General features: G+C 39.0%; 5 protein-coding genes across 8 annotated transcripts; 2 read left to right on the forward strand and 3 right to left on the reverse strand.

The window, feature by feature from the left end:
- Positions 1-2374: 2374 nt before the first annotated feature.
- Positions 2375-11669, reverse strand: LOC112281269 (transcriptional activator DEMETER). Of its 2 annotated transcripts, none has more exons than XM_090249468.1 (19): positions 10405-11669; positions 10082-10294; positions 9768-9907; positions 8069-9650; positions 7845-7935; positions 6410-7744; positions 6210-6294; positions 6009-6100; positions 5806-5874; positions 5668-5704; positions 5475-5557; positions 4582-5283; positions 4409-4445; positions 4218-4275; positions 3907-4013; positions 3701-3766; positions 3423-3518; positions 3156-3194; positions 2375-2963 (listed from the first exon to the last, which is right to left on the reverse strand). In XM_090249468.1, exons 1-19 carry the CDS (start codon positions 10868-10870, stop codon positions 2910-2912), a joined length of 5352 nt encoding a protein of 1783 aa, XP_090105594.1. In that variant the 5' UTR covers positions 10871-11669; the 3' UTR covers positions 2375-2909. The 2 variants fall into 2 exon arrangements, with proteins under 2 accessions (XP_090105594.1, XP_073389434.1); XM_073533333.2 differs by having other exon boundaries at positions 3404-3518.
- Positions 11670-17746: 6077 nt separating this feature from the next.
- LOC112281891 (uncharacterized) lies at positions 17747-22105 on the forward strand. Its single transcript, XM_024518881.3, has 9 exons — positions 17747-18172; positions 19292-19513; positions 19655-19752; positions 19909-19963; positions 20165-20374; positions 20587-20840; positions 20952-21042; positions 21286-21475; positions 21657-22105. Exons 1-9 carry the CDS (start codon positions 17981-17983, stop codon positions 21890-21892), a joined length of 1548 nt encoding a protein of 515 aa, XP_024374649.1. The 5' UTR covers positions 17747-17980; the 3' UTR covers positions 21893-22105.
- A 5598-nt stretch (positions 22106-27703) lies between these two features.
- LOC112281261 (protein transport protein SEC16B homolog) lies at positions 27704-38041 on the forward strand. 2 transcript variants are annotated; one of them, XM_090249469.1, is made up of 15 exons: positions 28456-30292; positions 30746-31009; positions 31411-31539; positions 31767-31889; positions 32100-32270; positions 32531-32656; positions 32792-32926; positions 33210-33337; positions 33664-33778; positions 34191-34511; positions 35477-35602; positions 35835-36094; positions 36290-36414; positions 36479-37326; positions 37757-38041. In XM_090249469.1, exons 1-14 carry the CDS (start codon positions 28607-28609, stop codon positions 36562-36564), a joined length of 3795 nt encoding a protein of 1264 aa, XP_090105595.1. In that variant the 5' UTR covers positions 28456-28606; the 3' UTR covers positions 36565-37326; positions 37757-38041. The 2 variants fall into 2 exon arrangements, with proteins under 2 accessions (XP_024373338.1, XP_090105595.1); XM_024517570.3 differs by having other exon boundaries at positions 27704-30292; positions 36290-37326.
- Positions 38042-48941: 10900 nt separating this feature from the next.
- On the reverse strand, positions 48942-59054 carry LOC112281266 (protein transport protein SEC16B homolog). 2 transcript variants are annotated; one of them, XM_090249470.1, is made up of 15 exons: positions 56689-58526; positions 55972-56235; positions 55442-55570; positions 55092-55214; positions 54711-54881; positions 54325-54450; positions 54056-54190; positions 53645-53772; positions 53204-53318; positions 52471-52791; positions 51380-51505; positions 50888-51147; positions 50568-50692; positions 49657-50503; positions 48942-49226 (listed from the first exon to the last, which is right to left on the reverse strand). In XM_090249470.1, the coding sequence occupies exons 1-14, from the start codon at positions 58372-58374 to the stop codon at positions 50418-50420; spliced, it is 3795 nt and encodes a 1264-aa protein (XP_090105596.1). In that variant the 5' UTR covers positions 58375-58526; the 3' UTR covers positions 48942-49226; positions 49657-50417. The 2 variants fall into 2 exon arrangements, with proteins under 2 accessions (XP_090105596.1, XP_024373344.1); XM_024517576.3 differs by having other exon boundaries at positions 49657-50692; positions 56689-59054.
- A 7347-nt stretch (positions 59055-66401) lies between these two features.
- Positions 66402-70481, reverse strand: LOC112281696 (F-box/kelch-repeat protein At5g26960). Its single transcript, XM_024518511.3, has 3 exons — positions 67953-70481; positions 67301-67676; positions 66402-67114 (listed from the first exon to the last, which is right to left on the reverse strand). Exons 1-3 carry the CDS (start codon positions 68720-68722, stop codon positions 66950-66952), a joined length of 1311 nt encoding a protein of 436 aa, XP_024374279.1. The 5' UTR covers positions 68723-70481; the 3' UTR covers positions 66402-66949.
- Positions 70482-71076: the final 595 nt, after the last annotated feature.

The following is a 71076-nucleotide window of genomic DNA, read 5'->3' on the forward strand; positions in this document are numbered from 1 at the left end:
TGTTACATAAAACATAGATAAATGATAGATAGGTAATAAAATCTATTAGTATTAGAATTATATTTTATAAAAATATTTTTTATTTATTTTGTAGAGCCATAAATATAGAAAAATAAGGTAGAATATATATATATATATATATATATATATATATAAGAAGTTAGGAGTTGATTAAAGCAAAAATTACCTCAAATTACCAAAAATTAATACCCAAAGAGGATCAATTGTCAACCTAGATTGAATTAGATCCTAAGACACAAAATTGTACACTTACGGTGACTCTATGATTTTATTGCAAATTAAAGAGTGGAATTTGAAAGAAGACTTTATATGGTTTCTTTAAGTATTAGTTTTGAGTAATTTGAGCTTATAATGACTTTGTAAGAGCTTTATAAAGTCAGGGTTGTTTTGGTGAATCTAATTTTGTGAAATTAAAAATAATAATTTATATTTGGGAGAATTTTGTGAGTTTGGTAGTAGATCTACAAAATAAAAATTTGTGGGTTTGTAATTATAGTATGAAGTTCTTTACACTTCTCCACTTTTAAGCAAAAAAGGGCTCTAAGGCATGGACTAGGGCAGGTTCATCTTAGAGGCTTGTGGACAATAATCTACACATTGTCCCTTCCAAAGTGGCTGAATAAGTTCTTAGTGAGTCCTTTTGGTGGTCACCTTCCCTCTCCCTCATTGGGGCTAGGGCCAGTTTTTCAAAGCTTATAGCATCCCAGCTTCACAGAGCGGGAATGGGGTGCATACGTGACGGGAGAGCAAATTCCAGATTTCTTACGTCACAAGAAGCTTTGCTTTGGCCTTACAGAGGAAGAAAGTGGAGCGTGGTCTGCTGCAACTGCTCAACAAACAAATCACTGGGGCTCACTACTTGCACATTTGATCTCCCCGGCAGCGAGTGGCGAATGGGTGGGTGCGTTCCAAACAGAGGACGATACCTCCCCCCTGGCTGTTTGGCAGACTCTGGAAGAATACTTGACTGCATGCAGAGCGCCGCCACACGACTTTGCCCTCCCCCCCACTACGGCTATCTACACCGTGCTCCCCTTGTCCCGCTGGCTTCAGAAAGAATCCACATGCTCCCGACCTTTGACTAGAGGCTTTCACCATTGGGTTTGTATGGCACATACATGGAGGGGACCGAAGAAGGAAGCCATTCTGCTCTTCTACGGGAGAGTTGACCACCTTACATGGGATCCGGGCAGAATACAGTGGCTCTCCCTGCATGGAGTTACCCCACTTATGCAATATACCGCAAAGCATGGTAGCGATATGCTAAGGGAGAAACATATCATCCCTAATCATGTCGTTAAAAAGTGGTCTGGCATCCTCTTGAATGCGTATAGATTAAGGTGGAAGTCGGTGTGGATAAAACAGCATGCTAGCAAGGAGGCAGGCCTCCTGTGGTTGCTATGGCCTCGGGCTCTTGCAGTGAACATGTGGAGGTGGAGGGTCAACTGATCTCTCTCCACATGCTGCCCCATCTGTCCGCGCCAATCAGATGAATCTATTCTGCACCGTTTTTGGGAGTGTAATCCTGCCCGGTATGTGTGTCAGTGGGGTGTTCACATAATCAACCTCTTGGCTTACAGGGGGGGGATGCGAGGACCATGGCAACCCCTCTCCTGGCGGCAGGGGCTCTTCTCGGAGTGCATCCCTCGCAAATTTGCGCAGTTCAGTCTCATCTGGTCCCAATTCCGGACAGTTATACTATGGACGTTGTGTTAGGAGCGAAACGACTAAGTGAACGACTTAGGAGCGGAATTACTTAATGAAGTTAGATGGCATTTGACTAAGCTGCTCCAAATAGTAAGGCTCGGCATACTGGACTATGGTCGGGTAGCTAAGGCATCAGTCTGTAAGTCCCGCAAGAATCGTAGCCCGACTAGTATAGCTCTTACGCAGCGTTTCGTAGTACGGTGGTGCTGCCATGGGGCGTTCGCCTCCATGGTAGAGGGCAAAGCCGTAATGGGTATTGTCCGGTCCTATGGTGGACTTTACTTTCCAACCCCCTTATCTGAGTTTTAAGCCGGGCCACAGGACGTGTCCATTGAGGACCATCACTCGGTCAATTAAGGTGCCTTGACTGCATGTATGATGAGTATTACTGTGAGGTCAGTATAGTCTGTTGAGTCAGTCCCCCCACCCAGGCCGCTGGGCGGTTTGTATTGTATTTTGTTCCGATGGCAATAAAGGATTCTCTTTATTTGTTTCAAAAATAAATGAGCGCGTTGATGCTTTTGAATGAATAAATGTCATTTAAGATGAGTGGCGCAGGAGATGCTCTAAGAACGCTTTGGATTACCTGAGACAGGAAGCAGGGTTGTGGAGGTTCATTACTCGATTCAGGAAAGAGTACGGGATGATATGTAAACAAGACTTGCAGAATATTATTCACGCCTTTCGGATAAAGAGAAATCTTCATCTTCACTTTTTAAAAGTGCATATTGTGTTCATAAATATCATTCTCAAACCCTGAAAAAGGAAACTTAGGTTATAGCAGTTTTTCTATACACCAAGATAGTCCATTGATTTATGCCAAACAAAGTGGAGGTCTGGTTCACCAACGACCCCTACAAACTCCAGAGCAACAGAAAAGAGTAGCTATTCGGAATGTAGCCTCATGAATTTCCGCAACGTTTTCAAGTTGAACGAGTTAAAATAGCATTGTGAACTCATGTCCACAGCTAGAGTGTACAGGGTAAATTGAATCAGTGGTGTGTGTGAGCCACAACTGACTCTGTCTCCCTTAGATCTGGTCCTGCAGCAAAGCTTAATTGCGTGGACATGGCTTTATTTTTTACCCTTCATCGCATTATTTCGTGATCTGCCTATGCCTTTGCCTTTACGGGGAACCGGTGCCTTAACAATTTTTGCTCCGGACTGATGGAGTCGATGGGCTAGTATCTTGGGTTGCCTTGTTGCCAGATCAAATGCGCGCAAACAAACATAACCTGCAGTAGCTAATTAAACTTGAGTTTGAAGTATGAGGAGCTGCTTGCTTTCAAGCTCAGAGTAAAGCATATAATAATGTGTGATGTTAATATTAGCTGCAGTACATACAGTACTATTGCAAGGAACGCAACAAAAGGGAGTAAACACGAGTTGTTGAAAAGCAAGTGGAGTAGTTCATTAGGTTTTCTTACCTTTCTGGAAGCAGCACCGTATTTCCTCCAGGGACATGTCTGTAACACAGCGTGTACAACAACATGAAGTTCACACCGTATTTGAATCACTAGGAGCCTAAGTTTACGGATACTTGCGAAACCCCTTCACCCAAAAAGTGGGTCTTCTTCCCGGATAAATGGAAGTGGAGGAAGAACTCAATGGTACGACTCTAGCGAATGCATGCCTGTAGAGATAAAAAACAAAAAAACAAACTGAATCGAATTACCTTTGAAAAGATTACTCACAGCTGTGCTGAAATATACAAAGCGACGCCGGAGTGACCAGAGAAGTGTCCGGGGAACAGAAATTGGTTGTAAACTGCTTGTATGATCCGCAAATACCTGCCAAAGCCAGGCAGATCTCTTATTTGATGGTATATTACTTGCACTAAAATATTACAATACGATTCAATACCACGAACTTTTTCAAGGGTTGTAGATATCAACTTCCACTAACAATGAGTACGATCTAATTCACATAAGAATTGAGAAAGCTTTGTTTCTGCAGCGCGATAGAGAAGCACCTCATTAACTTGGAAGTATGTCCCGTTCAATGGAAACCATCCTCTCATGGCTGTCTTACATGGAATCTGCAGCAGCAGCAGAAGCTGACAGTAAGTTCTGGCTTTGGCACCCAACTTTTATACCGGGTTGATTGAGGCTGAATGGCAATTCGGTTAACATTTCATTAGTTCAAAACCGGAAGAAATAATTCAAGCCGTAGTCTTACTAGGAGTGTTCCTCGGACGGTCCGTTCTAGGTGGTTGTCGTCACATGAAGCAAATGGATTTCTGGCATCGTCATCATCGAACTTGGGCATGGTTGCAGGTACTTCATCTACAATCGTCACAGAATGTAACTTCGTTTGATATTCTTCGATTGAGGAACGATGACCAGCTGATGCCTCAGGGCTTCCAAGTAGAACAGACATGCTTAATTTGGAAAGCATAGGTGCAATGCTTGAGACACTTAAAACACATAGATAGATCTCAAAGCGATTAGAAAGGTTGTCAATTTTGATGGAAAACTGAAGGAGCTTGCCTGGACTCCATATGGCCAGGAGGTAGAAACACGGATCATCAGGTTCCCTTTCGTCCATCTGTTCACTCTCCGTTCAGGTGGTTATCCTCAACAAGACTTGGTAGCATTCACTTAATTGTTTTTGACTATATCGCAAAATAGAAATAGCACAACTCTGTTCATAAATAAGACTACAGGAAATCACTGCTTACCGCGAAAAGAAGCGGGTGGTTATCAGGCAATTCGTACCTGCAACATTCACCGCATAAAAATCCCAATAAGTTATCAGGAAATTTTTAAGATGGGTCGCTTGCGAGATGACCCCTATGCCTCAACAGGTTTGAAAGCAGTAAAAAAATAGCAGGTGGGGCTCGCTGCTACTCACACATAGTGCACAGTTCGCAGACGCTGGACGTTCTTCAATTTTGGAGCCGGTGCCAAGTCGGCGCACGGAGGAAGCAATATCAGCTCCTGTGATGGAAGGTGATTGAAGTCTTCTGTCAGCACTGGTGACGCAACATCTTCCTGATTGTCCTTGTCAATCACTAGACTATTCGCAGGAGCCTCTTCTGTAATATCCATATTGGCCACCATGGTTTCGTGCAACTCTATGTTTTTCTCAATAGTTACTTGTATATTCTTAACAGCCTCTTCATTTTCATCAACCTCAATAACTGAATTAAATGCAGATATCCTCATCTTTGTTGCAGACAACTCATCAAAATCATCCGGTACTGGACCAGTGATTAAATCTAGTGTGGTTTCTGTTACATCTAGAATTGAACGTAGCTCCCCAATGATCACTGAAAACATTGAAGGTTGACCTGTTCCAGTCTGAACAGGACTATTGCTTTCATTGTTATCAATTCGGAAAGGATTCTCTTCAATGTCAGGGATATTATCAATGCATGGCTCCGGCGAACAAGGCTCTTCTATAATTGGTAAACAAGCAACACTTTGAACTTCGGTTAAACGACTATCTGATATTACTGACTCTGCCTGCGGAGCCGGATGATGCTCAGGCAATGCAAACACTGTTGATTGCTTATTTTGAGGCTTTTCAGGCCACTTGAGGAGTAACTTCGCACTGCCAAACATGAAACATGGACAGTAACCGAAACTTAGAGACTGGTCATGTGAGTGAGATCACTTAAGATAATCATTTGAAGAAGAGACTGAGTGTGTGTGTGTGTGTGTGTGAGAGAGAGAGAGAGAGAGAGAGAGAGAGAGAGAGAGAGAGAGAGAGAGAGAGATTTCCTTGGCGAGAATAGAACTCACCTAGCATATGAGCTAGCGTAGTGTTTGCATTCGCTGCGCAAAGGACATGCATTGCAGTTCGGCTTACTTTTTGTACAAAATACCTGCAAGAAAACATCACCCACTATTGCACAAGTTCAATTCTCAGGGTGCTCCTGATATGAATACCAATGGTGTCGTTTCCTGTCAAGATAGATTAAAGGGTGAATTTCACCTTCCCGAAGGTGATCATGTGGTAATGAAGCTCATATCTGCACCCACACCAATACGTAAGCTAATCAGTGATAGGTCTGCTACATCCCCAGAGTGGCACTTTATCTGCACTAGGTGATGTACTCTTAATAGTGCTCACAGTGTTTGCTGGTCGAAAGTACAGAGCCGCGGCCACATATATTGCTGAATGTGTGATTGAATGGGATACCTGGAACCAAAACAATCAATCCATGTCTGAGCTCAACCCACATATCAGCAATTGAGATGAGCTCACATACAAGTTTTGAAGTGACGGTTCGATTTATTTTCGCAGATCAAACAAGTGGGTCGGCGCTCGCTTACAATTCCAATAAATGCAACTGGGTTTCTTCAGGTAAAGGCTCCAGTGGAACCCAACCCAAGCGCACAGCAATCCGCCCAACGTTTGTGTCAACCTGTCCATCATCTCAGAATTTTAGTTCCACTTAACAAGATCACACTCCCTAGCGATTTGATGTGCTCTAGCAATCGTGATTCGACACAAAGGAATGCATCATTTCTTACAGGAAAAGAAGGGTGATGCAGGCACAGCAGGCGGATGCATTCAACGCTCTTGAGTCCAACGCCGCGAAAGCTTAGCAGAAACGCTCTGCCGACAAAAACAAGGCTTAACATCCGAAATCATTCTACTGCCTTGTGGACAGACTCAAAGATGCACAGTGAGGACAAAAATTCTAGGAGCAGCATAGAAGAATTAAACTTACTTGGCATCCTCGGGTGGGAGCTTCCGGATCCACTCTAGATCAATGACACCGTTCTGATCACGGTGCACCCGATCTAGAAATGCCTTCAACCTCCCTGCAAGAGCATTATGTTGGCCCCGGTTCTTGATCACATCTGCAACTTCGTGAACCGATGCCTGTTGCACCGCATTCCAATCTACACAATCTTCAGTTAAGGTGTCTCGGGAGTAAGTTTGTTCTGCTACAATTCGGGCTCGCAGAGGCTCCCATTTATCCTTCTGTGACTTCATCACAAAACCAGCTTCCCAGTTCGCTCTTGCCTCACCCCTTAGCAACCTAAATGACACAGTTTGCCTGTATCTGTAGTTGTCAGTCCTCTTCCGCAAAGCATTTCTCCCAGGTCGGAGCTTTGTGTTCTTGAAGGCCTTTGCGGCAACTTTGTTCCTCTCTGTCGCGGTTTGGTGCTTTCCAAGTACCAGACGCAGCGTCGCTGCGAGGATCTTCTCTTTCCCAAGTAACGATAAATTTGTCACATTTTCCTGCAAGACATTTGCGAATTTCTCCTGGATGACAGCATTTTTCCCATTCCATTGTGAAGCCGACGGAATCTGTTCTGCCTCACGATGATTCTCCACTGCCGAACACTTATCAAACTCTGCGTCATTAACATAATTTTTTTGATGTATATCCGTTTCCATGACAGGATTTGCAACCTCCTCCAAAGAGCTTTCCTTCACCTCCGAGCATACTCGATTCTTTTCAACTAAAGTTAACTGCGATGGCTTATGCTTCAACTGCTTGTAAGATTTGCTATCCTTTTCATGTGAACTAAACCCTGCTCTTGAATGTGGCGATGCACATCGGTGTGTGGTTGTTTCAGAAGCCTGCATGTCCAGGATTTCAAACAATTCAACTTCCGATTCGTTCCAGTCGCTTCGAGTGCTGCGCAGTACCACGACCTTTTCCGCATTGTTGACATGCAATGCGCTGACTTCTATCTGATCGCAGCCAGGAATGGAGGTAAGCACTTCCTGCAGAGCATGATCCTTGTGGTCAATGTGACACTCTTTCAATCTCAGGCTCAACATCTCAACAAGTTCCGGAAGCACTTCGTCAACACAAATGTTCTTGTTGACACCGTGAGAGAGCAGTGCTGCCCCCCTCACCGATGAGTCCCCCTGGTTTTGATTCCCCGATTGATGGTTTTTGAGTTCAGATCTTGAAGGCCTCTGGAGAAGAGGAGTGAATTTAGCTTGCTCGACCAGAGGTGGGGCCTCTGCCAGTGGAGTGTGGGTTTCTTCATCTGCAGTTCCTGGGCGTGCTGGGAATCGTGCTCGCAAGGCCATGAAAGCATTACTGCACAGATATTCCATCACATTATTAGATTGTGCAATGACTTCATTTATAAATCCAATTGCTAATTGTTGCCAATCGGATCGTACACAACTACACATACCTGGACAAAAAGTCGGAAACATTCTGTGTGAGGAACGCTCCACCCACAGAATCCATGACAGAGCCCTTCCACCTTGAGAAAGCTCGATTTCCTACAATCCAATGCCAAAGAGACGGTCGATTTGTTAGGTCATGAGTAATAGAGGTTTGTAATGATGATAATTCTCCAGTCTGAGTGCGATGAGGACTTTGAATACTACTGTAAGCTTGGGAATTTGCCTCTACCTTGAACTTGGCGCATGATGGAAATAAACTGATGAGCTCGATTTTGCCATTGCTGCCTACACTCTTCCCAGGAAGCTTTATTCCGTTCTGATTCCTCATGACTGGAGCCTTTCATTGTTAGAGTTTTGAACATCTTCACAGTGTTGAGGTCCAAGTCAACCTTCGGCTTGTAACGAAGTCTCCGTTTCCGCTGAGGCAGATCCTTGTAAACGACCATTTTCTTCGATCCCTCGTCGTAAGCCACTATCTGAAGCTCTTCCTCAAGCCTTTGTTCGTATGTATTCACGGGCAGCGAAACTGTCACTCCAGAACAGAGTTCACGCAGATCACTCAAATCCTTAGCCAACGACACATTCACGAAGGGGGCATAGTTAGCGGTAACAGAGTCTGTGTCTGTGATCTGCAATTCACAGCTAGTGGTATCATACGCAGCATGCTGCGGCGATTCTTCTCTTGAAATGCTCTCCTGCATGCCCTCGATCAAAACATTTCCTCCTTTCCTGCCGTCGGCATCGTAGCACTTGACAAAGTCGGAGCTTCCAACTTGCAATTCCTTCGTGCGTGTGTCAAAGTTGAGAGCACGCCTAGTGGTAGTGGCTGAATTGCTTGATTCATATTCTTCATTGCTGTACAACATATTCCAATCGGAAGCTTGTGGTAACAGTGGCGAAGATGGAGGCATAATGAAAGAGAGATTCTGACCAACAGAAACGAATGGAAATGCTCCGCGGGGTGTGGATGGGAGATCCTCTGTTGAACAGTGATTCATGTTGCATACTTCGAAAACCTCCTCTGCGTTGGTAGCACAGTCATGGTCGACAGGATTCAAAACATTTTGTATCTCGGTTCTACTTATTACATTGCCAGGAATTCTTAGAAATGCTTGCACAAGCATATCTGGCATAAAATTACTCCCCTGGTCTGACGGCGGGGGTGCTAACTGGAACGAGCCGCAATTGAAGTTTTCTTGACTAGCAGCAGCTAACGGCCACGAGGGCGTTTCATGAATCTCAATTGGATTCTCAGCAAATGGAGACTTCTGATGAAAATCCGAAAACTCCTTTGTCTGAGTTGATGACAATACCTCCTCAGAATCCAAATGCTTTTGTTCCTTGTCTTCACCAGGGTTGTGCTCCACCATCACCGCATCGGCTATTTCTTCTACTACAAGATGATCTGTGTATTGCAAAAAATTTGCCGAGAGTACAAAAGTCTGCGATGAATTCATTGCTTTTGTCTTCTTCAACTCCGTTGCTTCTACAAGCATTTCTTCACGCTCTTTTACACATGTGTTACTAGCGGCTTTGGTTAACTTCCCTTGTTTCATGAATTTCCGTTTTACATAAGCCCTTTTGTTTGTTCCTTCGGCCCATTTAAGTCTAGCCAAGTTTTTCATCCGCAACACAGTCGGGGAAATTGTGTCGAAATTGATCGGAACAGTAGGACTAATATTGAGACCCTCCTCCACTCTCAGCTTCTTCGCGAGGCTCACCTTCGGTGTCTCGGATAATATTTTGGGCTTGTACCTCCTCTTCCTTGGCTTCTCCTTCGCATCCAGTTGCACTTGCATAGCCGCAGACTCCTGAGGTTGTGCGATCCCAACGCGTCATTTTAAAAATGGTGATCATACGGACACATCTTCCTTTTGCGATTAATAACTTCGAGTCAATAAAAATAGTATGGGTTGAACAAAACGTACACAAGGCTGTGCAAGTTGATGAGAAGTAGGGGCGATCGTTCTCTGATCCGCAGTGAGCACGGATCGGTCGCAACACACTGGATTTGCACCAGTCGCCCTCCGTGGTGGGCACTTTGTCTCATCGTTTCTGAACATGGCTCCTGCAAGTGGAATCAATCTACAAATCAGTTCCACCCAATTGGCAGCAACCGGGGAATCATATCACTAGGGATACCTTCCGTGAAATGAAAGGGTTTGAAATGCTCAGTGATAGTACAAAGAAACAGCCACATGGAGAGCGGCGAATGATGATCTCAGTGGTAGAGTTGCCATACCGGAAGTGCGACTTGCAAACAGTTCTGTTAAGGGAACCGAGTCGGTAGACGGTGATCTTCCTCGGTCCTGAATGATTTCAAGAGTTTGTGGACCAGCTACTCCGCTTTGTGGACCCCCTTTGGATGCTTGCAGGTTTCGTTGAACACCCGGCATAATCTCTGATGAGCAAAGAGGCTGCTCGTCCACGTTATGAACACCCGAGGGTGATGCTCCTGCGAGACCATCACCAGTTCAGGCAAAGTCGAAGTATCTTGAGAACAAAACGTGTATCTTGAGAACAAAACATTCCAGGATTAATTTCTGCATTCCATGCTGAATTCACCTTGAACGAGGTCGACCCCGTTGGCTGAAGACATCAGCTCCGTCTCGAAAGAGCTTACAAGGTCTACTGAGCAACAGAGTTGGGTATTCCTCCTGTGCAAATCTTCAGTTGCGAGTATCCGCCTCACCTCTCCGTCTTCATCGTTGAGTCTCAAATTGTCCCGAGTCTGCACAATACGGACAGCTTCCTTCCTCTGAAGCGAGTCTCGAGCTTCATCGATGCACGGAGTGTCTCGAAACACATGGACGCCAGCATTGGGGGGCACCACATCATGAGTGAACAGGTTGTCCACTTCCGTCGCTCCTCGTGGAGCTCTGAATTCACCGCATTCCATGAAACCATCGCGACCAGCGACCGCCTGCACTACAGCATTGGTGTAGGACAGAATGTGCGAGGATCTGCATGATTCGCATCGTGGCAGTACATTGTGACCACCAATCGCTTGCAAAACCAGATTGGAATGCATTGACGCAGCCAAGGGGCGCGCAGCGTGACTGCTAAATCAGTTCAGCTTCCAGGTGATGGAAGCCCCGAGCGATGGCTGTTACAACGATACACTTATACCAGAATTCTCTCAAACGCATGTAAATCGAGGCTATCCCTCACTCGACAGCCCCTACGAAACGTCCCCCACTTCCATGGGCAAGGGCAGTGACCTTGTGTGCACGACGCACCCTCTTCTTCATCACGGCTTCCAATTGCACGCAGTTGCTTAAACTAGCAGGAACGAATGCAAGGCTTGACATCGCCCCCACTTAATTCACAAACACCGCTCTAAAACAATCTGCCAAAAATATACAAGCAGTCGGATCCAATCCAAAGCTAAACGTCCACCTCACACATCCTCCATCAAACCGGGCACAATGAACGAAATCCGCCACCCAAACCGGCTCACTTCTGAGTCTGAAAACGGATCTAATGCAACATCCACATCCATTGGTTCCACTCATCTGCAAAAAAAAACTAGAAGAAGCTGAGCAAAGCTCAAAATGCGTCGTCGTCGTCGTACCCAGCTGGTCTCAGCACGTCCGCCGAATTCCAACCACGGCAGAGCACTGATTCTTATGACCCACACACTTTCCCAGAATCCGTTTTGCTGTAGAAGAAGAATCCTCTCTCACATGCAGGGATCTCGTCTCGTCGCTCAAACTCTCACATTTGCACATTGATGTGACTGATTGATTGATTGTATGCACACACACACACACGATGACGATACGCCCACATCATCCAGATCTCATCTTCTTCTTTTTATTATCTTTTTGCCCCTCTTCCTACCTTAACTTCTTATCTTCTTCTTCTTCTTTTTGTTTTTATTTTTTTAATTGTGATTCTTTATATTGCTAACAGAAAACGTAGTCACTCAGCTTGTAGTCACTCAACAGACACACCACTCTTGAATCCTGAATTCATGAACCCATACAACACCCTAAAATTGAAATCTTCCCTTCTTTCTACACATATATATATATATATATATAAATTTATATATATATACTTATTTATTTATTTTATTTTTTGAAATTTAGGGCTTCTCCATACCCTAGATTTGGCTCTTCTTTTGAGTACCACACTCAGAGGTCAATGAGCCTAATATACGGTCTAATCAGAAACATTTATTTTAAAATACATGTACGAATTTGAAGAAAGAAATAAATGACACCATTTGTATGATATCATTCAAACCCATTTTTTTAAACACATCACATGTCAAAAAAAAAAAAAAAAAAAAAAAAAACTAAAGAGTGGTTTATCATTGTTTCCAAATAGCTGATTAGGTGATTAAATATACTTTCCTAATAAATAGTTCTAAAACCCATACTATAAGTTTAGATAATTATTGGCAGTGTCAGTTCACATATTGAATAACATAAATTTGGATCTTGTTTTTATAACTTCAATTTTTTTTCAATCTTAGATTTTTGTTATGATTGTCCATAGCCCAAAAGAATGCCATACAAAATGTCATGCTGATATATAAAAGAATTGATTTATACTGAATTTGAATATATATATATATATATATACACACACACACACACACACACAGAGAGAGAGAAGAAGAAGAAGAATTTTTGTGGTTGTATAAAACTTTGAGTAATAATAATAAAAATAAAATAAAAATTTATTGTTATTCGTAACCACCTTCTTGGTTTTAGACAATATGTTTTAAGTCATACTAACCAATGATATTTTATTTATTATATATGTATGTATGTATGTATGTATACACACACACTCTTATATTTGTTTCATGATTCATATATTTGGAATTGAATTGGTTGTTTGATTTCGAATTTTCTTGGAGTATATGTGCTTGTAGCCATGGTGTTTCAAATTTACAAAATTTTCGTTAAGTAGATGTACACAATAATTTTGATGAACAAATTTCTTTGTGATTTATAGCTTTGTAGACTGAGCTTTTTGCATATTATCTTGCTAAAGTTGTTACCACTGTTGCTGCAAAAGAATGTTTGAATGTCATTTTTTGTGTTCAATTTTGTTATTGCTAAAAAGACTAGGCTTCATTCCTTAAAAAAAAGTAACATTAATATCCAACAATATTAATAGTCAGTTGCTATTGAAACAAATTAAAAAATTATATAATTTAAATCCATAATAAAACAGTTGATTAATCCTTAATGTGATTGAATTAACCAATTACTCAATATATAAAAATAATAAATAATTTTATGTTTACAATTATTAAAGTAATAAAAAATGATTTATTATAAATAAATAAATAAATAAACAAAATCATAATTACAAGATGTTTAGTTGTAAAACTACAAAAGAAACCTATTTAGCTAGCTATATATATTGAGTCCTAAGATATTTATTAGACAATAAAAATTCGTTATCATTGAAAGATCATAATGTTATATTATTGCATATAATGTAAAAATTTAGTATGTGATTGGTTGAAAAAAAATTATAATATTTTCAGGATATTTTTCCACACTTTTAGCCAAATACTTCTAGAAAAGTTTTAAAAAATCCACACATTGCTTGGAAAATTAAAAATAAATAAATAAATAAATAAATAAATCACATTGCAATTGGCATTTAGTTATAGTCTATTTAATCAAGTAACTAACTTAAGTTAGTACTCATATCTTGTAAATTGAAATTCAAGTCACATACCAATTTGTTTGTATTAAATGGATATAATCACTAGTTTCTTTGTTTATGCTGTTTTCTTTTTTCCTGATTTGATTTGAAAACAATAATTGTAAATGTAGTAAGAAATTTATTGTCTATTTATCTAATATATAAAGATAATTCTATGTAGCAATATATTAAGTTAAGTGACAAAAGATGCTTTTAAATATATTAAGGCATGTAAACATAAGTACAATAATTACTAAATTTAAAAAAATTTATCTTTATAATCAATAAAAAAATATACATAACTATGAACTTGAACTTTAGATTAGTAATTTAAAAAAATATATAGAAAAAAGATTACAAAAAAAAAACAAAAAAACAAAAGTGAAGTAATTAGCTATAATCACAAAAACAATAGAATTATTGTATTCAATGTAATGAATTATTGTATTCAATGTATTGAATTATTGTAGTTTGCTAAAGCTATCATGTGGTCTAAAAAAAAATATGTTTCTAAACCAAGTCAATCATTGGTAGAGGACTAATTGAGAGTGTGTCTGCATTCAAAGGTCTTTGTTATTGGACTCTAAACTATTATTGTAGGAGCCCAAATCTGAGATTTGATTTTAAGAAAATTGGTTTTTAAAAACCATTTTTGAATAAATGATGACTTTATATATTGGCATATTGTTTTCCTAACTGGGCAATATACTCTTCTTTATTTAACTACTTTATTAAAGAAAGAAATAAATTACTGATAAATGTAATCATAAAATTAAAAAATCAGACAAAATTTTAAAAATTATTGAATATTATGTTAGCAAGACTATAATGTAACTTAATCCTGATTTTATATAAGTTATGTTTTCTAAGTTCCAGAGAACCCTATATTAATATTGTTTGTACACAACAAAAGATTTAAGAATATGTAGTATTTTCTATGAAAATTACTAAAAAATAACCTTAGATTTTAATAAGCTATAATGGCTACTAGATGTTAGTGAAAGACTATTATAATATTTATAATAATAAAGAAGGTTCTTAAATGATTTAAAAGGTTCAGAAGGCCAGCCTAAGTCAAAATTGATGTTTTTGTTTCTTACTTATCAAATGATGTACTTCTTTCTTGGCGACTTTTAAAAAATTAAATATTTTAAATCTTTTACAATCAATACAAAGTTCTTGTTAAATATTTGCTAAATATTTTATTTTTTGCAAAAAGTAACAATACACTGAATATTTAACACAAATCATTTCAATTATATTTTTAATTCAATATTAATAACTGCAAAAATATTTCAATATATATATATATATATATATATATATTAAAGGAGTCAAATATCTTCTTAATTGTATAGTTAAATTATACATTTATAGCAGACACAATTTAAAATACATAGAAAAATGTCACAATAACAACATAAATAAAACCATATGGTCTTATTACTATTAAGTTGCAAAAAAATGTTTTTAGTTGGGTAATTGGTAAAATCCTCTCTTTCAAGACAGTGGTTTGAAATTCACATTTGGTAAAATAGTACATATTTAAAAAAATTAATTCAAAACTTTCAATTATATATATATATACTTGTATTGAAAGTGTCATTTCCAAAAAAAAATACTTGTATTGAAAGTGTCATTTCCAAAAAAAAATACTTGTATTTATTTTATTTATTTATTACAAGCTTATTTATCAGTTTGTGGAGGAAATTAAATTAAAACTACTAAAAAAATAAATATATTGTTTTATTTATAATTTATTTTGTTAGGTTTCTTAATTGTGAAAATGTGTATGTGAAAATAACATTTAAAAGGTTTGCAATAAAACCAGTTATGAAGTTGTAGAGCATTTAGACCCAATGAAATTATGAAGCCAGATTCATACAAATTAAAATAAATTAGTCAATTTCATAGGTAATATTAATAAAGTCATGTCATTTACAGATTGAACAGAATGCATGAAAGAATGTAGTATTTGTCAAAAGTATAATATATACATGTTAATTAAGAGTAAGAAACATCATATGATTTTCATTATGTATATCACAAAATCACTTGTGAGATTAGAAGTAGAGTTGACGGTTTTATTTTTTACAACAACTTAAGAACACTAGTATGTGATTATGTCGACCAATCATATAATGAAATGAAGATGGAAAAAAATCTTGGTGCTTAAAAATTCAGGTTACACTTCTCATGATTACACTTTTATGCTTAAATAAATTATGTTGGATTATGGAAGTCTATTTGAGATTTTAATTGACAGAAGTTGAAGATTTTGCAACACAGTTGTAGAAGTGATAACCTTTAATGTACATTTAAAACATACAACTACTTCACCAAATCATTTTTAATGCATCAGCTTAAATTAAGAATAATAATAATAATATTTTTTTTTTGTGCTGTATATAAAATGAAATGTTATCAACATACAATCTCTTTACAACCTTGTTTGAATGTTAAACCACCGTACATTTTATCATTTTATTTTATTTTATTTTATATTTTTTCTAGAATGTTGTGTATAAATTGCACAATTTATATTGGCAGTAGCTTTCAGTATCCAAAAACATATTTGGAAAAGTTGATCAACTTAATTTGGATTTCTTATTGGCTTGTAAGACTCAACTTTACTTGCAAGTTTTGCATCACTTTGTCAAAATTCAATTCGAGTTTTCAATATACATATTGTAAATCAATTTAGTGACATTGTAATCTACCACAACATTTTCTGTAAAACAAAAAAAGGAAAAGAAAAAACCCAAGTCAAATAAAAAAAAATTATGTCTTGTGATTGTTAAATGGCAAACAAAACAAGGAAGTTTTCAAAAAATATTAAAGCTATTACAATTATTAATATGGAAAAGATAATTTAGTGGATTTCACTTTAGAAATAGACTGTCCACACAGATCATGTGTTGGACCATAAAATCACCCATTAACCATCACATCAACGACCCCAATTTATGTAAAAGGGCACAGAAGAAGTCCCACCATCTTGTTCAGTTGAGGATCATCACTTAACCAGTCACATACTTCACGTACTCATTTATCTCTATTGTACTAGAACTTAGGGCAATTTAAGGCTTAATTAATTACATTAATTCGGGTAAGCAATTCAAATACCCAACTTCAGTGTTTAGTCCTTTTCACATACTCACATCTATCTCTCGTGGACTTTGTGGACTTCGTTTCTGGTGATCGGCACTTACCAGAATTTAGGGTTCAGGTTTAAGGTTCGGAGATTGTGACGCAGCAGTTAATGCACACACTGAGTGCGAATCAGAACCCTATCCACGCGCTTAGAAGATTATTTTTGAAGCATGCACACATTACTAAGAAGATTGGAGCGAGGAGAACAAACAAAGAGCCTGACGGAGGAGGACGGCGAGTTGATAAAAAAATCGTCAAAAGAGACCGTCCTCGATCCCCCTCTGTTCCGTTATTCGCCTCCTTGGGGCTTGCACGATGTCAAGTCGAGGTTCAGGACACCTGCTCGGAAAGGAAACAATCCTTCGCGATATAGGACCATTCTCGGTGCCGTTCCATGCTGATATGATAACTCTCACCACAGGCAGTGCTATCAAACTGTTCACAACAATCCTCACGGTGGGGAGAGATGTTGCTCCCATTGCTACAACAAGATAATCTAATTCGTTGGCACACACAGTCAATCTGTACCAATTTTAAACCCACTTCGGAAACCCACTTTTTCCTCGTCAGTAACAAGAAGATGGACAACAACAAGACACAAGACACAGTCTACTGCCACACTTCTGAATCATTCTTTCTGTAAAGCACAAAAGAACCCATTCAGTGCGGTCCCACAATGAGTACGACCCAGTTGGCTCGCGATCGCAAAAAACGCTAGCAAGCTTGGCACGCTGGGAATAATTAATCGTGTTCCATGATTCCGTGCACGACATGGGATTTCGAAGCTTTGGAATCATCATCTCCAATCATGTAAAGCTGAAATATTCTATACCAACTTCGAAAACTAGTGAAAATATTTGTTTGCAAGGGCTTCATCGGCTCTGGAACGAACACAATGAGAGGTTTATACCCGCTTAGTATCCGTCCCCAAACGTAGCCCCTACCAGATCAAGAACCGCTTAATAACCGTACCCGGATTCCTATGATACCTCAAGCGCGGGCAGAACTCTTAGTTCCAAGCCGACATATTTGGTGACGATTCCCTAATCCTACCGAACATTCGAACGGTGTTCGCACGCACCATGGTATCATAGGATTCCGGGTACGGTTATCACAGGGTTCTCTCTCATCTGCTTGGCTCTCTCCTTGTGCTGTGTGTGTCTTGGCGTTCTCGCTCCGTTGCTCTCGCGTCTGTGTACAAATCTATCGGGGCAAGTTTAGTGTGGTTTGAGGAAGGCTGTGTTTATCGCAATTTAGAGGAAGACGTCGTAGACGATCGGAGGACCGTGCAAGGCACTCCAGGTCGGCAGCCATGATGGAAATGGAAGAAGGCGAGGAGGTGAAACCGGTGAAGAAGGAGGCTACTACGCCCGCTACGTCGGGTGCCGGAGGAGGAGGAGGCGGGGGTGGATGGGGCTGGGGAGCCTGGAAATCTTCCGCTTTCTCCGTCTTGAACGAGATCCAGCAGGCAGCGGCCGAGGCTGCTGAAGAGATTCAGAGAAATGTGAGTGAGAAGATTCTGTTTTTATTTTCCAATCCGTGGGGGAGGAGAAATGCTGTGGTGATGGTAGGGTGAGGTTTTCTTTGAGTTGTTAGAGTGAGAGTTTGTGTCGACGTTGTGACAGCTGGTGTGGTAATTGGTTGTTGTGTGATCGTAGCTTGAGTATGTGCAAGAGGCAGCAAGAATTTGCTGCGCAGTGTTGAGAGTTGATTTTAATTACACGGTGCTGGTTTTCTCCTGGCGCACTCTGCCCTTGTTCTTATAAGGGTGCGGCCTTATTTTATTTTATTTTGTTTTTGTTTCGTTGATGTTTTTACGTTGTTTCGTTGAAGGTTAGGTTCAAACCCTCGTCTCATGTGTCTCGGAACGGAAAGTGTACTGCCGAGTACTCTTTCATGATTTCTGTGCGGCACTTACCACAATATCGGGTAATGTTTTAGAAGTAGAATAGTTTTGGGGAGATAACAACGTTGAGTGGAAAACACTCCAATCTTATGATCCCTATAATTAGGGAGTTTGATATGAGAATTCGTCGCTTGATGTTCTCTGGCCATTTAGAGGTGTGATTGTACCTTTAGGGTCTTATCATACTCACTTGGTGCGATGTTTTGTGTCATCGCTCATGAACGTTCAAGGGAGAATCCTACATTACTTGGAACTGCTAAATAGCCACTCATGTGCTGCAAAGAGCTTCTATTGACCTTAGATCTTACAGAGTCAAAGCTTATTCGTTTACTCTATGCTGGTTTTGGACGATTCGATTTTCGTAGCCTTTGATTTTTGTCCCTAACCAGTTTGTGTGTTGATTTTAGCGCATTAAATATAATATATTCTTTTGGTTGCTTGGTAACGAGGTGCTGAACCATGCCAAAAAAATACTTGGCGTGTTTGAAAGCCCCGTTGAAATAAATATTGTTTCACATCTTATTGATGTTGATCTGCATTGGTTTAAGTTGCTACATACATTTTTCCAAATGTTCAAGTATATGCTCTGTGTAACTTTTCTGCGCTACCCCTCTGTTACGAAATTTATATATAGCTCTGGTTAGATGCCGTTTTTTTTGTTAAAAAAGTCCTGTAGGGAATTCTGATCATCATCAATACATGTACTTGTCATTGTAGGCAGCAGCAGCTAAGGAACTTGCAGCGAAAGGTATTGCAGACCTTCAGCATACTGTAACGGATGCAGTGCAGGTGGTGGATGATGAGGAGGTGGATGCTCTGAAGGATGAGAACAAGGAGTTAGAGAGTGCTGACCCTAAGGAAAGCAGTGAGGAAGATGCTCGACGCAAAGCTGCCTTAACGAAATTGGAGAATGCGAGTCAAGACTCTTTCCTTGGACAGGTTTGGCAGCATTAGGCCATGAACTTTAATGGAACTTCCTGTTTTCAGCTGCTTTTGCATTAGAATACTTCTCAATCTGTTGAATTTGGGAAACATGGGGTCCAATACTCATGATTTTGGGTTCGGTTGTGCCTAATGCAGGGTCTAAAAGTACTGGATGACTCGGTTGATAACCTGACTACGGGTGCATGGCAAGCGCTAGGAAATGCATGGAAAGAAAGTGTCAATCTGGTGCACAAGTAAGCATCTATACTTTGCTTCTGTTCGAAGACTTGAAACTCGAAATGATGGCTACTGCAAGCTAACTTCTGCCTCTGACTTTTGCATGCTACCGTAAGAAGTGTAAGTTCACTGACTAGTTGGCAGTATTAAAGTTGAGACGTGTTTGGAACCAGGTTGGAGAATACGACCTTACACCAAGGCGGAGTTCTTCCACCAAATCTCCTCCAGGTGGGAATTGGGCGCTTGTCCAGTCTACATTTGTCTAATCTAATGGCAGTATGTTTCACATTACAATCCACCAGTGTTAACAAACACAAATGCGTGGATGTACTAACTTGTAGCATGATTCTGTGCGTCATCAGCATGACTGTGTTCTTTGCATCCAAATTACTAATTGTCGACTAACTATTCATGACCTGTCGATTTTAGAGTGGCAAAGAACTTACAGTGAAGGGCATACGCGCCTTGGAGTATGTTGGTAGGGAGACTCTGGACATTTTGGCTTCTGAAACTGGGTTTGAACTTGAGACTGACGAGAAGGATTCCGAAGAAAAGGTCCCTGGAGTAGTGGAGAACTATACAGAGGACGTTACTTTTGACCGCTGCTTTTATATATATGGTGGACCAGAACATTTGCAGGTTGATGTCTTCCATCCATACTTATATTTTCTGATGAAAAAGTTTGTTCTAAAATTGAGTACTTGAAGTGGATTTTGGACTCATTCTGAAAGGATTCTTGAGGACATGGTCTCGATTTAAACTTCGTCCCTTTGAATCATATCCAGTTGTACACTGATATATCTTGTTCTGAGCTTCAAAGTTTTTCCTAACATGAGCTAGGACATTGTCAGGAGCTGGAGGAGTTATCCAATCATTATACTTTACTGTGTAACCGAGCCAAAGCAAAGCTATCAGGCGAGGAAAGAGCCGCTTTTGAGTCGCAGTTGAAGCAACTCCAACAAGCATTATCATTTAATGGGGACATAGAGACAGAATCACCAGACTCTGGCAAGGGCAAGAAAGTCGCTGGTGCTGCTCACAACGGAAGTGAAATTAAGGCTCTTCGTGAGTCAAGTGTCAGCCAAGCTGCAGAGATGGCCACTGGGTAATTGCACATAATCTGATGTCTTAAGCCATGTTTTTGTAAGAGTTAACGGTATGCAATCTACTCGTGCCTGCCTCCACATATGTCCTAAGCTTGGTTGCACTGTTGCAGTTTTGCAGCAACACTCAGCGGGTTGGCAAAGTTAGAGGTCGTGCAGAAAACAAATGACCGGCTAGAAGCAATCAAGGCAGATAGTATTCATGTAAGCCGGAAACTTAGCCTTCTGCACTCTCCGCTTATCAAATTGAGTCTGTCTTAACCCTGACATGGATTCTGCATGCGTTGAAATTTTCTTTTTTTTGGCTCCCTAACAAGTTCTCTACTTGTTATTTTCAGAGCATTAACTTGTAATGATCTTATTTGTAGAACGTATAATGAGGTGTAGCCTTCGTTCATCGATGTGAAACCATTTACTAACAATGGTAATGGGTCTGGATTAATACAGAGACTCTCAGAGCTGTGCACGCTATGCATTGGGCATTTGCTAATGCTTGGGAAACTAGTTCTTACTCGAGAGAAAGAGGAAGAGGGCATGGAATGGCCTGATGACTGTGTGGCTAGGGGCCAGTTGATTGCGGCAAGAGCGCAGGCTATGATAGCGGACATAGAGGCTGTGTCTGACAGCTTTGCCACAGGTATGTCATAACTCTCGATACTTCTTTTTAAAGTTTGTAATAGTCAATCACATAATTGAAGAATTTTTTTTAAGTGTTATTGTATTACTAGATGACGTGTGTCCTGATAGAATTTTGCAATTTCGTCTGTTCCACTTGGAGGTCAGTTGCCTCACAACTACTAACCAATTTGTGTTTGCAGCTGTTGGAGATGTAACAGCCGCATTTCAAGATGCTATGAAGAGTGAGATCCACATCACCAAGGAAGGTGAGGAAGAAGATGTAAGACTAGGGTTGCAGAAAGGAGGCTCTACTGAGGTTCGAGCCCAAGCTTTGAACAGTGACGTACAAGAAGTTGCAAGTATTGCGGTTGAGAAAGTCCATGATGGCCTCCAGTTTCTCACATATGTAGTTCTCTCCACTTGCCTCAAAAAGTAAATTGCAGGTGGAACCTCTACCTCAGCAACTCTTTGTCCGTGTATTATTCTTTATCAATTCAAGGGAATTGAATTAAAATCAAGTGCACAGAACTGGGTATTATTGTAGGATTGTGCCATTTACTTTTTAACCTTTCTCCTGTTTTTTTAAACAGCTGTATGTTACAAACTCCTGTCCTCTGTAATTATGTTAATTCAATTGGTCATTGTGCCTTATGCTGTAGTAAATCGCCCTTGATGCTGTGCCTTGGTTCATTTCTGGTTTTGAAGTTTGCGACAGAGGATTCTTAAATGAACCAGACCACCCGAGTTTCCGTAGTGTGGTAAATTGCAGTGATTATGTCTATTGCCAATGGCAAGAGGGAGAAATGAATATGGCGAAATGAATGGAAACAACACTCTAGAAGTTTGTATGTTATGTTGGTTACGAAGCAACAATGCAAGCATTGGTGGCAGCGAAGCATGTGATTTCTCAGCTGAACTGGAGTGAAAGTGGCTCAACTAACACCCCTCTGCCGTTTTGAGTCTGCTACCTGTATGTAAGAAACTTGTGCTAAGCTTTAGTATTTAATCTGACAGAGGTAGTGTATTCTTCACGTCTCAAGACGTCAGCCAACGTATATGTGGTTTTGTGTGTGGCTGGGCTCTGAACCAAAAGGTACAGATTTTCAGGTGGGTAGTGGTGGGTTCTAAACTTATTTAGTATCGACCGATAAGAAGCAGGAATGTTCGTTATGTTGCCCTTTGGGTTTCTAACGGAGCCCATTGTTAATGCCATCCGGCACCAACCTGCAATGATCTCAAAACCTTTTGTGCCGACCTGAACAGTGTTAAATTGTTCCCTAATCATTAAGACTTCATGATGGTAGCGGAAAAACTCACTTGTACCCCTAAATGACTGCATGCTATGGATGGAAGCTTAGTGCGGTTTCCCTTATTTTGGTTTATCCCAATTAACCATGCTATTCCAACGTTTTAATTTTGTAGGTTGGGGCACCGCTGTCTGATATATCCTAGCATGAGCATGAACCAATAAGCCATGAAATAAATAAACTTCTGTTGAGGTTATTTCAACTCATGCAAATCTATATTTTGAAGTATTCCAGTCTTAGAGTATTGCCACACATGATTTTTCTGAATAGTAAGATACCTTTAAATATATGCTTTGCTAACTTAAAAGGCTAAGGTACTTTTAAAAAGTAATGCTAGTCTTTCCTTTTTATTGTTTTAACAATTCAGGAATCAGCTGTTTGGAGACATTTAATTATGAAATGTTAGAGCCATGATTTTATTTTCCACTCACCTTAAAAAGTGATAAAGATTTTGAGTCACATTTTGGATAGTCAAGTAAAAGACATGTCTTCTAATAAATAAACAATAACTAATAAACATGAGTTACAAATACTCAAATCATTAAATACATGTACATAAAACATGATCTCATCATGTATATATGTGTGTGTATATATATATAGATGTATACTCATAAAAATTAGGCAAGGTTGAATGCCAAAGTTGTATTATGCAAAAATAAATAAATAAATAAATACAAGATTTTTTACTTTTTAGAATGAAATAAAAATTTGAAAACTTATGTAATCCTAGTTGTACCTAATATCCTTAATCTGCACAAGCCACTAGTAGTATCAACCAGTAATTTGATATTATGCTCATGTTTTTGCAATGCAATACATGGATGGTATGACAAGCATACTTCTTGGATGTGCTCATATGAGCTCTCTCTTTGCAAGCTTCAAAATTCACCACACAAAATAACACCATGTAATAAAAAATTGCTCCCCAACACTCAGAAGACTTAAGACATTGTACCACTTACTACTCATTTGTGAAAACCTTGACTTGTAAGTCTTCTTCACAATCCATGGAAGTTGCAATAATCACAGTGAAGAAATCATTTGTAGAAATTATAGCAGCAACATTGTAGTCCAACATGTAGAAATAAGCATATTATCATAATAATAATAATAATAATCATAATCCTATGGAAGAATGGTTGGGTCTGTGTTCACATGATGGAGAAAGTTGGTTGTTGCAATTGGACTCTAAAAGATATGGAAACAGTCCAAATGGTGTTCATTAAAATGAATATTCTAAGACATCAACCTTCACCTTTAAAACATGGAACATGGAAACCAAATTAAAGCTAAAATGGAAATTCGTGGCTCGTCACTAAGAGCCCAATTATGCCACGATTGCTGCTGACTCAGCGCGGCATGAAGGGCAAATCGAAGAGACAACACCCCCCCACTCATCGAGGGGTCAAATCCAAGTCCCCTAAACTTATTGAGCCCTGGGATGGAACCACCTTGTGATCCCTTCACCACCCCCTATTGAGGCCGCAAACCCCCGAAGGGGCCCGGAAACCTCCGCGAAATTCTTCTGATGCAAAGTCAATGACAAGTCAATGCCATCAGCTTCCTTCCTTGGGATTCCCTGGAGCTCCCTCACCAAAGTCAAACCCAGTTTGCCCTGTATTTGTGTTGTCCAGCTCGCTAGATTATATATTATCTGACGATTTGCATGGATGAATGATTGCGTTCATCCATATAATCTCATTCTTGAACTTATAGCAAATACATTCACTTCAAAGTTTTTTTTACTAAAAAAAATAAAAATGAAATAGGTTCAGATATATAAGACTGAATTTAAAGAAAAATACACAATTATAATAGTCTAGTGGAGTTCATTTATCATGGTGGATCAGTGTTGAGTTCATGCATGCATGTAGCAAACTTTTGCACAAGTATAACAAAAGTTCATGCTTTTAACAATTTTTGCAATTAACTACACCTAAAATAAGACAAGGACCTAGTACTTACAACTGCATCCTTAACAGTGATGCCTTGATGCATCTATGAATACAACATGCAAAATAGTTTTTGAACAAGTTTCTTAAAGCTTTAGTTAAAACATCTGTGCACTTTTGAAAACATCACTTTTGATATGCATATTAAATGGTAAAAATGTTCTCACTTAAAGCTACTACAATATAATGCTGGGTTTAGAAAACACACAAAGAGTCTGATTTGAATAAAAAATTCCCTAGGGTATGGGTAAGAAATGTATGTATTGAAGGGAAAATATAATATAATATAATATAATAAATTGTAGAATAAACACACCTGCAAACCTACCCACCATCCCCCATATTAAATTCTAGGGTTATCAACATTCTTATGCTCATTGCATTGTGATACTCTAACCAAATTCTTGGGTTTGGTACCACATTTGCAAACCCTAAGGTTCAGGACATGATTCAAAACTACTTATTATACATGCATGTTATTGATAATAATAATAATAATGATGATAAAAAGTGGTGATAATTGTTTAGAATGGTGGTGTAAGAGAGGGAAAGATTGTTGGTCATGGGTCAAATTAGACTAGTTAAAATATTGTTGGCTTGGCTTCAAAGGAGGAAATTGTGCAGTGTTGAGATTATTTAGGTCCAATTTCAATGCATAACCTTTAATGTATATGCACTTTAATTAAGTTGTGATTTATTATATGTAATATATGTTTTATTTATTGTGGTGGATGTTAGAGAGCCCTCAAATACTATGCTCTGAAATTGAACAACTGGTGTTTTATTTTGTTTGTAAATTGAAGCACTGATAAACTAAACCACATTGATTAAACACATTCTGGAGACATGCAGAAATCTTATTTTTGTATCACAATCAGAATTTCATTTCAGTTTGCTTTATTTCCCCTTATTGTATGATCTCTCTAGAACTTTACAGTGGATTATCATGTTTTATGAGTATTACATGTGCAATTTGACATGTATATATAATTGCTCTTTCTGGCTATTTTTATGTAATGAAATGAAATTTATCAATGTATCAAAATGGGTCACTGAACATTAAAGCCAAAGAATATTTTAGCTCTGTTCTTCAAATTGATTATTATAATGTTAAAACACTTTGTGGACTTTCAATATTATGCTATTCAAAGAAACAAACAAACAAACAAATAAATGGTTACATTAGTGCGGATTACTTTTGAATTGCATAAAGTACTAGCTAGTAATTAATCAATTATGATTTTTTATTTAAATGTTTTAGAACAACCAAGCAATATGTACAAACTTACAGGTACATGCACACATAGCAACGAAATATTATAAAAATTGAAAGTAAAATCTTACCATTATTATATGACGTTTCAGAAACAATTATTAATATTTCATTCGTGGGACTTTTATATATTTAAAAATAAACTGTGATTATCAAGTTTGTTAGGAAATAATGGATCTCCAGGTTTAAGAAAAAACATATTATATTTTAATAAGAAATAAAGACATGGAATGACTACTATCAATCAATCAACCTCTCTCTATATATGTAACACTTTAAAGTAAAGAATGCTTTTATGTAATTCATATGTTTTTTGTTTGCCCTCCAAGAGTAATTCAACAATTCATGATCTTGGATTAAACACATTATTGTGCTACTTACTGACAATGAAAGACTATCAAAACTTCAATTACTTCTTGTACATACATTTTTATTCTTGCATAAGCATTTTAGAATCTGACATATTATTTACACTCATGAATAATTTTGACTAATTCTGGAATTTCAATGAGCTATGTTGCAAAATAGAATCGAATTGCAGAGTAAAATGTAAAGCACTAACCATTTGAAAACTTTAATTTGATTTTTACCCAGTTTGTTTGATTTATATGTTATTCCTTTGAACTGAGAAAAACAAAAATTGTGTACTAAAATCAACAAGTTATGGCTATTGTCTGCATGGAACATGTTTGAGTTCATGGATATCTAGTATATGTCTTCCAAATGATGTGAACATTCTCCCATGTGACATGAGTGTGAATTTCAGTACCACAGGTTGTAAAAGAATAAACACATGATGAACCTAAAAACTCAACCATGAAAATCAAAACGTTTAAAAACCTTAAGTTTATTTATTTATTAATAAAGAAGAAGAAAAGAAGAAAGAAAAAAACATTTGTAACAGCAGACCAGGTTGACTTGTGACATTAATCCAAATCATATATATATATATATATATATATAATTTTTAAAGAAAAGATAAAAGAAATACACCACCAATAAATATTCCTGAGTTTCAACTCATATCAATCAAACAAAGAGTTCCACCATCACTGCAAACACACATCATTAAGTAAATCATCAAACATAAATATTTTAAACCACCAACACCACAACGGCACATTCACATTTATACAAGTTTATTGGTGCACAAACCAAACATATAAAGACATAAAAAAGCCTTCTCATTAGCCAAACATGGATGAACAAGAAAAATGGATGAATGTTGCTGTGCACAACCACATGAATTTTTGTTAGTAAAAAAAAAAAAAAAACAAAAAAACAAAACAAGGAGGAATGTTAAATACACCCATGCTTTTACTAAATTTACCCGTTCATCCTAACCATCAAAAAAAAAAAAAAAAAAAAAAAAAAACCTCTAGTGTCATTTCTCCACAAGTGGATGCAAAACCAATAAAAACCAACCACATTCGTCATAATTACCATACTCTTCATCATGGATAGGTTGATTTAATAAAAACTTGGGTCTATTTAACATTCCACCCAAAAAAACAACCCCACCAGCAAACACATTATTTTCAATAGATCCATCCCCTGAACAAAAGTTCACTCAAATAGATATAAATGGAACCATGTTTTATAAAACCGAACTAAATATATACTATACGATATACGAAGAGTCAAAAGCGTAGCATACGGCCATGGGCTGTCACAGTGGAGGAATCTGAAGGAAAGGGGTAGAATGGTGCACAGTGCTGTTGAGGCACTGACTGACTGGGATCGGGATCAAGAAGAAGAAGAAGAAGAAGCAACACTGGTCTCGATTCCGGTTTAGGTCAACCACACACATCCCAGCAGCTGACGAGCTCAACTGCATCATCATCCTCAACGAAATTCAGCCCCGCACGCGGAACCCGGTGTTTCCGTCGTCGGGATCTCGATGATTTCGGCTGGTAGAAGCTGTTCACGAAGTCGGTCAGGACAGTTAGGTGTCCATTAGGAAGTGGAGGGAGGAGAGCTGGTAGTGAGAATTTCTCGGATTGTCTCGCCCTTCGTTGCGTTGTTTGCCGTCAAACGCCATGGCCACTGTCGACTCGTTTAGGCTCTTGCTGTGGCCACAACAAAGTTTGTGAGATGTGCGACTCCCTTGTCGTAGCAGCGACAGCTTTTGAAGCTCTCGGAGTTTGAATTTTGTTATTATTTTTATTCGCTCGCGGAATAGGCTTGATGCAAAAGTAAGTGACTATTCTGTCACTTGCCTCGGTGCTCAACTTCGTTGCAAAAAAAGACTTAAATAAGAGACGCCGACCTCTAAATAAAATTGCTATAGATGAGAAAACACATGATTGGCACCATAGCCCATATATGACAAGCACGACAAGGACGTAGCGTGATAGATCTGGAATTTGGTGGAGACACAAGAGCAGCATATGTAGTCAATTCGCCGAGGTTGGTGTGCAAAGGAGTAACGCAATGATGGGAGGAGAGGAGTAGGGTTTGGGCGTAGACGGGGAGGAAGGGGGGGTGCCTGGTTGTGGATGTCGTTGTGGTTAGGTTGAGGTGGATGAGGGTGGCAGCTGGACTGGGTTCGGGAAGCGGAAGCCCGTGGGCGCCGTGGACGAAGACGGTTTGAAGAGGCGTTCGGGGGGAGACGGATGCTGGTGGAAGTAGGAGACGGATCCATGGCAGAAGACTCAGTGGAGGCCCTGCTTGGGCTGTGCGAGAAGCTTGATTTGGACGAACAGGTGAAGGAAAAGGAAGGAGAATCAGAGGGTGCGGTGGAGCCCGGAGCGGCGGACAGCAATGGGCACTTGACGGGAGAAGAGGCTGCAAGAATTGGAGTGGAAGGTGCGGCGGCAATTGAGCCGGTGCCAGAAGTGGATGGAGCAGCAGATGCGTCGGAGGGCTCTCGCCCGCCGGCGCAAATAAAGAGTTGGAGTGATTTCAATGCAGTGTGTGCGCATACGTTCGGGGAGCAGCAGTCGTTCGGGTCGTTCTCAGACTTTCTTGCAAACCAGCCGGATTTGCCACCTCAAAGTTCCGGTCCGGTGGAAATGGCGTCGGATGTCGATTTTTTCGAATGGGGAGGCATGGGATCCGAACTCTTGGCTGAGGGAGGAATGGGCTTCAAGACGTCTCAGCCCGAGCCGCCCGCCGTAGCAGTAGTTGAGGAGGCATTGCCCGAAATTGATGAGCGGCCACCGGAGACTGGTGCAACAACGACACATGAAGAGGTCGCACCACCGCAAGCGCCAGCGGAGCAGGATTTTGGAATTGGGCAGGAAGTGCAAACGTGGTCGGAGCTTCCAGCGGAGGAAGGGCAAGCTGCGGTGGCGGATGCTGGCATCGAGGATCCCTATCCAGGATGGTATTACGACTATCAAGCGTGCGAGTGGCGGCAGGTTGAGGGCTACGGCGCAGTTGCAGCTGTTACAGAGTATGCAGGTTATGACGGAGGCTATGTAGAACATCATCACTTGCAGGGTATTCCGGAGGCAAATGTTTTTCAGCCGGAGGAAAGCCAGACTCCCGTGCCGGAGGATGGAACCGTGGCAGGCGAGGTGGATTTGGGGCAGTCTCAATCTTGGGGCACGCAGTCTGCCGCAACCCAAACAGTGGCAGACGAGTATCCGGGGTGGAAATGGGACTACGTCGCGCAGGCGTGGGTTCAAGTACCGGATTATAACGAGGCTTGGACGAGTAGTTCGACTACTCAATCTCAGGATCACATTGGGCAGCAATCCTGGTATGGACAACCCGAGCAGCTGTCCCAAACTTACAGTGAGAAGCCGGTAGCTTCTAACGAGCAGCAGCAGGCCCAGGGGTTTTCAGGGTATGGAAACGATGGTGCAAACGTTATGGGCAATGGGCACGCATCGCAAAGTGCGAATCCAGTGAGCACTGGGCCGGTGTATGCGAAGGAGACGAGACAGTGGGAGGGTGATCTAGCACACAACAGTGCGGCAGGAGGTGGGGCGTCGAGCTTCTATTCTCCGCAGATGAATGGAGAGCAGGGTTGGGGAGCACCTGCCTTCAGCCAGCCGGAGCAGTTCGTTAGCCAGAGTTTGCCATCGGTTCCATACGCGTCTTCGTACAATTATGGTGCAGATGGCGGACACAGCGGCTACGCGCAGCAGCCTTGGAACAATCCCTCTCCTTTCGGGCAGTATCAGCAGCAATACACGAATCCTACGGCTTCTCCTCCCAAGAACGTCCAAGAGGCGATGAGGACTTGTGTAGGACGACCGCCTATCTCAGTTTCAGCATTTGGATTTGGAGGGAGGTTTATTTTCATGAAGCACAGGGACCCTGTGACACTTCACACTAGTAACGGTGATCAGGTATGGCATGGGCACGGGAGGAATTTTGAGCAGTTATTGCTGGTGACGTGCTAGCAGCTTGTCATTTCCGGATTGAGTAGTGCAGTCGTCAGCAGGCAGCCTAGAACTTCAGAAACAGCGTGGAATTGTCTCAGAGCAGGTTGACATGAGTAAAGACATGCAGGATGAGTGATGATTTTGAGAGCTGTCTCCATGGAAGAAGCAGGAGAAGAGTTAGGGTTTCGTCCGAAGAGACGTCGCTAGCGGGGGGACTTGGATGCAAGGCTTGTCACCGTTGGAGTCGTCGGTAGGGAGTCCGTAGGGGTTGCACATATGTTTGTGGTAAAGAGTTCATCGGTTGCGTGCCTGTGGTGGTGGGGTTGATCATTCGGGAGTCTGGGATCGGCAAACTGGTATGATATCTGGTGGGTCTGGGGTTTTTAACGTCCGTGATGGGCATTGTGGGTGGAGCAGGCTTTTGCTAGTGGCGAGGCCTGGATGCCGGGTCCTATCCAACTGTCGAGCCTGAAGGGCCACCTTCCTCAGGAACCGACTTTTGCAGGTCCACTTCTGGGCGGTGGAGCTAGCCCCAAAGAACTGATCAAGTGGATTGACGAACGGATGGCTACTCAATCACAATACGATTCTTCGCGGCTTCTGCTGGGAGTGCTGAAGGTGGCATGCCAGCATTATGGGAAGTTGCGGTCTTCTGGCGTGAATTCCGCGAACTCTGCAGTGGTGGGTTACGATGCCATGCCGTGTGTGGTCATACGAGCTGACTTAGCTGGGGATATGCAGTTACCTTGTTGCGTTTGGGATGGTCTAAGTCAAGTGGCGTTGGGTGATCCTGTGGCGTGAGTGATCAAGAGTTCTGAATGTGTTCATTCTTGGGCAAGGACGGTAGCAGTGGGTTATCCACGAGGGCCGAATAGGAAGTGTGTATGTAATTGGAAGTAAGCAGCACGAGGGTATGTATGATGTGGTACGAGTTGCGCAAAGGCTGTTTTAAAGTTTTGGGACTCGGATTTCGAGCTGGATACGTACTGATCGTCACGCCTGAAGTCATTTCTGATCCATCGTCTGGAGGGGACGTTTCAAACGCAGCACTCGCTTAAGTTTGGTGTGTTTGGGGAATGCAGGAAGAAGACGGGCCAGAAGCAGCACTGGCAAAGTTGTTGGCAGGTGCTGGAGGTGAGCAAAGTCCATATGCAGGGATGGTTAATAGGAACCTTGGATTGCGCGGAGTGCCCTCGGAGCAGCAGTTGCAGGTATGTGTTTTGTGGCTGTGAGGGCGTGCTGCATCGTCTGGTACATGTTGTAGTCTCGTTAGCCACGAATTGCGAGCTGTGAGCAGCGGCCATGCCGTGGTGTTACATTTGCTGTGGGGTTTCAGGGGTTGTGTGGTTTTAGTGTTGGCGGCTCAAGTTTTTTGTATTATGGGTCTTCCGTCGGCATGCTCTAACCAAGTGGCCGTTGTCTTGGTGGCGATGCGAAGGCCACAGCAGTGGAGGTGAAGAAGTTTCTGGTGTGTGGAAAGCGAAAGGATGCTTTGAAGTGTGCACAGGAAGGCGAGCTGTGGGGCATTGCCCTGGTCATTGCTCGACAGCTGGGCGAAAAGGTAGATGTCAAAGTTGATATGTGCTGGTGTGAGGAGTTTTACGATGGGTCTGCGTCGTGATCGGTTGGGAGGCGACACCGTACGTAGTCCTGGTTGTGAGTGCGAGTGACTTGTGATAGGTACATGATTGTTGTTGCAGTGTTTTGATAACGTGAGTGAGATGCGTGATGGACATGTATTTGTGTTGACGGATGGCATGTTGTAATGCAGTTCTTCTGTGACACCGTGACAGAGATGGCTCGACGGCAGTTTGTATCCGGGTCCCCTCTACGCACACTGAGCCTTCTTCTTGCCGGTCAGCCTGCGGAGGTGTTTGCAGCGCCCAGCCCGCAATCAGGAAATCCGATGGGTGGAGTAGTAGCTGCCAGCGAACAGAGTGAGGTGTTTATTCATTCATGGATATGGAGATGTCAATTGGTTTTCGTAGCTTTTGTAGGTTTACCTAGCAGCATTCGGTCTCGGATTTGAAGCTCTCTGGAGAAGGTGTTGGTTTCACTCCTCCGGAGAGGTTGTTCCTCGTCTTGAATGGTGGGGGGTGGCAGGTTGGTTCTTTGCGCGATAGTCAGGAACGGACTTCAATGCCCGTTAGTGTATTCCTTTGGCGGACGATGGTGTCTGATTGTGGTTGTTGACCAATGTAGGTCGGACAAGGAGCTATGCTGGACGATTGGCAAGAGAATATTGCCATTATGGCCGCTAATCGCACGCAAGGGGATGAGCGTGTGATGTTACATCTCGGGGACCGACTGTGGGGTGTTCGTGGGGAGGTAGGCGTTTTTTATTTTGTTTTTTATTTTGTTTTTGTTTTTGTTTTTTTTTTTAATGCTTGGATGATGCATGGAGTAAGTGGGATCGAACAAGGACTGCTTGGTCGTAATGCGATGGTTGGTTTGGTATTGCAGGTAGCAGCTGCACATGTGTGTTATTTGATTGCGGATGCAAATTTGGAGTCGTACTCTGGAAATGCAAGGTTGTGCCTGATTGGTGCTGATCATTGCAAGAATCCGCGAACGTTTGTTACCGCAGAGGCTATTCAGGCGAGCATTCTTGTTTCTGGGAATCGAGTAGCCTGGTCTGCGTGCTTTGCGTTGTGTCTTTATGATGTGGATATACATCGAATTGAGGTCTTTTAATATGAACAATAATGTTCACGGAGATGTTTAGTGTCGTCGCGTGGTACTGTTGAGGTAGTTTTCATGTTATTTGGCGCTTTCCTCGTGAATCGTCCGGCACTCCGACCGTTCTGTGTGCGTACTAGTTGGAGAGGTCGTGGGTTTGTGTGAGTGAGTTTTTTCTGACTGCGTGTTTTCTGTTGGACAGAGGACAGAGATTTATGAACACGCGAAAGTATTGGGGAATCCCCAAAGCGTTTTGATATCGTTTCAACCGTACAAGCTTGTTTATGCTGAAATGCTGGTTGAATGTGGGAAGGCTGGGGACTCACTCAAGTATGTGGCGGTTTGATGAGTTGCTATCCTGCGTTACGGTGTATCGTACAGTTGGGCTTTTGTCTGCCAAGTCTGTCAACAGCAGAACCTTGCACAGCAAGAGCTGGAGGGGATGGATAGAGCTGTGGGGATGTTGTGGATGTGGTGTGCAGTTGCGTGCTTGACTGATGTCTTTGAGGATGACACGTGCTTGAGGATTGTGGCATTCAAATTTGTCCGATGTATGTTCGTATGCGTGAGTCGTTGAAACGCTGCAGCAGTAGAGCAGCAGCTGAATAGTTAGAGTTTGTGAGGATTCTCACTGTATGGCGTGGTTGGATCTACAGATACTGTCAAACAGTGTTGAGGACGTTGAAGTCAGCAGGAATGCGGAGTCCGGAGGTGGAAGCATGTAAAGTACTTGCGACAAATATGGAAGAGAGGCTCCGAGTGCATTTGCAGGTATGTTGAATCAGGTTCTGGGCACTTGTGTCATCTGCTTTGTTGATGTGCGTACTGCACGTGCTTAGGAGAGATGGTGCAGTTCGGAGGAGTTGTGTTATCTCCCTGCATTTCCAGGACCGCAAAGTTTCTGCGTCGTTCAAGCGGTTGATGACAAATGGGGCATGCCAAACCTCTAGCAGTCTGAGGATTGTGCGGGCTCCTGATTTTGAGGGCTAGTTCCACGGGTCTTTTGGACAGGAGACATTTTACATTTCATCTGCTGGAGCGTGGCATTTTACATCATAGGGGAGGTTAATGGAGTGGTGAATGCTTTTATTCCGAAGGGAATGCCGTACAACGAACACGGTTTGCGAGGCAATAGTACGACGAGATGGAGACACTGAACGCGTTGGGATATTTGTGCGTGCAGGATGGTCATGGATCGATGTTGGCACGTGGAAAGTTGGTGAATAAAATTAAGGGCACCATGGATTGGGGGATTTCCAAGTTGATTGGAGGCCCTCCTCCAACTGCTCCAGCAACGGATTCGTTTGGGTACAGACCGTTAGACAATGGGGATCATCATGGGGGGCAGAGCTTACGTTCCAGCGGCGGTGGAGGGCAGCGGTCAGGCGCGCAAATGGTGCCATCAGCATCTATCGCGGCCTCCATGGAGCGGCTGCCTCAGGAACCGAATCGCGGTCCAGCTCGCAGCCAGTCCGAGCCAGACTTTGGCAGGAATGCCAAGCAGGTACTTGTTCGCAGGAGGCTTTTGAGTTTTTTGAGAAATAAAAAGGGTTTGTACTTTGGAGCATTTCGTAAGATTCGGTGAATTTTCTACTGGTGCAGCCGATTTAGCACTCGAGTTGATTACAAAAAGAGTTCAGACGTGAAGCTTAGAGGTGAAATTTGGTCGAGTAAACCCACACCCCCGCCCCTCCGGTTTGGAGGTTACGCAGAATGTGCAACGGCGCCAGAATAGGCATGCAGTTGTACATTATCTGAATCCTAGAGATTGCAGTCTGTGGGTTGTGGTTGCATGTGTTTCTGGACCATAGTTGAGATGATTCTGGTCTGTTACGTTTAGTACATGAAATGTTAACAGGAACGTGACAAGTTTAATTGGGTCCGTGCCTTAATAACAACATTGGAAGATGTGTGGGTCTTCTCTAAATCGTCGCGTTACGGAATATTACTGCACTTGTTTAAGATTCCGAGCGCGAAGAAGTTCAATGTTGGACTGCCGTCATTTTCATATGTGCGAGGCACTTGCGTTTTGAAATATTTCGATAACGCATTATTGTGTGGTGCTGAAGCGGTAAACGGGAACGCGGATGCATCAATTTTTTTGTTGAAATAACACGCTCAACAAGTGTCAGAGATAGGAAGTACGTCGTATCGGATCGGATCTAACGCTTTAGGGACGGGAGTTGTAACAACATAAACACCAGCCCAACATGCCACATGGTGGGTGTGTGAGCAAGGCCAGCAGCCTTAGGGTTGTGCGGAAGAGTAGGTCGTAGCGGCGCACGTAGGTTGCGAAGTATTAGGTCCGGTACAACTACTGGATACGAAAAGGAATGGACCACCAACAGGCCCACGTCTTGTCGTCGATTTGCCATTCTGTGTTGGAGAAGTGCTCTCCAAGGATCGCATATTGTGTGGCTGTGCAGTATAACGTGCTGACGGATGTAACGTGTTTGAAAATGTGTTCAGGGAGAGACAGACGGGAATTCCGGAGTATCTCCGAGAGCAAGTGGATTACGTCTGGCTGGACTTGGTCGGTTGGGTAGCAGTTTCCTGCAGAGGGCGACTGGGCTGTGGGGTTCGAACAAGAGAGAGGTGGGGAGGCAAGCCTTGTTCTGTGTTATCTATGTTAGATGGATATGGGCTCCGTAATTTAATTAGTTGTTAATGACTAGCCTGCGATAAGACTGGGTACGAATTTACCCTGTTTGAGCTTGCGGGAGGCAAAGCCGTATGGGTATATGGATATTTGAGGGCCTCATTGCCTGTGGTTCTAAGTGTGATTGTTCGGTAATGTAAAAGAAGAACGCGTGGTCGTGTTTTACAGGCGAAGCTGGGAGATGCTAACAAATTTTACTATGATGAGAAACTGAAGAAGTGGGTGGAAGAAGGAGTGGATCCTACTCCGGATGTTGCACCGCTTCCGCCCCCACCCACGACTTCCAGCTTCATGGGATCCGCTCCCCCTCAAGAAGAAACTCATGCACCGCCCCAAGCTGTAACTTCGAAACCGGGGACGCCGCCCTTGGCACCTACTAGCGGCAATCACTATTCGAATCGTCGGCAAGCTGGCGGCGTTCGGTCCAGGTATGTATGTGTGTGTATGCACACATACACGACACTCGCTTTCTGCATTATAGTTTCATGGTGGCATATTTGTAGATTTGGGGATCCTGATGCCCACTATTGTGCGTGTTATTTTCTGCAAGAACTGGCGATGCAGCGCAGCATGCTGTATCTTGTAATCCGCAGCGATTCTTAACATGTGTTTTTTGTGTACAGGTATGTGGACACTTTCAACAAGGGGGGTTCAACAACTCCCGCGAAATCGGTGATGGGATCTCTGATGCCACCTCTAATGCCAGGGGCGGGTATGATGTCCACGCCCGCCAATATGTTTGTTCCAGGTCCTGCCCCTTCGAGTTCGTTCACTGATAACAACAGTGATGTGGGCGAGAGCGTTGTGGGCAGGTCTTCAAGAAACGGCGATGCAGGCACCAGCCAGGGTCTATTGTCGGACACTGCGAGCTCGAATGCGAATATGGACACAGGCCTAGGCTACCCTCCTACGACATATTCCACGAGTCCTCAGGTGTCAAGCGCAGACAACGGGCTTGCATCTTTGAAGGCAGAAAGTGCCGATTTGAGTTTTCACGGGGGACCTCCTGTGTTTGGAGGTGCCCACACAAGATCGTCGTCATGGGGTGGGTACCCAAGCTCTTTCCAGAATCCGCATACTCCTGGAGAGGAAGATGCGTTTGGAGCTAGCTTTAGTGGTCACGACAGGCTGACTCGGTCGGAACAAATGCCTCATGTGTCGCCCATGTCAGTGGGTCAATCTGGGTATGGTAACTTTTATCTACTCAACGGTAGCGGGGCGAATGCTTCGTTGCCTCTTCCACATCCTTTAGGTGTTCCAAGTGCAGGTGGTGAAAATAGGGATCCCAATAGACAAATGATGGGACAACAATTTAGAGGAAGTCAGTCGGTCGATTCTCTAACTGGAGAGGAAATGCAGGAAGTAGAGCTTTAGGTTGTAGGAGACGAGCTGGCTATGCTCGTGAAGGTTGAGACCTTAATTTAATAATTTTTTTTTTTTTTTTTTTTCTTCTGTATTTTCCAACCATTAGATACTGAAAGTTAATATACATGTGTGCGACACAGCACGCTAGTAGAATCATTCCCTCTGGTAAATCTTGTGGCGATGATACGAATGAGCAAGCGAGAGCGCGATTGCCGAGTGATGTCCTCAACTGGCTGACCGATTGGCTGTGGCTCGGATGGCGACGCTGGCTGTCGAAGATGTTGGCCAATAGCTGGTAATTATCTGGACATTGGTTTTTTTTCGTGAGTGGGTGTGGTTAGCAATGTCAGTGATATGCTAAGTGCAGTATCAATTCCTACTGTTGTTTCGGGTGTCTGATTGCCTGCGTCGAGAGGGGATGCTGAGTTTTTGAAGGCTATGACGTTCGTACTGGATCGTAGATTAGCTCAACAGAAGAGGCCACTTAGCTTGAGAGCGGTTCGGCGTGTAATGTTCTCTCGAGCGTTCCTGGAGGCACTTGCCGAAGCAGGCTCATGTGGAGCGATCTGTGTTTGACTTGGTGCGCTTTGATTAGAAGGACCTGCAAGTTCCAGTCCCTGATGCGAATGGTGGATGCATAGGGAAGCTGCACCTGCTAGTTTTGATTTTTATTATACACATGATAATCGGGAGTTTTCGTTCGTTGTTGTGTGGTGGTTTTGCAGTGGCTGGGCAGGCGGAATGAAGTCTGGTAGAGGGTAGCTGCTCATCGATGGGCGGGGAGATGCGGCTGTTGTTGTTTTGAGCGCAAGCACAGCTGGTGTTTTCTCTTTGTTTTTGTTGCACAGCTTTGAGCAGCTCAAGGGGAAGCACAGTTGTCTGCAATGGCTAATGAATAGGAACTCAGTTGTGTACAAAATTTCAATTGGTAATTCATCAACGACACAGGTTGTGTTTGGCAGCAGTCTCCTACTGATGGCTTCCCACAATCTTGGTCTTATTATTTTTTACTTTTTATTTTTTTTCTGTTGTTTGGTTTCCGAATCAAACTGGATCGATCCGGCAAAATAATATACACGGAGAGTCGGTGACGAGTTTAGTTGTTGCTGTGGTGGTATGATGTTGGCAGGATTAAGCCCTGCTGTGTTATTGCAACAAAGTCCAGAAAGTGTTAGCGTCATGGATTGCATAGCTTTGGCATACCATTTTTGTTACATGTAAATTGTAGATGATATTTTGTTTTGACTTCACATATTGTGAGAGCAGTAGTTTGTGAGTGAATTATGTAAATATGAGATTATTTTTAGTTATCCTGTCCCAAAGAACAAATGGAATTAATTTAGTTATGCTTAGTTGAGTTCAAAAGCTTCAAAAAGTAGCCAATTGTTTTTGTGTTTATCATCTTTGTAAAATCGAAAACATATTTTGTAATTTACAATATCAATAATTGTGTAGTAGTTGCAGTTTGCACAAGATATATAATTTATAAAATCTTGCAATTCAAAGAGAAGGTTCTTCTCATCCACTTATGCAATTTGGAATTTCTTTTCATTTATAAACTCATTAATGAGACTATAATAACAAATACAATATGTTAAAGAATTTAGGAGGATATCTACAATTTGTGAATCTTCAAGGTCTTGCAACTAAAGTCATGTCCTAATAATTTTTAAAGACTAGATTTAAGAGCATCTTCTAGGCTTTTCACATGGTGTTCAAAATTCTTTCCAAAAGTTTACCTTGCTTTTGTTTATTGCCATGTCTCTAAAAATTTACTTTTTCCTACTGCATAAGTAGATATTTTTGACTTTTCAAAAATTGATAATCTTGTGGCAAAAGATTTGGCAAATCACTTATTAGAGCTACATGTAATAATAAAGGCATAATTAGGAAAAAATGCTCAAGAACAACAAATGATTAATATGGATGAGTTTTTTTAAGGAACAATCTTAAGGTATTGTTATTTCATTATAATATCAAAACTATTTGTTTTTATGATAAGTTGGATTATCGTAGACTTATACCATTTTCTATTTGTAAATGGATCAATTTAGTTGCATATTAATTACATCTACTGGAGTTGATAAAGATCCATATCATATTCTATGTGTCTCTTTTTGAGCCATGTAAGACAATAGATATACAAGGAAGAAGACTTATGCCACCTCTTTCTATATAAGTAGACAATAATGAAAGGTTTGAGGTCAAAGAAGTCTTAAATTCAAGGTGGCACCAAAATAAGTTGGAATGTCTTCTACATTGATGCAGACATGATATTAGAAAACACACATGGGAATTAGTAAAAAAATCTTACAAATGTGGCAATGAAGATTGATGGTTTTATTAATTACATCCATCAAAACCAAAATGATGAATCAAGACATGATCAATGCTCTTTGTGGAATTTGTCCCTAAAAGAGGAAAAAATATCATGAAGCTACATAAATTATTTAGTTAAGAAGTGTTAAATAGAAGATAAGTATTAATTAAAATTTAAGTATTAAATAGAGGATAAGTATTAGATAGATGCGGATTTGAATATACACATGTTTTTAATTGATTGGTAGGTTGGAAACTTGGCTATGTTTATCACATATTGACCTCTTATGTTACAAGTTGACTATGTGATATACATGTAGGAAATATGTCCTTCAAATTAGACACTTGTCAGAGGCTTTGTAGAACTCTGCTTCATAGCTCATAATTTGATAGTATATGTAGAGACAAGAGTGAAGCTTTTTTATACTCTTATCAATGCCTTTCTAATCTTTAGTCTTGTCTCAAGAGTCTTTAGTTTTCTTTTTGGCGATAGCTATTCTAGTTTGATATTATACCATCTTTGAGTAATTATCTATTGTTTTATTGTGACACAAAAGTATATTGACCTCATGGTTTTTTGTGATTCATATCCTTAATAGTTAATATAATTCATTTGTCATGCAAATGAAAGAAAATAGTGAGTGTTTTTTTTTTTTTCATCTTTGATGCATATGGTTTCTAGTACATTCATAAAGTCAAACTTCTTTGTTGTTATTCCTTGTTCTAGCTGCCAAGCATTAAGAGCTCCAAAAATTATATATATATATATATATATATATATATGAATACTATATAAAAATTATTTAATTTTATATTTATCATAATGTATATTTATATTAAAACTATAAACTATTATATTAATAAGAAATTTAGCTTAACATTTAATAAAATATTTTAAAAAGTGATATTAAGTAATTTATAATAAAAAATATTATTTTTATAAATATTATTTTTGAAATATTCCAAAAACATAGGTTTTAAAAAGAAAGTGATTACAAAGAAGAAGGATAGAGAAAAAGAGAAGAAATAAAAAGAATAAAGTAAAAAAAGGAAGAAAGAAGAAGATTCTTTAAAGAAGGGTTTTTTTTTTTTTTTTTTTTTTTTTTTCCTCCTCCCTCCCCCTCTTTTCTCCTCCCTCTCCTATCTTCTTTACATCTTGTGTTATAATATCACTCATTCATCTTCTCTCTTTTTTTTTTCCATCAAACTTTCTTTCATTCATAGTACTATTTATTTTTCCACTTTCTCCAATCATGCACATATTTGTGAAATATCTATTTTTTTCTTTTTTGTTTTAGATCTTCATGCTTGTTTGCTTCTTATGCAAGCTTGGCTTTATTAATGCATCACACCAAAATAAATATACAGCATGTATGAAAAAGAAATTGAATTGAAAATAATATTATAACATGATTGTTTAGAAGAAGGTTTGTAAGCAAATCATCTACCTCCACTCTAATCTAATCTATAATATTTATTAATAATTTCAATTTTTTTGCTAATATCTAATTGAACAATGATATTTAGCTTGCAATTCAAATAAATAAAGAATGTAATATATTCTTAGGCATTTTAGCTTCTAAAAATCTTTTTTGTAAGATATAATCAAATCTACATATATTTATCTTCTATCTAACACTTCTTATCTAGATAATTTATATATCTCTGTGATATTATTTCTTCTTCTAAGAACAAGTTCTACAAGGAGCAATGATCACATCTTGATTCTTTATTTTGGTTTTGATGGATGTCATCAATAAAACCATTAACCTTCTTTGCATTATTTACAAGATTTTTTATTAGCTTCAATATATGTTTACTAAAATCATATTAGCGCCAATGTAGAAGACATTCAAACTTATTTTAGTGTTGCCTTGAATTTAAGACTTCTTTGACCTCAAGTTCTTTATTATTATCTACTTCTAATGTTGGAATACCTTAAACCATTAACTTAAGATTTTTCAACTATCTCAAGGGAGGAATGAAAAAAAAAAAGTGGAAGGGAGGGAATTTGGAAAAAAAAAAAAAAAAAATGGCAGAGAAATAAAGTTTTGATGTGCTCTAAAAGAAAAAAAAAAATGAATTTTTATAGTGGTTGAATTGATAAAAAAATTCAAAGTAGTTTTTGCATTTTATTTTTGTGAATTGAGTCATAGACTTAAGCAAAACTGTATTGAAAAACCTAAACTTGGAATCATGAGGCCACCATTTCAATAACTACATGAGTGGAATTCCACACATAATGCAAGCATTGATCCATATGCTCATTAGATAGAAGCCAATGCATAAGTGCAACCAAAAACCATAGAAAGGATAGACAAAAATTGTGTATACAACTGGCAACACTCCACTTATTAGCCTACTTAGAATAGCAAGAAGTTGGGCCTCAAAACCATGTGTACAATTGGCCATATTCTACTACTTGTAGAATTCAACTCCTCCACCACTCAGAACTCAATTTTTATTGAATCTATATCAATCCATATGTCAATGTGGATCATTGATATAGATGCTAAATAATATAAAAAATAAAATTTATAAAATATAAAAAAATTACACAAAATTTATTTGCTATGGATACTAAATTTTATATAATATAAAAATATAAATTTTATAAAAAATAAAAATTACACAAAATATATTAATTGGTACATGTATGTATTTATACTAGTGTAAGTATATCCATGGCAAGATTTTTCAAAGGAATTGGATGCATGCATTTGTTGTTTTTGTCAAATGTATAAAGCAAATATGTAGAGTTAACAAAACTGTTTATCCATCAAAGTTCATGTTGTTGCTGAGATCATTGTCCATTTACTTGATGTGAATACAACTTACATAACTACCTGGCACAGTGTTTGTACAATCAATTTTTCTTAGTTATGGAATGTGTTTGCTTAATGCATGTGTCTTCATTTTTCATAAAAACAAAGATACATGAATTTAATAAATGCACTCTATGTCTTTGTTTACATATGTGCAGCAACATGTTAGAATTCTACACAACCATGGAGTATTTATTGTCAGTTATATGTTGGCATGTGTACATGGATTGTATATTTTTTTTTATTCTTTTATTTTTTTGTTGCTTCATTTTTATTTTTTGATATTGATTTTGTGTGCAATAAGAGATATGGTGGTCCAAAGTAAGCAAGTTATAAAAGTGATTGGCAGCAATTAAAAGCAATGACATATAATGACACAGATATAAGAGGGTATTATAGGAAGTAGACATGGATGAAGCAGATGCACAAATGCTAGTTTGAATTGACTGAGTTGTGTTACCTGAGCATGGAGATCATGGTTGTGCCTTTGCTTCTCAAGCATTGGATTCGAGCCTAGATTTGATGAGTGTTATCATATTTTATGAAGTTTGCTTGAAAATGCACTAAGCACTTGGCTATGGAAGATAAAATAGAACTTGCAACAAGAAGATCTTAACAATTCTAATAGAATCCTAAACAAACTCTAATTAAATTATAACAATGCTATTTAATCTTTAATTAAGTTCTAAAAGAAGTTTCAAAGAACTTACAAAAGAAACATAAAAAAATCATAAATTAATCTTAAAGAAATATATATAGCAAAAGAATCCTAAAAAAATATCAAAGAAATATTTAATAATACTAAAAATAAAAATTAATTAAATCCTAATCAAGTCTTAATATAATCTTCAAAAAATCTTTAAAAAATTCTATCAAACTCTAATTAAATCTTAAACCAATTCTATTTTAAAAAAATTAAATTCTAATTAAATTCTAAACAAATCCTAAACAAATCTTAAATAAATCTTCACCAAATTCTAATCAAATTCTAATAAAATCTTAGACCAAATCCTAATCAAAATCCAATCAAATCCTAAATCTTATATTCTAACCAAATCCTAATAAAATCTTAATCAAAACTTAATCAAATTTTAATAAAAAATTAATAAAATCTTAATAAAATCTTAATCAAATTCTAATAAAATTCTAATTAAATCTTAAATCCTAATCAATCCTAAAATTATCTTAAATAAATCTTTAATAAAATTTTAAAAAATATTAAATAAATCTTAATCAATTACTATAGCTATTTTAAAACCTCAAAAAGTATTAATTAAATCGTCAAACTTAAGTAAGATTATATTCACACTTTAATCTACAAGAAATTAAAAAGCACACAAAATTTGAAGAAAATCAAACACACCAATTGAAAAAAAAGCTTCTAAAACCTCTTAGATATTGGCCGCCTTCCTTTTCCAACTTGAATGTTGATCTTCTAACAATAATTTTTCTTTATTGAACTATTCAAATGCTTCAAAATGTTGTTATTTGTAAGTATTTAAGTATCTAAGTATCTAAGTCTAAATTTCTCCTACCAATTTTTGTTGCAATTGAATTGGTAGATGTTGTAAGGTTGCATAAATCCTCACTAATCTTAAATTTTAATTATCTAAGACCATAATCTATAAAATATTTTATAACCTTCAATCTAATCACTCAATTGATATCAAAATTTTTACAAATATTTAAAATAAGTACAATGATAAATTGAAAATTTTTTACTTGTAAATACACTACAACATTCACAAAATCATCAAATTTTTAAACTTCTTTTTATTTCTTAAAATCCAAATTCACTGAATACACCTCTCACTTTAAAAAGCTCTCAAACCATCAATATATCTTTAAATCATATGAAATCAACTCTCAAAAATCTTCTCATAAGTTTGCTCTCAAATTTTGTTCCTTGACCAATCAAAGAATCTTGGAGTTGCCATAAGTGCATGGTTTTGAACCTCGAGGTTTGATTCCAACCTTGGTTCACAATCAATCCTCTCTAGGTATCAATTCTTGATATTTTGAGGTAATTTTTGCTAAAACATATTTTTAATTTCTTTTTAAATATGCCTATATTAATTATTTATCTCATTCACTTTTATTTGGCTCATTTTATGCTTCTATAAAGTAAATGTTTATAATTTATATTTTTAAGATAATTTTCTAAAATATTTTCATTTAAGCTTATCTATAATAAAATGTTTCTTTTTTTCTTTCACCTAATAGCCATGTTACTACATGACAACATTGCCAATCTTCCTCAAATAGTGGTTGCTTTTCCTTCAACAATTGTGCAACTTATTGAAATCAAATTCAAACATCTCAATATAATTTCTTTTCTTTGCATAATCAAGTATATATCAAATATTGCATGCTTGCTTGCTTGCATTGTTTTCAATCATTTAGGTACTAAATTCTCCATCCAAATTTGGTAATCATGTACTAAATTTTATAGTATGATTTTTTTATTTGTTGATTTATTTTGTTTTTAAAAGAAAGTATATATGATGTATCAATACCAACATGGCAATGCATTATGAACCGCAAGAAGAGTTTTATAGACTTATAGTATCAAAGTTCTTTAAATTGATATTTGGCTCTTAACTTCAAGTAGTCATATAATTATTCTATAATATTTTCATTCTACATTTTTTACATCTTTTGCCATGTTGTATTGCAATTGAAATTAAATTCCAATGAATTTTGGACTAAGAACATTATATACAAATAATTTGATTATATAGAATATGATTAGTAAAGAGACAATATTGTATAAATGTAAAGCAAATTTTTGAAATAAGATGGATTAAATGGCCAAGTATTAGCATACATGATGAAAGAGGGCATGCTTTATTAACAAAGGCATTAGCTTTGAAGGTTGGTTTTGTGCATCTATATACATGAATATTTGAAGTAAAATTTCTTTGTAATATGAACCTTGTATTAGAAATAGCTTTAAATAGAAATAATTATGAGCATAGAATGTATAGAGTGGTGAATGCAATAAAAAAGTGGTATAGTGATAGATATTAAAGCTACAAAATACAAACAAAGCTTTGGAGTAGTTGACAAAGTCAAAAGAGGCAAGATTAATAGAATCAAAGAAAAAAAATCCAAGATTAATACCAATATTAGTTCATCCAAAATATTAAGTTTAAGATTGTTATGTCGTACTATTTATTTTATCATTTTGAAACATATTTTAGTAATAAGATATAAGAAAAATGCCAGATATTTCAGTAATTATATGAATGTATGAATTTGTGACATTGCCTTGGTGTTTTAAAAAATAAAATATTAATATACTTTGCAAGGGTGTTAAATCATGAGTAATAAAAAGCATTATTAAACACAAAGAGATTCTTCAAAGTGGAAGAATTGTCCATATGGAAACCACCAATTTTTCACAAAATCCATGTGATGATAGAGTGAATTAGAATAATTTAAAAATCTCTAATTTACTTTTGTGCACAAATAGAGTTGTGACACCTAACCTTGAAATATCACACTCACCATGATGCTCTATATCCTACTCACAAAAGAATAAACAATGTTGGTTTGTTATTAAATTATTATATTATTTATTAATGTATTATAATTTATTTTTATTTTTTTGAATAATTTAAAATTTATTTTTATGTAATATAATGATAATAATAATAATATATTTAATAAAAAAAATTAATACTACCTGATTTTTTTTATGAATTGTAAGAATTCTTTTTAAAAAAAAAAGTATTATGTACATTGAATGCTCTTGTATATGACAACAAAAAAATTATTTAAAGTAAGAATAATTATATTTGAGAATCAATTACAATCTAACGGGTTACAATGGTGGAGCTAGTTGATTGAATAGCAAGATTTTTGTGACATGTAGTGACAAGGTATTCTACCTATCAACTTGTTTGTCTTAAATCTAAAATAGTTCTATAGCTATGAAGGCTCCTATATGAGAAGAATCCACGCCCTTCCTATATTTGCCATTTTTTTCTAAATCAAAGTTCCATAGAACACCACTTTGGCTCACACTACTTTTAAGAAGTGTCATCTTCGGCATATCCATAAATAAAGAAGTAAATTATGCAAGTAGCATTGTAGAATGCAAATAGATACTAAATGATGAAAATTCAAAGAAGTTGGAATATGAGGGAGAAAAGAAGTAATCATTGTTCTATAAAAAATAGGATTCAAATAGCAATGTTATAATAAAAAAAACTAAGTCTTGTTGTAGCTAAATTCTTTGATATGTGCTTGGTTAAAAATTGTATCACTTGATGGCATTATTTGGCTTCCATGCGTGTTCTTTGTTGCACTCTTTGTATAAATTTTTCATGTTTCTATTGCAACTCTAACTTACTTTGCTACTTTTGTAATTCAAGCTGCGTAGGCTTCTTGTGCTTGCAAAGCCTTTATGCATTGTGACATTTCTTTTTCAGTGGTGGATATTTTTTTTTGGATATTGTTCCTATGATTTGTCAATTGATCTTCAAGAAGGAGCTCAACCACAATTTGGATCAATCTATTGTTTATTAAAAAATAAGTTGGCTAAAGTCAAGAAATATATTTATGGAACCTTGTTAAGAATTTCATCCATTATTTAAAATTTCTAATAGGAGCTCCAATCTTGTTTGTGAAGAAAATAAATAGATCATTGTGGATGTATGTGGATTATTAAAGATTTAATAAGATTACCATTAAAAATATATTTTTTCTATTTTTGATATCTAGACTTTTTGATCAATTGAATCAAATAAAGATCTATACAAAAATAGATCTATGAGAAGCATATAATTTAGTATGCATCAAAGATAGAGATGGATAGAAGATTGTATTTTAAATTAGGTATGAAAATTTTAAATATAATGTCATATTTTTTAGACTCATAAATGCTTTTGTAGCTTTTTGACATCTAATAAATGATTTCTTCAAGAATTTTTATATGATTTTATTGTTGGTTATTTAAAAAACATCTTAATCTATTCTAAAAATATAAAAGATCATGAACTCCATATTTGTTGTATATTATCAAAACTAAGAAATATAGGATTCTATACCAAGATAGAAAAGTATATATTTTATAATACTTGAGTCAAATTCTTAGAATAAATCATTTCAAATGATGAATTTATGATAGATCTTAAGAAATTTCAAACTATTATAGATTAGAAGATCTCAAAATAGTAAGAAAAATTCAATGTTTTTTGAGATTTGCCAATTACTATTAAATCTTTAATAAGATTTTTTTTCAAGTTATAGCTCCATTTATATGTTTGATTTGTAAAGACAAACTTGAACAGAATTAAGATGCAAAAGTAGAATTTGAAGCTTTGAAGATAATTCTTGTTTCTACACCAATTTTATATTGCATCAACTTTTTTAAACCATTCTTTATGGAAAAAGTTCCATCAAACTTTGCTTTGAATGTTATATTATTATAAATAGAAGCAAATGACAAACTTCACCTAATAGCTTTTTATTCAAGAAATGTTTTAAGTAGCCAAGATTAACTACAAAATTCATAATAAAAGACTTTTTGCAATTGTAGAATCATTTTAAGAATAACATCATTATTTAAAAGGTACTTCCAATCTAGTTACTATGTTTATTGATTATAAGAATCTTGAGTATTTTATGTCTGCACATGTTTTAAATTGTTGTTAAGCTTATTGGACCATGTCTTTGCCAAAATTTGAATTTAAGATCACTTATTGACCAAAAAAGAAACAAGATTTATTACATGTTTTTTTTAAACATGAATAAGAACTTTTGATTCAAATTTTCTTAAGCAAGTTTAATCAAACATGTCCTTTGATCATCTTCTTTATTTTTAAATTAAAATACAAGATCTTGAATTATTTCTATCTCCACTTCTTGATTATTATCCACTTTTGTACAAAGCAATTGCATTTTTCTTTTCTTTTCTTTTCTTTTTTCAAAATATTCTAGTATAATCATAATTGTTCAAGTATTGGCATGGTTATAGAAGTTTGTAACCTCAATGACAACAAGAATATAAGATTTAATGAAAGTTTGATACTAAGATTTAAAATTCAATAAAATCGAACTTTGTATCAAGCCTAGAAGATGCTCTTAAATCTAGTCTTTAAAAATTATTAGGACATGACTTTAGTTGCAAGACCTTGAAGATTCACAAATTGTAGATATCCTCCTAAATTCTTTAACATATTGTATTTGTTATTATAGTCTCATTAATGAGTTTATAAATGAAAAGAAATTCCAAATTGCATAAGTGGATGAGAAGAACCTTCTCTTTGAATTGCAAGATTTTATAAATTATATATCTTGTGCAAACTGCAACTACTACACAGTTATTAATATTGTAAATTACAAAATATGTTTTCGATTTTACAAAGATGATAAACACAAAAACAATTGGCTACTTTTTGAAGCTTTTGAACTCAACTAAGCATAACTAAATTAATTCCATTTGTTCTTTGGGACAGGATAACTAAAAATAATCTCATATTTACATAATTCACTCACAAACTACTGCTCTCACAATATGTGAAGTCAAAACAAAATATCATCTACAATTTACATGTAACAAAAATGGTATGCCAAAGCTATGCAATCCATGACGCTAACACTTTCTGGACTTTGTTGCAATAACACAGCAGGGCTTAATCCTGCCAACATCATACCACCACAGCAACAACTAAACTCGTCACCGACTCTCCGTGTATATTATTTTGCCGGATCGATCCAGTTTGATTCGGAAACCAAACAACAGAAAAAAAATAAAAAATAAAAAATAATAAGACCAAGATTGTGGGAAGCCATCAGTAGGAGACTGCTGCCAAACACAACCTGTGTCGTTGATGAATTACCAATTGAAATTTTGTACACAACTGAGTTCCTATTCATTAGCCATTGCAGACAACTGTGCTTCCCCTTGAGCTGCTCAAAGCTGTGCAACAAAAACAAAGAGAAAACACCAGCTGTGCTTGCGCTCAAAACAACAACAGCCGCATCTCCCCGCCCATCGATGAGCAGCTACCCTCTACCAGACTTCATTCCGCCTGCCCAGCCACTGCAAAACCACCACACAACAACGAACGAAAACTCCCGATTATCATGTGTATAATAAAAATCAAAACTAGCAGGTGCAGCTTCCCTATGCATCCACCATTCGCATCAGGGACTGGAACTTGCAGGTCCTTCTAATCAAAGCGCACCAAGTCAAACACAGATCGCTCCACATGAGCCTGCTTCGGCAAGTGCCTCCAGGAACGCTCGAGAGAACATTACACGCCGAACCGCTCTCAAGCTAAGTGGCCTCTTCTGTTGAGCTAATCTACGATCCAGTACGAACGTCATAGCCTTCAAAAACTCAGCATCCCCTCTCGACGCAGGCAATCAGACACCCGAAACAACAGTAGGAATTGATACTGCACTTAGCATATCACTGACATTGCTAACCACACCCACTCACGAAAAAAAACCAATGTCCAGATAATTACCAGCTATTGGCCAACATCTTCGACAGCCAGCGTCGCCATCCGAGCCACAGCCAATCGGTCAGCCAGTTGAGGACATCACTCGGCAATCGCGCTCTCGCTTGCTCATTCGTATCATCGCCACAAGATTTACCAGAGGGAATGATTCTACTAGCGTGCTGTGTCGCACACATGTATATTAACTTTCAGTATCTAATGGTTGGAAAATACAGAAGAAAAAAAAAAAAAAAAAAATTATTAAATTAAGGTCTCAACCTTCACGAGCATAGCCAGCTCGTCTCCTACAACCTAAAGCTCTACTTCCTGCATTTCCTCTCCAGTTAGAGAATCGACCGACTGACTTCCTCTAAATTGTTGTCCCATCATTTGTCTATTGGGATCCCTATTTTCACCACCTGCACTTGGAACACCTAAAGGATGTGGAAGAGGCAACGAAGCATTCGCCCCGCTACCGTTGAGTAGATAAAAGTTACCATACCCAGATTGACCCACTGACATGGGCGACACATGAGGCATTTGTTCCGACCGAGTCAGCCTGTCGTGACCACTAAAGCTAGCTCCAAACGCATCTTCCTCTCCAGGAGTATGCGGATTCTGGAAAGAGCTTGGGTACCCACCCCATGACGACGATCTTGTGTGGGCACCTCCAAACACAGGAGGTCCCCCGTGAAAACTCAAATCGGCACTTTCTGCCTTCAAAGATGCAAGCCCGTTGTCTGCGCTTGACACCTGAGGACTCGTGGAATATGTCGTAGGAGGGTAGCCTAGGCCTGTGTCCATATTCGCATTCGAGCTCGCAGTGTCCGACAATAGACCCTGGCTGGTGCCTGCATCGCCGTTTCTTGAAGACCTGCCCACAACGCTCTCGCCCACATCACTGTTGTTATCAGTGAACGAACTCGAAGGGGCAGGACCTGGAACAAACATATTGGCGGGCGTGGACATCATACCCGCCCCTGGCATTAGAGGTGGCATCAGAGATCCCATCACCGATTTCGCGGGAGTTGTTGAACCCCCCTTGTTGAAAGTGTCCACATACCTGTACACAAAAAACACATGTTAAGAATCGCTGCGGATTACAAGATACAGCATGCTGCGCTGCATCGCCAGTTCTTGCAGAAAATAACACGCACAATAGTGGGCATCAGGATCCCCAAATCTACAAATATGCCACCATGAAACTATAATGCAGAAAGCGAGTGTCGTGTATGTGTGCATACACACACATACATACCTGGACCGAACGCCGCCAGCTTGCCGACGATTCGAATAGTGATTGCCGCTAGTAGGTGCCAAGGGCGGCGTCCCCGGTTTCGAAGTTACAGCTTGGGGCGGTGCATGAGTTTCTTCTTGAGGGGGAGCGGATCCCATGAAGCTGGAAGTCGTGGGTGGGGGCGGAAGCGGTGCAACATCCGGAGTAGGATCCACTCCTTCTTCCACCCACTTCTTCAGTTTCTCATCATAGTAAAATTTGTTAGCATCTCCCAGCTTCGCCTGTAAAACACGACCACGCGTTCTTCTTTTACATTACCGAACAATCACACTTAGAACCACAGGCAATGAGGCCCTCAAATATCCATATACCCATACGGCTTTGCCTCCCGCAAGCTCAAACAGGGTAAATTCGTACCCAGTCTTATCGCAGGCTAGTCATTAACAACTAATTAAATTACGGAGCCCATATCCATCTAACATAGATAACACAGAACAAGGCTTGCCTCCCCACCTCTCTCTTGTTCGAACCCCACAGCCCAGTCGCCCTCTGCAGGAAACTGCTACCCAACCGACCAAGTCCAGCCAGACGTAATCCACTTGCTCTCGGAGATACTCCGGAATTCCCGTCTGTCTCTCCCTGAACACATTTTCAAACACGTTACATCCGTCAGCACGTTATACTGCACAGCCACACAATATGCGATCCTTGGAGAGCACTTCTCCAACACAGAATGGCAAATCGACGACAAGACGTGGGCCTGTTGGTGGTCCATTCCTTTTCGTATCCAGTAGTTGTACCGGACCTAATACTTCGCAACCTACGTGCGCCGCTACGACCTACTCTTCCGCACAACCCTAAGGCTGCTGGCCTTGCTCACACACCCACCATGTGGCATGTTGGGCTGGTGTTTATGTTGTTACAACTCCCGTCCCTAAAGCGTTAGATCCGATCCGATACGACGTACTTCCTATCTCTGACACTTGTTGAGCGTGTTATTTCAACAAAAAAATTGATGCATCCGCGTTCCCGTTTACCGCTTCAGCACCACACAATAATGCGTTATCGAAATATTTCAAAACGCAAGTGCCTCGCACATATGAAAATGACGGCAGTCCAACATTGAACTTCTTCGCGCTCGGAATCTTAAACAAGTGCAGTAATATTCCGTAACGCGACGATTTAGAGAAGACCCACACATCTTCCAATGTTGTTATTAAGGCACGGACCCAATTAAACTTGTCACGTTCCTGTTAACATTTCATGTACTAAACGTAACAGACCAGAATCATCTCAACTATGGTCCAGAAACACATGCAACCACAACCCACAGACTGCAATCTCTAGGATTCAGATAATGTACAACTGCATGCCTATTCTGGCGCCGTTGCACATTCTGCGTAACCTCCAAACCGGAGGGGCGGGGGTGTGGGTTTACTCGACCAAATTTCACCTCTAAGCTTCACGTCTGAACTCTTTTTGTAATCAACTCGAGTGCTAAATCGGCTGCACCAGTAGAAAATTCACCGAATCTTACGAAATGCTCCAAAGTACAAACCCTTTTTATTTCTCAAAAAACTCAAAAGCCTCCTGCGAACAAGTACCTGCTTGGCATTCCTGCCAAAGTCTGGCTCGGACTGGCTGCGAGCTGGACCGCGATTCGGTTCCTGAGGCAGCCGCTCCATGGAGGCCGCGATAGATGCTGATGGCACCATTTGCGCGCCTGACCGCTGCCCTCCACCGCCGCTGGAACGTAAGCTCTGCCCCCCATGATGATCCCCATTGTCTAACGGTCTGTACCCAAACGAATCCGTTGCTGGAGCAGTTGGAGGAGGGCCTCCAATCAACTTGGAAATCCCCCAATCCATGGTGCCCTTAATTTTATTCACCAACTTTCCACGTGCCAACATCGATCCATGACCATCCTGCACGCACAAATATCCCAACGCGTTCAGTGTCTCCATCTCGTCGTACTATTGCCTCGCAAACCGTGTTCGTTGTACGGCATTCCCTTCGGAATAAAAGCATTCACCACTCCATTAACCTCCCCTATGATGTAAAATGCCACGCTCCAGCAGATGAAATGTAAAATGTCTCCTGTCCAAAAGACCCGTGGAACTAGCCCTCAAAATCAGGAGCCCGCACAATCCTCAGACTGCTAGAGGTTTGGCATGCCCCATTTGTCATCAACCGCTTGAACGACGCAGAAACTTTGCGGTCCTGGAAATGCAGGGAGATAACACAACTCCTCCGAACTGCACCATCTCTCCTAAGCACGTGCAGTACGCACATCAACAAAGCAGATGACACAAGTGCCCAGAACCTGATTCAACATACCTGCAAATGCACTCGGAGCCTCTCTTCCATATTTGTCGCAAGTACTTTACATGCTTCCACCTCCGGACTCCGCATTCCTGCTGACTTCAACGTCCTCAACACTGTTTGACAGTATCTGTAGATCCAACCACGCCATACAGTGAGAATCCTCACAAACTCTAACTATTCAGCTGCTGCTCTACTGCTGCAGCGTTTCAACGACTCACGCATACGAACATACATCGGACAAATTTGAATGCCACAATCCTCAAGCACGTGTCATCCTCAAAGACATCAGTCAAGCACGCAACTGCACACCACATCCACAACATCCCCACAGCTCTATCCATCCCCTCCAGCTCTTGCTGTGCAAGGTTCTGCTGTTGACAGACTTGGCAGACAAAAGCCCAACTGTACGATACACCGTAACGCAGGATAGCAACTCATCAAACCGCCACATACTTGAGTGAGTCCCCAGCCTTCCCACATTCAACCAGCATTTCAGCATAAACAAGCTTGTACGGTTGAAACGATATCAAAACGCTTTGGGGATTCCCCAATACTTTCGCGTGTTCATAAATCTCTGTCCTCTGTCCAACAGAAAACACGCAGTCAGAAAAAACTCACTCACACAAACCCACGACCTCTCCAACTAGTACGCACACAGAACGGTCGGAGTGCCGGACGATTCACGAGGAAAGCGCCAAATAACATGAAAACTACCTCAACAGTACCACGCGACGACACTAAACATCTCCGTGAACATTATTGTTCATATTAAAAGACCTCAATTCGATGTATATCCACATCATAAAGACACAACGCAAAGCACGCAGACCAGGCTACTCGATTCCCAGAAACAAGAATGCTCGCCTGAATAGCCTCTGCGGTAACAAACGTTCGCGGATTCTTGCAATGATCAGCACCAATCAGGCACAACCTTGCATTTCCAGAGTACGACTCCAAATTTGCATCCGCAATCAAATAACACACATGTGCAGCTGCTACCTGCAATACCAAACCAACCATCGCATTACGACCAAGCAGTCCTTGTTCGATCCCACTTACTCCATGCATCATCCAAGCATTAAAAAAAAAAAAAAAACAAAAACAAAATAAAAAACAAAATAAAAAACGCCTACCTCCCCACGAACACCCCACAGTCGGTCCCCGAGATGTAACATCACACGCTCATCCCCTTGCGTGCGATTAGCGGCCATAATGGCAATATTCTCTTGCCAATCGTCCAGCATAGCTCCTTGTCCGACCTACATTGGTCAACAACCACAATCAGACACCATCGTCCGCCAAAGGAATACACTAACGGGCATTGAAGTCCGTTCCTGACTATCGCGCAAAGAACCAACCTGCCACCCCCCACCATTCAAGACGAGGAACAACCTCTCCGGAGGAGTGAAACCAACACCTTCTCCAGAGAGCTTCAAATCCGAGACCGAATGCTGCTAGGTAAACCTACAAAAGCTACGAAAACCAATTGACATCTCCATATCCATGAATGAATAAACACCTCACTCTGTTCGCTGGCAGCTACTACTCCACCCATCGGATTTCCTGATTGCGGGCTGGGCGCTGCAAACACCTCCGCAGGCTGACCGGCAAGAAGAAGGCTCAGTGTGCGTAGAGGGGACCCGGATACAAACTGCCGTCGAGCCATCTCTGTCACGGTGTCACAGAAGAACTGCATTACAACATGCCATCCGTCAACACAAATACATGTCCATCACGCATCTCACTCACGTTATCAAAACACTGCAACAACAATCATGTACCTATCACAAGTCACTCGCACTCACAACCAGGACTACGTACGGTGTCGCCTCCCAACCGATCACGACGCAGACCCATCGTAAAACTCCTCACACCAGCACATATCAACTTTGACATCTACCTTTTCGCCCAGCTGTCGAGCAATGACCAGGGCAATGCCCCACAGCTCGCCTTCCTGTGCACACTTCAAAGCATCCTTTCGCTTTCCACACACCAGAAACTTCTTCACCTCCACTGCTGTGGCCTTCGCATCGCCACCAAGACAACGGCCACTTGGTTAGAGCATGCCGACGGAAGACCCATAATACAAAAAACTTGAGCCGCCAACACTAAAACCACACAACCCCTGAAACCCCACAGCAAATGTAACACCACGGCATGGCCGCTGCTCACAGCTCGCAATTCGTGGCTAACGAGACTACAACATGTACCAGACGATGCAGCACGCCCTCACAGCCACAAAACACATACCTGCAACTGCTGCTCCGAGGGCACTCCGCGCAATCCAAGGTTCCTATTAACCATCCCTGCATATGGACTTTGCTCACCTCCAGCACCTGCCAACAACTTTGCCAGTGCTGCTTCTGGCCCGTCTTCTTCCTGCATTCCCCAAACACACCAAACTTAAGCGAGTGCTGCGTTTGAAACGTCCCCTCCAGACGATGGATCAGAAATGACTTCAGGCGTGACGATCAGTACGTATCCAGCTCGAAATCCGAGTCCCAAAACTTTAAAACAGCCTTTGCGCAACTCGTACCACATCATACATACCCTCGTGCTTCTTACTTCCAATTACATACACACTTCCTATTCGGCCCTCGTGGATAACCCACTGCTACCGTCCTTGCCCAAGAATGAACACATTCAGAACTCTTGATCACTCACGCCACAGGATCACCCAACGCCACTTGACTTAGACCATCCCAAACGCAACAAGGTAACTGCATATCCCCAGCTAAGTCAGCTCGTATGACCACACACGGCATGGCATCGTAACCCACCACTGCAGAGTTCGCGGAATTCACGCCAGAAGACCGCAACTTCCCATAATGCTGGCATGCCACCTTCAGCACTCCCAGCAGAAGCCGCGAAGAATCGTATTGTGATTGAGTAGCCATCCGTTCGTCAATCCACTTGATCAGTTCTTTGGGGCTAGCTCCACCGCCCAGAAGTGGACCTGCAAAAGTCGGTTCCTGAGGAAGGTGGCCCTTCAGGCTCGACAGTTGGATAGGACCCGGCATCCAGGCCTCGCCACTAGCAAAAGCCTGCTCCACCCACAATGCCCATCACGGACGTTAAAAACCCCAGACCCACCAGATATCATACCAGTTTGCCGATCCCAGACTCCCGAATGATCAACCCCACCACCACAGGCACGCAACCGATGAACTCTTTACCACAAACATATGTGCAACCCCTACGGACTCCCTACCGACGACTCCAACGGTGACAAGCCTTGCATCCAAGTCCCCCCGCTAGCGACGTCTCTTCGGACGAAACCCTAACTCTTCTCCTGCTTCTTCCATGGAGACAGCTCTCAAAATCATCACTCATCCTGCATGTCTTTACTCATGTCAACCTGCTCTGAGACAATTCCACGCTGTTTCTGAAGTTCTAGGCTGCCTGCTGACGACTGCACTACTCAATCCGGAAATGACAAGCTGCTAGCACGTCACCAGCAATAACTGCTCAAAATTCCTCCCGTGCCCATGCCATACCTGATCACCGTTACTAGTGTGAAGTGTCACAGGGTCCCTGTGCTTCATGAAAATAAACCTCCCTCCAAATCCAAATGCTGAAACTGAGATAGGCGGTCGTCCTACACAAGTCCTCATCGCCTCTTGGACGTTCTTGGGAGGAGAAGCCGTAGGATTCGTGTATTGCTGCTGATACTGCCCGAAAGGAGAGGGATTGTTCCAAGGCTGCTGCGCGTAGCCGCTGTGTCCGCCATCTGCACCATAATTGTACGAAGACGCGTATGGAACCGATGGCAAACTCTGGCTAACGAACTGCTCCGGCTGGCTGAAGGCAGGTGCTCCCCAACCCTGCTCTCCATTCATCTGCGGAGAATAGAAGCTCGACGCCCCACCTCCTGCCGCACTGTTGTGTGCTAGATCACCCTCCCACTGTCTCGTCTCCTTCGCATACACCGGCCCAGTGCTCACTGGATTCGCACTTTGCGATGCGTGCCCATTGCCCATAACGTTTGCACCATCGTTTCCATACCCTGAAAACCCCTGGGCCTGCTGCTGCTCGTTAGAAGCTACCGGCTTCTCACTGTAAGTTTGGGACAGCTGCTCGGGTTGTCCATACCAGGATTGCTGCCCAATGTGATCCTGAGATTGAGTAGTCGAACTACTCGTCCAAGCCTCGTTATAATCCGGTACTTGAACCCACGCCTGCGCGACGTAGTCCCATTTCCACCCCGGATACTCGTCTGCCACTGTTTGGGTTGCGGCAGACTGCGTGCCCCAAGATTGAGACTGCCCCAAATCCACCTCGCCTGCCACGGTTCCATCCTCCGGCACGGGAGTCTGGCTTTCCTCCGGCTGAAAAACATTTGCCTCCGGAATACCCTGCAAGTGATGATGTTCTACATAGCCTCCGTCATAACCTGCATACTCTGTAACAGCTGCAACTGCGCCGTAGCCCTCAACCTGCCGCCACTCGCACGCTTGATAGTCGTAATACCATCCTGGATAGGGATCCTCGATGCCAGCATCCGCCACCGCAGCTTGCCCTTCCTCCGCTGGAAGCTCCGACCACGTTTGCACTTCCTGCCCAATTCCAAAATCCTGCTCCGCTGGCGCTTGCGGTGGTGCGACCTCTTCATGTGTCGTTGTTGCACCAGTCTCCGGTGGCCGCTCATCAATTTCGGGCAATGCCTCCTCAACTACTGCTACGGCGGGCGGCTCGGGCTGAGACGTCTTGAAGCCCATTCCTCCCTCAGCCAAGAGTTCGGATCCCATGCCTCCCCATTCGAAAAAATCGACATCCGACGCCATTTCCACCGGACCGGAACTTTGAGGTGGCAAATCCGGCTGGTTTGCAAGAAAGTCTGAGAACGACCCGAACGACTGCTGCTCCCCGAACGTATGCGCACACACTGCATTGAAATCACTCCAACTCTTTATTTGCGCCGGCGGGCGAGAGCCCTCCGACGCATCTGCTGCTCCATCCACTTCTGGCACCGGCTCAATTGCCGCCGCACCTTCCACTCCAATTCTTGCAGCCTCTTCTCCCGTCAAGTGCCCATTGCTGTCCGCCGCTCCGGGCTCCACCGCACCCTCTGATTCTCCTTCCTTTTCCTTCACCTGTTCGTCCAAATCAAGCTTCTCGCACAGCCCAAGCAGGGCCTCCACTGAGTCTTCTGCCATGGATCCGTCTCCTACTTCCACCAGCATCCGTCTCCCCCCGAACGCCTCTTCAAACCGTCTTCGTCCACGGCGCCCACGGGCTTCCGCTTCCCGAACCCAGTCCAGCTGCCACCCTCATCCACCTCAACCTAACCACAACGACATCCACAACCAGGCACCCCCCCTTCCTCCCCGTCTACGCCCAAACCCTACTCCTCTCCTCCCATCATTGCGTTACTCCTGCATGAAAGCCACTACACTAACCTAGTATTCTGTGACAGTGTCTGCCGTAGAAACTCACCAAACTCAGATCTATGCAACAAAACGGTCAGAAGAAAACCCCCAATGGTTTGTTAATCCAGAGAGGAGACCTTCCTTAGCTTGCTACTCACTCGCTTGCTTAGATCTTTGATAGAGCTGTATCCCAGAGAGAATAATCCACGGGTTCGAGCACTCGCTCGGTGCTGCCTCTCATTCAAAATCTCAATCCGAGTGTTTATATTGTTCCCAATAATGTTATGCTAAGCTTAGCATGTCCGTTTGGGTTGCCGCCACTGCACGCGCCAACATGAGTGCACTGTGGCCATTGCCAGCCACGACTACTCTCCACAGATCCAGCACGCATACGAAACCCAATACACTCGTGATTCCGACTAATGCAAGCCTAGTCTCTCGACCCTCAACCCTCCACCCCGCGCACGCCGTCGTCGTCGTCTTTGTCACGAACAACCAGCCAAAATTATCGACAGAATCATACCCGAGAGGATCGTCACCAAGCTGGGGGGGTATTGGTGATCGGCGATGGTGTCATTTGTGAGTGCGGGATGGTGCTTGCTTGACCTAATCGCAGAGAGAGATTAAAGGGAGCGCAGCATCGAAATCATCATTGCATTCTCCTTTCATCCAGGGAAAAGATGAAGTGTGTGTATTCCTCCGAAAACCATTTCCTCGAAACATATGCACTATGCCAGCAAAATGCGCAGTAGATTATTACTTTCGTGATGTAGATACACGTATACGTATCTCGTATTCTCTGGAAAGTATAAAGTGAATGCGGTAACCGAGGTTATTGGATGTGATCACCGTGTCGCGTGTAGATGGTTACCGTGGTAAGTGGATGAGTCACCGTGGACTGCCCATTATGTGAAGCATTGATAGTGGATGTTGTCGCCGTGGAAAGTTGATGCGGTGACCGTAGCATGAGTAGGTGGTTGTTTTATCAAAATAAAAATGTATTTTTAATTTATAGTAAATATTAAATTTTATTTGTTGTACTAAATTAGTTTCATTTAATTTTTTTTTTAAAAAATTATTTTGAATATTAAAAATTTTTGAATAATAAAGTAATAATTTTGAAATATTGTTAAAATTTTCATAAAAAATAACTAGAAAAGTTTTATAAAATATATAAGTATTTTTTTTATTTAATTTTTTAGACCATTTTATAATAGAATTTTTATTATCTATAAATTTTGTTTTATTAGATAAAACTATTAAATTTCTTTGTTTTTTAATAAAAAATTTAAATGTATTTTTATTTTTATTTTTTTTATCAATTAATTTATATTTATTATATTTCCAATAATTAAATATATTTTTTTTTATAATCTTATAAGAAAAGTAGCTTTTTCCTTTTTTTTTCCAATTAACTATTTTTTGATCAATTATATTTTTTGTTATATTTTTTAAATTTATTTTTTTGTCAGAAGAAAAAATTAAAAGTAAATGATTTAAAGATTCTGTTAAATTTTTATAATAATTATTATAAATATATTTATAAGAGATTCTATTTTTAATAAAAGAATTTGTAACAAAATTATAACTTTGAAATTTTTTTTTTAGATCATATTTTAAATAAATTTTAGTTTTTTTATAAATTATTTTATTAACTAATAATTTTTTTTTTAATTTAAAATTTTCATTAGTTTGATAATGAATATCATTATTAATTTTTTTACTAAAAAGTAAATTTTGCTTAATTATTAATAAATTTATTTGATCTAAAGAAATAATTAAATTTACAAAATATTTAATTTGAAATAATAGAAATTTATTATATTTTTCAATATTAAAATGATTATTAATCAAAGATTTTAATAAATAAAAATGATTTGTATATAATTTTAAATTTGTTGATAAATTTAAGTTGTTTATATCGTATTTTTTTTTATAAATAATTTTATAAAAATAATCTGAAAAAATAAAAGAATTTAATTTTTGATAAGTTTTTAATTTTACATAATCGAATTAATCTATGAATATCCGATTTTTTTCTATTTCTAAAAAATTTGTTTTTTTGCTGCTTAATTATTTCAAAATTTTTTCTATATTTTTTAGTCAGCGAAAAAGCCATATTTAATTCATCTATAAATAAACTATTTGAAAAAGAATTATTACTAAAATTTAAATTTTTTTTATTTTCAAAAAAATTTGGATTTGTAATATATTTTTCTTCTTCTCTAAATAAATTTTTTATCCAATATAATAAATATTTTTTAAAAAAAGGACTTAAAAAGAAATTTGATTTTATTTTATTATTTTCATTTTTAAAAAAACATAAATCCCAAATTGTTGAATCAATATTTTGTTTAACATTTTTATTATTTAAATTTTTTTTATATAAAATCCATTTAAAAAAATTTTTATTTGATATAAAAAAATTAGTTTCCACTAAATTTAAAGTTTTTTTTATTTCAGTTTTTTTTTTATTTCCATATATATATATATATATATATATTCAAAGAAAATATAAATTTTATTAATTTTTGTAAAAAAATATATTATATAATTGTATGTGGATTTTAAAGCATTAGCTACTATGTTTTTAATAAATAATCTATAGTTTTCAATCTTAAATTTATAAATATTCTACATTTATTTATTTACGTATTTAATATTTTTAGATTTATATGCAATAAGTTCTTCTGTTAGTAATAATATTGCTCCAATTGCATGTATAAAATTAATAATAAGTATTTTGATACAATACCAAATTCTATAATATAAAATATTAGAATATAAGACAAAAAATATTTTAACTTATTAAAAGAATTCCAGCTTTATAGATTCTATTTAGAAATATGTTTTTTAAAAATATTGGTTATCAGGACAGCTACATAAACAAAGTGATACATATAATATAAAAATATATTGCAAGATTAAATAACATTTCAAAATTCACAAATATTTTTTGGAACTATTCAATTAAAAGTACTTGATTTTATTTACAATTTAAATTTTTAGACCATTTAGAATGTGGTCCAAGAAAGAAACAAAAGTCTAAAACATTTGGCATTTGTTGAATGTTTCAAACAACTACTAGTTAAAAAGAAATTGAAATACTTATTATGAAAGTTGTAAGGGTTTTTTTATACTATGATTACAAATAATAATATTATCAAGTTAGACCAAAACTTTCTTCTAGTTCAACCTTATAATCAAAATTATATAGGTGATGAGAGATATTGGCACATTTATAATTCTAAAAAGAATAGTAAAAAACTTATAGTATCTATGTCTATTACAACATGTTCTTCAATAAGCATCATTGACATGTATTTTAATATGGTAGTAACCAAACTATCAAAATATCTTATTAAATACTTTAATACCATGTATATAGTTTAGATTATCATGAGTTCTTTACAAATTATTTATATTTTAAAATTTAAATTTCCCTATTATTTAATAGTTAATTTTAAAATGAACTATTAAATCTATAAAAATAAAATAAAATAAAATAAAATTTTCTTCGTAAAAAATAATACTTATTCTTTAAATGGTAATATTAAAATACTTGTTTTTCTTTTTGTAGCTATTTTTTATTATTTTGTAAGCTTTTCAAAACTAAATCTCTAATTAATATTTTTCAAATATTAAATATCAGATATTATTTATTTTATTTTTATATTAGGAAAATATTATTTTAGATCTATATATTTTAATATTATTTAAATTTATTACAGTAAAGAATAATAAGTTTTTAAACATTTTTTCTACCATTCTTTTTTAGACATGATTTATTAATAATTTATTTTTAAAAATAATTAATAATTATTTTATTTATTTGATAAAAATATTTCTTACAAAAAACCAATCTATTTGTAATTTAATATTATATTATTATAATAAAGCTATTATTATTACCAAATAATTAAGAAACATACCAATTTTAGTTGGTAAAGTGTATATATAAGATTTATAATGTTTGAAGCTACTAATTATAATCTATACACTTAATTCTTTAATTTAGGTAGTTAAGATTTTAACTTTTGATACATCTTTTTTTCAAATAATATCTTAGATGGCATTATATCTAATAGAAATTATAATATTTTTTAAACCTTCTATAAATTTAGATACTTTTAAATATACAATTCCAATCATTTCAAAAAATGAAACATAATTTTCAGCATATAATTGTAAATACTATATTTTTTTTTGGTAAGATTCTTTTAGTAGAAACTTGTAAGAATATTTTTGGTCACCTTTTTTAAATTATAGTTTATAATATCAATCTTATAGTTTATTAAATACCTGGTTCTTTACTAGTTCTTCTAGTATTATTGTTTTAGCTCTACAAAATTATTATTTTTATTTTTATATTTATATATTAATTTTATTCAGTAAAATTATAAAATTTCTGAAAAATAATTTAGGTGTTAACACTATTCTTTTGGTTTTTCTATCCACCAATTTGGTGCATAGGTTTTGAAGTAATAACATATAACATTATGTTTTTCTTTTTTTCTTTGTTTCTCTTATTGTTGTTATGATATCATATTTCTTTAAAAAAAATATCCATAATTTGACAAATTTCATCTCAAATTTCTAATTATTTTTAAGGCTTATTTTTATTCTAATTATTATTTCCAATCATCTTGTAATTGACATATCTATATTTTGGAGGACTAGAAATCTTTATTTTTATAATAAAAAAAAAATCTTGAAGATTAAGTTTCATTACCTTATCATTTTGTAAATGTGTTCTTATAGATTTTCTGATTTATTTTCTAATTACTCTATTATTTTTTATTAGAGGAGGTCATAGTAATTATTTTTTAGGATAACTACCATGTTTATTTATCTTATTTTTTATTTGTATCAAAAAAATAAAATAAACATAGTAGTTATCCTAAAAGGTTTATTTACATGAGTAGATTTTTAAAAAAGTTTTTCTTTTTCTTATTTTTTCTTTTTTTAATTCTATATAAAAATTTATATTTTTACTTTTTATTTATTTAATATTTAATAATATTATAAGTATTATTATTATATTTTATGAAATTTTATTGAAAAAAATATAAAAAGATAGAAAAATATATTATTTTTTCGATACTATTTGTAATGTGACCTTCTTAGTCTATTTATTTATAATACTTGTGTGTAGACATCTTATTGTTCTATTAATCTATTTTTTTATCCTTCATAAAATATTCTAATTTAGAATTATATATATATATATATATCACTTTATCATCTCAATTTTTTTTTTTTCATTCTTAAAAAATTTGGATACTTGAGGTACTATTCTACAAGTAGAGCTGATCATTTTAATTTGATCTATTATTGTATTTTTGGCTAAATCATAGATATTTTATTAAATTTTTTTAGACATATTTGGTATGGAGATAAAGCCTCTGTGCAACATCGTAACATACAAATTTTAATACTTTAAAACGAATCAATTATAAATAAATAAAACCATCAATAGTATTTTAAGAAATTATTTGTATCCTTAAAAAGTGCAGGTTTGGTTTAATAGAATTATAGGTTGTATTGTTATTCATATATTTTTAAATCATATTATATTCTTTTTTGATTTATGGTTCATGAGATTTCTATTTTTAATACTTAGTGTTTATTACAGTTGATTTGTTTCTTGTAGTGTTTTGTTTAAGAAATACCATAAGCAAATTTTTCAGTTTAAATCATATGATTCTAAAAAAAATCAATTTTACAACTAATAATCTTAAAAAATATTTTTAATAATCATGATAAATTATTTATTTTATAATATTTAATTTTTCATATTTGGTATCTATATATATATATATATATATATATATATATATATATGTTTTTTCTTATTATTTTAACATAAGTTTGGAAGAAATATCTTTCTTGTTCCAATCCTAAGATGATGCATCTTTAAATTATAAGCTAATAATTATAAAAATGAAAAGAGTATTTGTAGCTAGAATAACTTTGTAAAGATAATAGGAAGTCAAAACCTAAAAATATTAGATTAAATTAAGCTTTTTGTTTTTTTAACTTGAAATGATTATTTAAAGAACAGTTTTTTTATTAGTTTTTGAAAAATTATAAACTTTATGGAAATATAATTTTAGGCACTTTGAGTTCTTAAATGTGAGATAAATTTTACGTTTTACCTATATATTTTTATATAAGTAAGAAATAAAGAATTTCATCACAGTTTGTGTTAGAGGATGGAATAGTTGGCCAGATTATAGAAAGAAACAAAAAAATTTAATAAAATAAAATAAAATAAAATAAAATATTTGGTGTTCTATGTGTATTATTGGTGTTCTAATTTGAAGCTGGCCATTAAATAATATAAGACCATGGAATTGAATTACATTGATTGGTTCATTTAATACAATCCAAATCTTTTGTAAAAACAGAAAGATCCAATCGTAATCCACTCTAGTTTGATACTCTAACTATGTGTGTTTGAGTTAACATCTTCACAAGATAGTCTAAAAACTTTCTCTCTTTTTCCAATGAAAGTCACTAGTGATATACTTGTTTAGAATGCCTTTTCTACCCAACTGAAATGTTTTTCCAACAATATTCAAACAATCTTGTTGCATGGAAATGTATCCACATGGACAACAATTTGGATACTGAAGATACAGGGGCATATTATCATCCACAGCAAAGCAAATGGGAGCAGAGCTAGTGATTATTTCCAAGCTCATCTGCTAGAGTGTAATGCAGTTTATAATGCTAAAATTGAAGACGAAAACCATCTGCTAGAGTGCAACACAGATTGTGTTCATGTTGAAGAAGACAATCATCTGATACACAGTGCAATGCGGACAGATCATGTTCAGATTGAAGAAGAATGTCACAGTGTATTTCAGGTAAATGTGAGTTAGTTTCCAACGTGGTCGAAAAGCACGCATAGCTTGAAGACTTGTCAGTGCGAATTTTCGTCGTGGAGGTGCGAAGAAATGGACTGGAAAAGTGGGGCTATAATACTAGAGACGCCGCGAGAACCACAGCAGCGGAAGTCGTGGTGGTGGAACTGTTTGTTCAGTGCCAAGGCTAGACAAAGAACACCACATGGGTCAGAGATCAATCAGTATCGACAGTGTGGACCTCACCGATGTCAGAAAAAACATGGTGTTACGAGTGTGGGTGGTTGCTGCTCGTTTTTTTTGCTCTTCGCCTAATTAAATCTCAGGAAGCTAGTGACACTGCACATGAAACAGACTTCTACAGTCTGCGGAACCTTGAACTACTGTCGTAGACATTTTCTCTGGTCACGTGGGGGTGTAGCAAGGATGACTTGTCGACGGAAGTGGCCCTGCTCAAATGGAGCCTCGATATTCTCTATTTTTTATTTACTTGTTTTTCTGTCCTTTTGTGAGTAGGCTGTGTGTGTGAGTCGATTGGGCGGGATGTCCGGGTGCTATCCATGTTGATGGAGAACCCTCTAATATGAGAAAATTCTTTTCTTGGGTAGAACAATATTCTCAGAAAACATAAGAACAAACGTGGAAGAAAAAAACACAAAGGCTTGTTCCCAGTAGCTTCCATCATCAATCTGCTGCATAGGTCATGCTTGACGTAATCTCTCCAGAAATGGTGTTAAATTGATCGTAACCAGTTTACAAACGTGCCCTATACTCTCAGCATTAGATACTAGTGTTAAGTCACGGCGCTTGCAACAATTTTGCAGCAATTTTTTGTGACGTCAAATGTCAAGACAAGATGGGGGAAGAGGAATTCCACACACAGAAGGTCAGGAGCAGTCACTGCCAATGAAGGCAGATGAAGCTCAAGCCTGATAGAGCATGTAGCTTAATGATTTGAGAGTAAAGTCGCAGTTAGGAAATGCCAGGGAAGAATCCAGCAGCAAGTTAGAGCCTTGAGGATATACAACGTTGCAGCCGTAATGCTGTGCAGTGTTCAGCTACTGTAGATTCTAAATGTAAAGCCTCCTGATTCTCGTAAAAATACATAAAGTAAATAAATAAAACAAACAAGCAAACAAGTCTTCTCAAGGCTTCAGGTATACGTTTGCTCGATCCAGGAAAAACAAGCAAACGACTTGGTAGCTCTCCAAAGCTGTGAAGTGGGGTGACCTGTACTCCCTGCACAAAAGTGATGGATATCCAATCTAACGGGACTCATCGCAAGTAAGAATAATGTACAGAACTGTTCTCCAATATAGTTTCAAATGCATCACACAACACCTCCTTCACCCTAATGTTTGAGGCCAGAGCATCCTTATGGGATGAGTTTACTGACAAGCAGTGGAGGCATGTGTGTGCCATGAAAGCAAAACTGATTCTCTAAACATATCTGCGCTGTGCCACGATTGGGTGTTCTTGCAAAGCGGACCGGCTTAACCTTTGAGCATTCGTGACAAAACTTAGCATTGCACAACTGTGCATGTTGCACCATTCTTCACGTAAGGTAGGTCAGGTCCTCGGGACCACTCCAGTGTACACGTATCATAAATTAAAACTAAGCCCTCCTTATATCCACGCCCGTTGCGGCCGCTTCTTCTCAACAAATCGTCTATAGATCCTCCAACCTGAACAAAAATGGCCACATCACACTTACGAAACATCACTCCAGCCATTTTTATTTTTTTTGATACCTTCTTTAAGCTAAACCAGCTTTTACGGGATTCAAATGAAAAAGCCACTACAGCACGACATAACTACAGAGCATTGCATTCCGAACTTACATGTCCAGTTGCACACAACAATTGGCTCACCTGTATAATGTAAACATCACTCCCCATCGTTACACACGAGAATTTCAAGCAGTTGTCGATTCGAAGAGGGGATGGTATTGGAGGGGGTTTCACGCGGGTGAATGACTCGTCCCAAGTGTCATACTTCCAGAAAGACAATTCAACAGCGTGGCTTGTGAGCATGTAGATAGCCCGTCCTACAACCGTACAAGCAATAACGCAGCCATCCATCGGAAGGACCTTAGTCTTTTGCCAGCAGTTCAGGTTTGTATCGAAGGCATCCATGGATGCTACATAAATATAAGGCTGCATGGAAGACCAGAGCGTGCTGCTGAATTTGAGTCCTCCAATCACATAAAAAACACCATTCACTGCTGCTCCCAAGCCTCCATACCTCCTACAATAACGGATTCGCATCTATCAAAAATCGAATTTCAAGCTCAATAGATGTCCAGTCTGGACTCAGCGAAGTAGAACCCTACATATCGACTTCTAGAACACAGTTGACAAATGACGGTATTGACAGCTGAACCTGAAACAATCCATCGAAAGCGACTGCTGCTGTGGGTACCCATGCAGAAATGCATTTTGTGTTCTTTCTCTTTCTCTTTTAATTTTACGATGCATCAATCCGACTCATATTCTGTGATAATTACTTAGTGCCTTGTCTTACTTGCGAGGCATACTTGCAATAGGCTTCCACGCATCCAGCTCAGGAATGTACATTTCAGAGTCGGTAATGGCATCTCGCCCAGAATCATTGCGATTAGCGCCCCCAGCAACGAAGATGCGGTCTGCAATAACACAACAAGCAAATTTCTTTCTAGGACAGTGCATTGGTGCTCCACGCCTGAGGGTCTTGGTCCAGGCGTCGTAAACAATGGTACACTCTATCCCCACTGACTTAGAAAACCGACATGGGTTAGCTCCCAAGATGAATATTCGATGCTTGATCACTGCAGGCTGTGCATGTAGAAGGGCGTGATTCTCGTTGTGATAACCGCTCAGCCAATCATTTTCCGCTATCGATCTCCCAGAGCACAACAAACCTGCTCTCCAACTACCACTCGACTTGCAATACACAGCTGACAAAAATCCAGTCCCTGCTCCTCCGAATACGAAGAGCAGATTCTCCACTCTCCCGTTTTGTTTTCTCATTTCATAAAACTCGGTCGATTTCAAAATGGATCGCCATTTTTGGCACACCATCATGGCTGTCTGCAACGCGGCCCTCGGCATTCGTGCTAAGCAATCAAGCAAGACGTCATCCGGGAGCGCAGAGATTGAAAACTGCGGCAAATTGGGTTGCGGGTCAGGCTTCTTTTCCACAGGTGATCGATAAGACCAACAGCCCTGCACAAGGTTGCGTAATCCAGACCTAGAGGATGATTTCTTCTTCAGCCCCGGGAGCCGTTTAGACACGGCAGCGGTGGTTGCGTCCATAGCTACTTCGAAGAAAATACCATTCCCCCCTTGTTACATTTGCAGTATAAAGAAAGACTCCCAATTCCACAGCTGTAACAATCTGCGGTGGAGCTCGCCATTAACTTTCAGAACTTGTGACACATGAAACCACATTCTCAAGGACGTGTCCTTCTCACACATGTCCAATCCCACCCCATACTTCATATAAACAGATATTTGTCTGCCACTTCAACAGCAACAAAGCACCTCACTTTCATAAATTGGTCGACGTCACTGATCCTGATAATATTCGTAAAGAGGAATCATGTCTGTCTTCTTGCTGGGTATCAAAGAAGCGATAAACACATGAACTTTTGGTGGGAAGTCCCGCGGAGCTAGTGAGTCCTCAGCCCCTGGTTGTGGCTTCCGCTGCAACGGCAATTGAGCCAACTTCTGGCAGGCTCTTCTCTCCAAGCACCAATTCCATCTTATGGCAACCTAAACTTAGCAGCCATAACTCCAGAGCTTCAATATGCAGGCCATACCGACAATATCCGCTTCTGCATAGCGCTTATGCGTGAACCATCCCCACTCTGTTTCGACAAGCACCCAGCCACACGGAACTAAGAACTCCCAAGATCCCGTTAAAATGTCAGCGTTCTTCCACGACTGCCGACATGCGTTGATTCCCGAGCTGCAGAAAGCGGTTCCGACCCGAGCCCGTCCGTGCAAGCATCACCCAGAACTCAGAAATTCCGTCATTCCAGACCCACCATGAAAGTACGAGGACAATCCAATCAAGTTCTTCGCCCAATTGCAGTCGCAACAATCGGCAGATTTCACGCGGTGACGATTCTCACTATAACTAATGCCCATCCACCTCACTTCCGACTCATTCGAGTCACACTCTCCACCTCGTGCACTTTGCATCTCTCATCCTTACAACAGCTCTCGCTCCCCAATTCTCCAGACAACCTTCCCCCTCAACCTCTCCCTCTCTCTCTCTCGCTCTCTCGCTCTCTCTCTTCCCCACAATTGCCATTTGCTTCCACCCCAACAGCCATCACAAACCCACAACCGTCCTTGGTCCGACTCCAATGCGCCAGCTCTCTCTTAACTCACTGAAACTCCATCAAATTTCCATAACAAGTCAAATCGGCATCAGTCTTTTTCCACAACCTCCGTCACATCCCCACCACCCTTGATACGAAACACACACATACACAAAAATACAAAAACAGAAACTCAAGCTCGCAACCCTGAAGGAGTGGTTCTAAACCCCAAAGTATCTATCTAGGCTCCTCCTCCTCCTGCACGGTTCACTCGCTCGCAAACCTCCTCCTTCATGACTTCACGACGTTGCTCTCCATGACCAGTCCTTGCGACATCGTACTCCAACCACCGTGGTCATCGCCATCAGCATCATCATCATCATCCTCAAATCACGCACAAAACTCGGCAATCCCTCTCCATGCACACACCATCATCACATCACTACTCTCTCTCTCTCTCTCTCTCTCGCACTCATCCCCTTTTCCTCAAAACACACAGTCAGTCAGTCACACACACAGAATTGCAACAAGTAATCAGCTCCGTCTGGAATCATCTGTTTTTCTTCTTCCCCATGTTGGTATGAGAATCTCCACCTTCTTCTTCTTCCTCTTCTTCCTCTTCTGCTGCTTCTTCCTCTTCGCACACTGTGTGTGTGTGTGTGAGTGAGTGAGTGTGTGCATCGTCGACGCTGGACATGCACCGGAGCTCACAGTTTGCTCATGATCATCCGGGATGATTCCTTCTTATGGCGATGTTGAGAAAGATCCAGTCTGTCTGTCTGTGTTTATTATCATCTTCTTGACATTCTGGTATCTATCAACCTTTATTTATTTATCAATCTATCTAACTATCTATCTATATTTGTATATATGTGTGTGTGTATCTGTTCGTAAGTAATATATGTTCACAAGTGCGGAGAGGTTTAATGAAGGCTAAATAACTTCGACTGTTTCAGTGTTGTGTACATAATATACCCATAAATTAGCACTTCCCCCCCTTTTACTCTCTTTTATTTTTTATATGTACTATTTCATGTTTATGTATTTCATGTTTACCCTTCCTAATATTATATATATATATATATATATTTAGAACCTCGTGCCTTATTGTTTTTGAATTCAATACAGGGAGATAGAATCTGGCTCCCCATCCTGATATAATCCTGCTCCTCGGGAATGGAGGTGGATTTGGATGGATGCTTTTTGGATGTGATCGGAGAGGAATAGAACAACTCGATGGCTGTCACTCCAACTATTCTCTGTGTAAAATTTATATTTTAAAAAATAAATAAATAAACGAATAAAATAAATTGGGTCCATCGTCAATGTAGTCTTTTGCCT

This window comes from Physcomitrium patens, chromosome 4, assembly GCF_059467195.1.
Source record: "Physcomitrium patens ecotype Gransden chromosome 4, ASM5946719v1, whole genome shotgun sequence".
Classification (NCBI taxonomy): Eukaryota; Viridiplantae; Streptophyta; class Bryopsida; order Funariales; family Funariaceae; genus Physcomitrium; species Physcomitrium patens.

Bases quoted from the DNA above. Each gene is read 5' to 3' on its own strand.
- LOC112281269 (XM_073533333.2), bottom strand. From the start codon at position 10,870: ATGCATTCCAATCTGGTTTTGCAAGCGATTGGTGGTCACAATGTACTG. The intron at 10,295-10,404 runs GTGAATTCAGCA...ATGGTCTCGCAG, and splicing joins CGGGGTCGACCTCGTTCAAG to GAGCATCACCCTCGGGTGTT. The intron at 7,745-7,844 runs GTATGTGTAGTT...ATATCTGTGCAG, and splicing joins GTTTCCGACTTTTTGTCCAG to TAATGCTTTCATGGCCTTGC.
- LOC112281891 (XM_024518881.3), top strand. From the start codon at position 17,981: ATGATGGAAATGGAAGAAGGCGAGGAGGTGAAACCGGTGAAGAAGGAG. The intron at 20,841-20,951 runs GTAATTGCACAT...GCACTGTTGCAG, and splicing joins GCTGCAGAGATGGCCACTGG to TTTTGCAGCAACACTCAGCG. The intron at 21,476-21,656 runs GTATGTCATAAC...TTGTGTTTGCAG, and splicing joins GTCTGACAGCTTTGCCACAG to CTGTTGGAGATGTAACAGCC.
- LOC112281261 (XM_024517570.3), top strand. From the start codon at position 28,607: ATGCTGGTGGAAGTAGGAGACGGATCCATGGCAGAAGACTCAGTGGAG. The intron at 31,890-32,099 runs GTAGATGTCAAA...GTTGTAATGCAG, and splicing joins CTCGACAGCTGGGCGAAAAG to TTCTTCTGTGACACCGTGAC. The intron at 32,657-32,791 runs GTAGGCGTTTTT...TTGGTATTGCAG, and splicing joins TGTGGGGTGTTCGTGGGGAG to GTAGCAGCTGCACATGTGTG.
- LOC112281266 (XM_024517576.3), bottom strand. From the start codon at position 58,374: ATGCTGGTGGAAGTAGGAGACGGATCCATGGCAGAAGACTCAGTGGAG. The intron at 54,191-54,324 runs GTAGGCGTTTTT...TTGGTATTGCAG, and splicing joins TGTGGGGTGTTCGTGGGGAG to GTAGCAGCTGCACATGTGTG. The intron at 51,506-52,470 runs GTACTTGTTCGC...AAATGTGTTCAG, and splicing joins TTGGCAGGAATGCCAAGCAG to GGAGAGACAGACGGGAATTC.
- LOC112281696 (XM_024518511.3), bottom strand. From the start codon at position 68,722: ATGGACGCAACCACCGCTGCCGTGTCTAAACGGCTCCCGGGGCTGAAG. The intron at 67,677-67,952 runs GTAAGACAAGGC...CCGTTATTGTAG, and splicing joins ATTGCAAGTATGCCTCGCAA to GAGGTATGGAGGCTTGGGAG. The intron at 67,115-67,300 runs GTGAGCCAATTG...ATTTTTGTTCAG, and splicing joins GTGATGTTTACATTATACAG to GTTGGAGGATCTATAGACGA.